Below are 61006 nucleotides of genomic sequence, written 5' to 3' on the forward strand. Positions count from 1 at the left end.
TCAGCATTGAAAGGACAATTTCTCTAGAAAACAACGGGAGGGAGGGGTTAGAGAGTTGCAGTAACCACCTGATCTTCCAGTCTCTGGCCAGGCACAACTTTCCAGAGTTTTCACTGCTGTCGTCTCCAAACTGGTCCTCCTGATCTAATGTGAGGTCACATCCTGGCCTTTAGGGACATTGGCAGGATCTTCCCTGTTCCCAGCTACAGCATCACCCTCGTTATCCTGCCTGATAAGGATCCCGTCAGGGCTCAGCTAAATGGCACGTGGCATGACAGGCTCTTTGCTGAGCACCCTTGACAGCTCCCAGTCGAGATCTGAATCAGATGGGCACGTGCAGGTGCATTTCCTGACTTTTTACTGGACTCCTGGACCCTCTCATGCTGCTGCTTCAACTGTTCCTTCTCGCTCAGCGCTGACCAGCAGAATGCTCCTTGCCCTTTGGCTGTGTGACATCCAGACGTCCAGTCCTACTGCTCTGAAAGAAACCATCTTCACAGCTCTAATCCTGGCAGATATTGATTAAAATCTTGCCGTGCTCCACTAAGTGTATTTGTGATTGGACACGTGCCTCTTGCTAGGGGGGATTTTCAGATACATGAACTGCATGAAACAGAGGGAAAGACAAAGAGGAGCATCCACATGTCTAAGAACTTCAACAATATTTGAAGACCATATATTGGTGTCTAACTACCTCCTGCTGCCGGGAGACGCAACTGGTATTTTAATGACACACACACCCTGCCTGTGCCTGACCTAAGATTCAGCACCCTGAGGAGGGATAGCTCAATGGTTTGAGCCTTGGCCTGTTAAATTTAAGGTTGTGAGCTCACTCCTTGAGGAAGCCATCTAGGGAACTGGTGTAAAATTCTGTCTGGGGATGGGTCCTGTTTTGAGCAGCGGGTTGGACTAGATACCTCCTGAGGTCCCTTCCAACCCTAATATTCTCATAGACTCATAGACTCATAGGTCAGAAGGGACCAATCTGATCATCTAGTCTGACCTCCTGCACAAGGCAGGCCACAGAACCCCACCCATCCAATTTTATACAACCCCTATCCCAGGACCGAGTTATTGAAATCCTCAAAAATGGTTTGAAGACCTCAAGCTGCAGAGACACCACCAGCAAGCGACCCGTGCCCCACGCTGCAGGGGAAGGCGAAAAACCTCCAGGGCACCTGCCAATCCGCCCTGGAGGAAAATTCCTTCCCGACCCCAAATATGGCGATCAGCTAAACCCTGAGCATGTGGGCAAGAGTCACCAGCCAGCACCCAAGAAGGAGTTCTCCGCAGCAACTCAGTACCCATCGCATGCAACATCTCCCCGCAGACCATTGAGCAGACCTGTCTGGTGGTAATTCAAGATCAATTGCCCAAATTAACGATCGTATCATAACATCCCCTCCATATACTTATCAAGCTTTGTCTTAAAGCCAGGAAAGTCTTTTGCCCCTACTACTTCCCTCGGAAGGCTATTCCAGAACTTCACTCCCCTAATGGTCAGAAACCTTCGTCTAATTTCAAGTCTAAACTTCCTAATATCCAGTTTATACCCATTCGTCCTCGTGGCTACATTAGTACTAAACTTAAATAATTCCTCTCCCTCCCTAACGTTAACCCCCTTGATATATTTATATAGGGCGAGTATATCCCCCCTCAGCCTTCTTTTGGCCAGGCTAAACAAGCCAAGCTCTTTGAGTCTCCTTTCATAAGGCAGTTTTTCCATTCCTCGGATCATCCTCGTAGCCCGTCTCTGAACCTGTTCCAGTTTGAATTCATCCTTCTTGAACATGGGACACCAGAACTGCACACAGTATTCCAGATGGGGTCTCACCAACGCCATATACAACGGTACTAACACCTCCTTATCCTTGCAGGAAATACCCCGCCTGATGCATCCCAAAATGGCATTTGCTTTTTTAACAGCCGTATCACATTGGCGACTCATAGTCATCCTGCTATCAACCAGTACCCCAAAGTCCTTCTCTTCCTCCGTCGCTTCCAACTGATGCGCCCCCAACGTATATCCAAAATTCTTATTATTAATTCCTAAATGCATGACCTTGCACTTTTCACTATTGTATTTCATCCTATTCCTATTACTCCAGTTTACAAGGTGGTTCAGATCTTCTTGAATAGTATCCCTGTCCTTCTCCGTGTTAGCAATACCCCCCAGCTTCATGTCATCCGCGAACTTTATTAGCACATTCCCACTCTTTGTGCCAAGGTCAGTAATAAAAAGGTTGAATAAGATCGGTCCCAAAACCGATCCTTGAGGGACTCCACTGGTGACCTCCTTCCAGTCCGACAGTTCACCTTTCAATACGACCCTCTGGAGTCTCCCCTTTAACCAGTTCCTTATCCACCTTACAACTTTCATATTCACTCCCAGCTTTTCCAATTTAACTAACAGCTCCCCGTGCGGAACCGTGTCGAACGCCTTACTGAAATCTAGGTAAATTATATCTACCGCATTTCCTTTATCTAAGTAATCCATCACCTTCTCAAAGAAGGAGCTCAGATTGGTTTGGCACGATCTACCTTTAGTAAATCCGTGTTGCAATTTGTCCCAATTACCATTGACCTCTATGTCCTTAACTACTTTCTCCCTTAAAATTTTTTCCAAGACCTTACATACTACAGACGTCAAGCTAACAGGCCTATAATTACCCGGATCACTCTTTTTCCCTTTCTTAAAAATAGGAACTACATTAGCAATCCTCCAGTCATACGGCACAACACCCGAGATTATCGATTGCTTAAAAATTCTCGCTAACGGGCTCGCAATTTCACGCGCCAGTTCCTTTAATATTCTCGAGTGGAGATTGTCCGGGCCCTCCGACTTCGACCCATCGAGCTGTTCAAGTACGGCCTCTACCTCAGTTGCAGTAATATCCACTTCCATATCCACATTCCCGTTTATCATCCCTCCATCATCGCAAGGTTCCTCACTAGTCTTATTAAAAACCGAGGCAAAGTACTTGTTTAGATGTTGGGCCATGCCTAGGTTATCCTTAACCTCCATTCCATCCTCAGTGTATAGCGGCCCCACTTCTTCTTTCTTTGTTTTCTTCTTATTTATGTGGCTGTAGAACCTTTTACTATTGGTTTTGATTCCCTTTGCAAGTTCCAGTTCAATGCGGCTTTTAGCCTTCCTCACTTTATCCCTACATGTTCTGACCTCAGCAAGGTAGCTTTCCTTACTGATCCTGCCTTCCTTCCACTCCCTGTAAGGTTTCTGCTTTTGTCTAATCCCCTCTCTGAGTTGCTTGCTCATCCAGTTTGGCCTGCAACTCCTGCCCATGGTTCTTTTCCCCTTTCTCGGGATGCAGGCTTCCGACAGTCTCTGCAGCTGCGACTTAAAGTAATTCCAGGCCTCCTCCACATTTAAATCCACTAATTCCTCCGTCCAATCCACTTCCCTAACTAATTTCCTTAACTCTTTAAAATTAGCCCTCGAGAAATCAAAAACCCTAATCGCAGATCTACATTTGTTTATCCTTCCATCTAGTTTGAACTGAATCAGCTCATGATCACTCGAACCAAGGTTGTCCCCTACCACCATTTCTTCTACGAGGTCCTCACTGCTCACCAACACCAAGTCTAAAATGGCATCCCCTCTCGTAGGTGCTTCAACTACTTGATGAAGAAATCCATCCGCTATCACATCCAGAAAAATCTGACCCCTATTATTCGTGCAAGTACTCGTCCTCCAGTCTATATCCGGGAAGTTGAAGTCCCCCATAATCACACATTTCCCCTTTGTGTTTACTTCATTAAAGACATTAAAGAGGTCTCTATCCATATCCCAATCCGATCCCGGCGGTCTGTAGCACACCCCAAGCACTATCTCAGGGGAAGCTCTAGTTGCTTTTTTACCCAGCGTGATTTTTGCCCAGACGGACTCCGTCTTATCCATTCCATCGCATCTTATTTCGCTACATTTAATTTCATCATTGATGTACAAGGCTACTCCCCCACCTTTGCCTTTCTTCCTGTCTTTTCTGAACAGCACATAGCCTTCAATACCCGTGCTCCAGTCATGAGTACTATTCCACCAGGTTTCGGTAATCCCTATAATATCCGGCTTCACTTCCTGCACGAGTAACTCCAGTTCCTCCATCTTGTTACCTAGGCTCCTCGCATTAGTGTACAAACCTTTTAATTTTCGGTGTTTGGCGTCAGTGACATTCTTTCCCCCGTCGTGCACAAACTGTCTGCCACCAGCATCACCCGTTACTCTGGTTTCTACTCCACTATTCCTCCTTGGATCAAAGCTTGGGGCTGCAAGGGTAACCCCGCTCACTTTGTTTACTTCCCTCTCCAGGTTATGTTCTGGCGTGGAGATCTCCCGAACATTTCCCAACCATCTCCCCCAACTTTCTAGTTTAAAGCCCTCTTGATGAGGTCGGCGAGCCTCCATCCTAGAATCCTATTTCCATCCTATTAATTCTGTCCTCTTGTGTTGGCAGAACAAATAAACCCCCCCTCCAGTTACCCATTACATAATCCATTTGAGTTCAAGAAAGAGAGATCTCTCTCTTGCAACACATTTTAACATTACAGGGCAAAGACTAAGGTGAGTGGTCTATTTTTCTTTCAGTTCTAATACCTGAGTTTTTTCCACCTTCTGGAACTTCTCCGTTTCCCCTTCACTTCATGCCCTTGGAGAGTTTTCACAGTTATAGCTGGACCTACACACAGCTGCGAAAGTCAGCCCTTCCCTCATTCTTCCTGTCCTGCCAAGCACCTGGGTGTTTGTGTGTGTTGTTTCTTGTGCAATAAAAGCAAACTTTTAGAATGATAAAATATCTTGATTTTTTTCCCTACAGGGTGAGGTTGCGGGCACTGCCAATACATGCACAGGCATTTTAATCACTTTATTACAGGAGTATAAGGCCCTCAATGCCACTATTTCCCCCTAAGAAAACTACAGGTAATATGACATTGAAGCAACTCAGACAGAGATATATGTTACTTTTGGGTCATTGTCAAAGTGCTGCCTCAAAGCCGCCCTGATTCGAGCAGCTTCCCCTCGGGCGTCTCAGACAGCCCTGGTATCTGGCTGCTCAAAATCAGCAGCCAAGCGGTGTCCCTCAGCACTCCACCCCTGGCTATGACCATAGGAATATTATCCTCAGCGAGGTCCAACCTGCCATAAAGGCATCTCCAGCATGTTTCATGAACCCAAAAGCTATGGTCTACCCTGCGCACCTGCTTCGTGAATGCTGAAAGCAATCTAAAGTTGCTCCTATCCATATCACACAGAATTCTGGGTGCCTATGAGTCTTCCCCAGTTAGGAACTTTGTGGTTAATTGCACTGCCATCCGTGATGTCTTCATGAGAGTTAACGTAGCATAGGAGAGCAGTGCAGAATCCATCCCTTCTCACAGACATGCACAGCAAAGAAGGGCTGTTGAAGAAAGCCGGAAGCCCATGGACTGCTTGGACAGAAAGCAATGCATCACAGGACATTTAGCCTTGTCCCGAGATGAATAGTGATCACTCTGTCATTCCACAACACCTAGGGACAGAAGGACTGTGGGATAGGTACCCACAGTGCATTGTTCACACTGTTGATGATGGTGCCCCTGCTGTGGACATGATCTGCCAGGGAGGGAACCCATGTGAACATGAAATTGCAATTTTTATTATGTCGACTTTTGGGTGTCAACATCACTTTTGTTGACAGAAATTGGTGGTGTAGACTTGGCCTTAGATGTTCACAGCAGTCATCCTGGCTAGGGATTCAGTGAAGAACGAACGTTGATTATGTCACTCTCCTGCCTTAAATAGGTTTTATTTATGGTGGGAATCCTTTGTTTTCCAGTGTGGGTGTCCCTCTCCAGGGGAAAAATACTGGTATTATAACATGGAGTCCAGTACCACTAGACACGATCACATGACCCTGCAGCATCAAAGCAGCCATGACTCAAAGGCCATCTGTAGCATCCCAGGAAGGTGGGAGATTAGCATCTTCAAAGACCTATCATTCTCCCTAAAGGTCCTTTGACTTGTTCCCAGCTAGCCAGCCAGGCTGATTGCATTCTGTCTGGCGGCATTCCCCAGGTGCAAATACTTTCATAGTACATACGTATTAGTCAATATTCCTAAGTCCAGATACAGAAATGACACACGCATACAAATAGAATAATCATATTCACAAAATCATAACCTTTCCAATGACATCTCATAGGCCTTATCTTGCACAAAACATACACTAGCTATGCTATAATCACATTATAACAATATTTCTGTGAAGAATATGGGGTGTAGTGTTACACCCCTCACATATGTACAACACACAAAAATATTAATGATCAGAAAGCTTTTCATTTTCAGAAGATACCTCACTAGGCATATTTTGCACAAAGATTGTTATAATACTGTGTGGGGTGTGAATACCGGGTGTCTAGTGTCACAGGTGACACAGTCTATCTGCACCAAGAGTAGGTGTGAGATGAGGACCCAGTCTGATGGGGTGGTCAGAGGGTCAGCTGCAGAAGCACGGTGAGGAGAAGGACCCTGGAGATGATGGAAAAGGGATGGGCACTGTTTGAAGGGAAGTTCACCACTTTGAAAGTCACACCAGGCACGTTCTCTTGGATCCAGGCATTGTGGGCGTTCGGGCGGTTGTAGACCCCAGGGTAACCAGGGAGAATAATGTCTACTTCGTTCACTTTTCCTGTCAGTGTCCAGCTCACAATCCCAGCAAGGTACCAGGTCCCATCCTGTTTGCACACCAGGGGTCCCCCGGAGTCACCCTAGAGACAGAGAAAGAAATGAGACTTTATGGGGAGGGGGTCCAGTCTGCATCATCCACAAGGGCAGTGGTGGGTTCTCCATCTTTTGATGGATTCACAATCCCACTGGCTGCCTTTCTGGGAGATGTTTTATCCAGACACAAGTCTCGGGTTCCAGAAAAGAGGTAACTGAGTACAGTTGTGGGCTGGGTTATACAATAGGTCTGATTGAATGGGCTGATGGACCCTGATGACTTTATACTCTATGGTGCATCCTCACGCCAAGAGGTGCCTTGTCTAAACACCAGGGAATGAACTCAAAGCTCTGCCCCTCTGGTCCAGGCCCACTGTTTGGTGGGTGTCCCCGACCCACAACACCAAGCCAACAGGGATCATAGGCCAGGAAAAGCAAGGTCTGTAGGATCAGTCGGGGTCTGTGCAGCACGCAGCACAAAAGGGGCCCTGATCTTTGTTGGGGTCTGTGTATTGCCCCATACAAAGGGGGGTGAGGTATCCCAATCTCAGTCACAGAATCTCACCGGGGCGGTCCCTTTATAGTCTTCCATGTGCCCGGCACACATCATGTCCTCTTTGATGGGGTTGTCACTCGCAGGCTTTTGTAATGCTTCCCGGAAGTGATCATTGCAGATTGTGGTGTCTATGGTGAGCACCTCCAGCTCCTGCAGTGTCTCCGCTAGGGAAGAATTCACTGAAATGAAAGGCCCGGGGGCAGGGTGTCTCCCACGGCATGAGTGGAAGTCACATAAAAGGCTGTCACATTAAGGGTCTAGAAGAAGTTCCCAGCTCTAGAAGTTGAGTGGGGTCCAGTGGGTTAGAGTGGAGTGGTTAGAGCAGGGGGCTGGGAGCCAGGTCTCCTGGGTTCTCTCCCTGGCTCTGGGGGGAGAGTGGGATTAAACGGGTGGGGGAGGAGCAGTTGACAAGTTTAACCCGTGCTAAAGGCAACAATCCAGATTTTCAAAGGTATTTTATGCGTAACTCACTCAGCTTTGCTGTCCCAAAGTGACGTAGGAGCCCTAATCATCTTGCAGACACTTGGGGTCAGATTGTCAAGGGCACACTGACATCTCCTGAATAGCCTTTAAGTGCTCAAATCCCTTTGACACTCTGGCCTGTAGATACATGTGAAAATTCTGCCCTTTGTCAACCCACCAGTTTGCCCTGGTTTGGGTCAGTGGGTTTAAATCTCCGAGTGGATGCTGCTGATTTCCAGGCCAGGTCTACACACGTGGCCCCGAGGACAGAACTAGGTGTGTGATTTGATGCTGCTTGGCACCACCTGGCGGGCAGACTCTGACATTGTTTTCTGTTGATCTTGGGCCAGCGTCAGTAAATATCCAGGTGCAAACTACGCCAAGAGGAGTGGTTTGAAACCCATATTGGGGTGTGCACTTGTAGCCTCCCGTTCATTGGGCCAGGAATTAAATCCCCCATAATATAATTTAATTTTGACAGACAAAATTTTTATTAAATGTTAAGGACTTTTTTTTTATTTTCATCAATTTACATTTTCACAGTTATGCAAAATTATGGGTTTTAAGCTTTTTTTTCTCTCCATTTTTATTGATTTAACTTTTCACGGTTGTGGAAGATTATGCCGGGGTCAGGCAACAGTATTTAAATGGCAACAGAGGTTGAGATTCAAAAAAAATCAAAGCTGTATCCCCATTAAAATGCAAATCGTCAATATCCTAAGTAACTATCCTTAAATCAAACTCAAACAGCATTTTTCTTCCTTTGCCTGTCAGTAAATTTTGATTATTACCAATGGAAATATTTTTGGTCAGTTTATGTATGTACGGTGAAATCAACACTGACTGGCAAAACACAAATCCTGTGTATAACGGTGCCTGTTTAACTGTGCAGCTGTATAACTTTACAACCATATTAATTGTAGCTGTGCAATCATACCTGTATAACTATATAACTGTTTGACAGTACAGCTGTGGCTGTTTAACCATAAGAACGGCCTTACCGAGTCAGACCAATGTTCATCTAGCCCAGTATCCTCTCTTCTCACAGTGGCCAGTGCCACTCAGAAGGAATGAACAAGTGATCTATCCCCATCATCCAGTCCCAGCTGCTGGGGTCGTGTCCCTGGCCATCTTGGCTAATAGCTACTGATGGATTTATCCTCTGTGAACTTACCTAATTCTTTCTGCAACACAGTTATAATTTTCACCTGCACAACATGCGCTGGCAAGGAGTTCCACGGGTTAACTGTGCACTGTGTGAAGAACTACTTCCTTTTGGTTTTTTTTAAACCTGCTGCCTATTAACTTAATTGGGTGATCCCTGGTTCTTGTGTCACGTGAAGAGGTAAATAGCATTTCCCTATATACTTTCTCCACAGACCTTGTGATGGGGTGTGCACCTCACACTTGACCTGCAAGAGCTGGGGGTGGCCAGATGGGTCCAAGCTACTAATTAGGTTGGAAGCCAGCGAGTTAATTGATGAGGAACAGACCCACCTGGACATGAACAGGTGGGGGCAGCTGCTGGGAAGGGCAGTGACTTCCTGGAAAGGGCGGGAGAGACTCAGGGACCTGGCCATAGGGCAAAGCCATGGACTGGACGCTATGGACTGGAAGCAGCAGAACCAAGAGAGGTAACATAAGGTGAGACGATGAGGGCAGAGACCGCAGAGCAGGGAGCAGCTGAACGACTGAGCTAATTCCCAGAGAGACCAGCAGGAGGCACCACAAGCAGAGAAGGAACCACATCACAGATCTCCATCATAACTGCACCATATACCTGTAATTGTGTACTGTACAACCATAAAACTGTGGCTGTATAACCATATAGCTGTAATGGTGACTGTTTAACCATGTAACCCTGTAACTCGCAAACCATCTGTGTACATACAAGGCTGCAGTCATCTAGGCCGTAACCTTCTTTTGGTGCTGGGACCTTTTCATACCCTTCCCCATCTCTAAGAGGTACAAGTCTCACTCACTTTGTGGGGAAATATTCCCCCAGCCTGTCACCCAGCAGGGCTTCCCATCAGGCACACGGACGGAAGCATCAAGGAGACACACGGGGCTGATGGAGGCCGTGAATGCAACTGGATTCTCCAGCTCCACCAGGGCGATGTCGGCAAGGAAAGTGCTCCTGTCATAATTGGGATGGAGGATGATCCGCTTCACCGATGAGAACATCTGGGTGTGGGTCTGACTGAAAATCCGTTTTTCACCCAGCTGCACCCGATAGGCTGAATTGACTACAGGGCTGAATGCAAGAAAATCTGATTAGGGAAAAGCTGCCCAGCAATGCGTCAGAGGGACAAGTCGCCTGGTGCTGAGATACAGCTGGCTCTGGGGCTGAGCGGCTGGGGAACAACCACACTGAAATGCTGCACAACAGGAAGCCAGTGGAGAAGGAGAGGGAGTCGTTCCAGAGCAGCCGCAGTCACTGTCTCTGCCCTGCCTGGGGTACTCACTGAGCGAAGCAATGAGCTGCTGACACCACCCAGCTCTCGGAGATGAGTGAACCGCCGCAGATGTGATGGCCATTCTTCTGCACGCTGACCTGCCAGGGCCAGGCCCTGCCCTTGGCAGCTTGACCATCGAAGATGCGCCCTGAGATGCGCGATTGCTTGCCACAGCCTGGGAAGAAAAGAGGAAACTACATTATCCCTGGGCAAGGGAGCTAAAGTGGGGAGAGTGAAATAATTATTAGCATGCCCTGACGATAAGAGAGCAACTTGTTCCCCTCCTAAATCCAGGGAAACAACTCAGGAGTCCAAAATCCCAGCACACCCTCGCTCTAACCTACCAGACCCCAGTCCCCTTCCCAGAGCCAGGAGAGAACACAGGGGTCCTGGCTCCCAGCCACATTCTGTTTCCACATCTCCAGGGCAGGGAACACTGGTGTTTTGCTGTGGTCACCTTACCTGTCTCCTACGAGCACTGTGACACTTTTCAGGGTGATCCACAGTGTCCCGGTTGCACCACTACCCCCTTCTCTCCCAGTCACCAGCTGCTGGCATCCCATACGCTGTGTGAGCCCTGCTCTATCCCTCTGCAGGCAGCAATTTACACACTCAACTCAGCTACACTCCAGTGCCCAGTCCCCCATCTTCTGTGCACCCGCAATGCACAACGATCCGCTGCCTCTGTGGAAACAGCACACACACACACACACACACGCTCGCTGCTTTCCCCTCACAAACCTCTCATTAACCACTGGCAGTCAGATATTGTGACAGAATATACTCCTGGATCTGCTATTGTAATAATCTCTGCACAGGGTTTGTCCTGCGTGGTATCATTTGAAAACTCACAATTTGCTGGTCAGTATTGTCCTGGTAAAATGTGTGTGGCCACTTTGCATGCGAAGGTATAAGATTCCCCTCTATGATATTACTAAAACACGTTCCAGGTTGGGAGAGTGGCCAAATCAGCTCCTCAGAGACAAAGGGCAAGCAGACGCCTCATCCAGATCTAAGCAAGGCCAATGGGTCATTGCCTGGTAAGTGGTCACTCTTTGGCAGGAAAAAGGGACAGGTGAAAAATCTTTATCTTAGCAAGGAAACAGCCTGGACTTGCCATCTACACAAACTGCCAGTCGCCCTTCTCCCAACTGGAACTGCATCTCAGAAGGGGGATAGGGCTATAAAAAGAAGTGGCAGACACCCCCAGTTACCCCTCCTTTCCCCCCTCTTTCTGTCCATTTAATCACTGCAAGAGAAAGGACAATGGAAACAGCCATTAAAGAGAAGAACAGGCCCTAGCCAAAATAGTTTGACCAGTTAGGCTGTTGAGAGCATGTGGTGAGAAAAACTTTTCTTCAAATTTAACGTGGTCTGCTAACTTAGGCATTAGTTGTGTTTTACCTTTATTTTTCTTGTAACTACTTCAGACTTTTATGCCTCTTTACTTGCACTCACTTAAAATCTCTCTTTGTAGGTAATAAACTTGTTTTTTTTGTTTTATCTAATCCAGGGTGTGTACGCCCTGGTCTACACTGGGGGGGGAATCGATATAAATTACACGACTTCAGCTATGTGTAGCTGAAGTCGACGTACTTAGATTGACTCACTGTGGTGTCTTCGCCACTATGAGTCAGCTGCTGCCACTCCCCATCGACTCTGCCTGCACCTCTCACGGTGCAGAAGCACAGGAGTCAACCGGAGAGTGCTCAGGGGTCGATTTATCACGTTTACACTAGATGTGACAAATCAATCCCCGCTGGATCGATCGCTGCCCGCCGATCCAGCGAGTAGCGAAGACATACCCTAAGCTGAAATGTCTGGGTAACTCCATTTGGGGTAACAAGTTATGTGTGTATGAGCTGGGATCCCCTTGTGTCTCCGGAGAGCCTCCTACTGAGGGTGCATGTGCCGGTGCTCTCTCTGCTACGCTGCTCGCAGTAACCCCTGGCTGGCAGTTAACCATCATAGGCAGGTTTTTCAGTGGCTCAGCCCTCCGGCCGAGTCACTCACAGCCCGTGTGTGAAACAAACACAAAACAGACCCCTTCCAGGGTAGAAAGTGTAATAGAGTCTATCACAGGACCCTCCACGGGTCTCTGACCATCAGCCCTGTCTCTGGGCTCAGTTCTAGACCAATAGGGCCTAGCACAGGACCCTCACTGGTGTCAGCTTGCAGCCCTGTCCCGAGGGTCACTGTCTATAGTTCAGTCCCTTTCTGAAGGTTAAAAAGTACCACAATTATTGACCCTCTTCCAGATCTACAACCCCCTCTCATATTTCAACACTAACCCTAATCTCCAGGATAAACTTTGTTATAACCCCAACGATAACCTTCACCCAACCATACCCTTAACCCTAACCCAACGATAACCTTCACCTAACGATACGCTTAACCCCAACCCAATGGTAATCTTTATCCAATGATACCCTTAACCCTAACCCAACGATAACCTTCTCCCAATGATACCCTTAACCCTAACCCAATGATAACCTTCACCCAATGATACCCTTAACCCTAATCCAACGATAACCTTCACCCACTGATACCCTGAACCCTAACCCAACGATAACTTTCACCCACTGATACCCTTAACCCTAACCCAATGATAATCTTAATCCTAAAATAACCTTAACTCTTGTCTCAATACGAATGATCCCACCTTGTCCCCCTGCTCTAGCTCATGAGACCCTACTTCATTTGCACAGCCAGGATAGAACCCAGGAGTCCTGGCTCCCAACCTAATTCTCATTCCAAAGGACCTGGGCAGGTAAGGCTGGCATTTTGCCGTGGTTGCCTTACCTACCTGATTCTGACTTGCTGGAGCACCTATGAGGCAAACAAAGAGAAAAGAAATATATTACTGTGTGTCTGTGGGGGAGGGAGGTTATACAGTCATTCCTGGTGTCTGACACGATGTGTCTGAGGGAATGGGTGCCAATAGATTCACCCACTGTTCTGAGGCTCCACCCACTCTCCTAAAACAACCCTGCTATCCACAGCAACAACTTAAAGTCTTAATTGTGTCACTACTCAACTCACCATCTGTGGGTTCCAGAGTTAACAATCCCCACTGATCTGAATGCGGTGGCTCAGGAGTGAATGCGGAACAATGGGCTAGATATGAAGGGTGAAGTGGTTGGATGTTCTTGTTATTCACTAGCCCAATTCCCTTTCCCTCAAGCCAGTATCTCTCTCCCCTTCCCATCTCCCATCTCCACTCCATCCACACTCACCCTGCACCAGGCTCATTGCCAGCAATGCCGTGGCCAGGAGGGAGCAGAGGTGCCCCATGATCCATCCTCTCCTGGTCCTGTCTTGGCCAAACCCAGCTGGCTCCATCGCTTCGACCAAAGCCCGGCTGGAGAATGAATGGGCCAGGGTGGGTTTTTATAGACAAGGCTCCTGCCTCCGCCCTCCCCAGATCTGGAAAGAACAGGTGTGACCCATCCCCTCATAAGCCACTCAAGGAAGCAAGTGCTGCTAAATTCTGCACGCAAACAGGGCGCGACCTGCTCTGACTGGAATTCTCATTCTGCTCTGACTGGAATTGCTCCTGGAAAACCAACAAAAAAGTGCATTGGTCAAGGTTACAGTGGGGACGCCCATTTTGATTTTAACTTCCCTGTTTTGTTAGCAACTGAATGTGCCTATAACAGCTGGCCAAGGACAGTGCCCTGGAAGAGCTAAGGTTGTAATGGGGATAAGCTTAGCATGGAGGTGTCAGGATTCCTTCCCCACTCTGAACTTTACGATTCAGATGTGAGGACCCGCATGAAAGACCCCTAAGCTTATTTACCAGCTTAGGTTAATGGTAAGCTTCCCCCACCAAGCGTGTTCCAAATCTTAGGAGAGAGCCACTTGGAACTCTGCCTTCCCCCAAATATTTCCCAGGTCCCTAACCCCCCATTTCCTGGGCAGATTTGAGACCCTCTTGGCTAGTGTCACATGGTTGGCTAAATCTTCCCACAGCAGCCTGGGAATGGGATTATCGTCATAGACTGCAAAAGTCCACGATCCTGGCCAGCCCTTGTACTGGACAGACAACTTGGCTGTAGGCAAGCTTAAAGAGTTTGACTTGAAGGGTTGAATCATCACTTGGGCCTCTGGGTTGATGAATTTGGGGTACACTAGGGACTGGTGGATAGCTGACACCTGTGCTCCAAGGTCCCTCCACGCGATAACCTTCTTCCTGCCCACACTCACAGTTTCCCTTCGCTCTGAGAGTATCTGGGAGGCATCTGGGCCTGAGAACTTTGGTGTGACCCCAGTGCAATGAACTACAATCTGTTGGGGTTCTTGCAGCAGTTGGCCTTCACATACTACCTTTCTCTTTATATTAATGACAGGTGGGTATGTTAAGCACCTTTTAGTCAGGCTGAGTGGAAACAGCAAGCAAACTTTCGCTGTGATTAAGAGAGCTGAACACAGTAGAAGCCGCTGCCCAAGCCACCAACCAGCAACATGGTGAAGCACGAATGAAGTTGTGGAGTCTGAGTGACTGGACACAAAGGCAGGGGCAACCTGTGCGAGAGGCAAGAGTCATCCAACAGTGAAGGAAGAGGTGGAGAGCATGATGGGAAAGAGAGACAGAGCTCCTTCCAGCACAGGGCTGGCTGGAGACGTAGCCTTAGGAATTTCTGAGCAACAGAACTGCCTGCTGTGGTTTGTCCCTACTGAGTTCGAAGGAAGCAGGGCTTTGTGTGTGCACCCTTTGTGAACAAACAGGATTGCCCCAAAGAATTGACCTGACTCATAGCATCAGCCTCTTCTTACAGAAAGAATCTGGCAAAGCTCTGAATGTTAGTGAAACCTGTGGGGCCAATGGAGCCACGTTTCCTTTGTAACTTCTCCCCGGACCATTGTAAACAAGGAGAAGGGATCAACTTATCATCTCAAAAAGCCTCCTGCTTCTGTTTTATCTGCCTTGGTGTGAACAATAGTAAATAACTATGCATTTTTTTCTTTTAAGTGATGTAGGGCTGTGTCATAAACAGATAGCTAAGGGTTAATGTCTCTTTCACCTGAAGCACCTGACCAGAGGACCAATCAGGAAACCGGATTTTTTCAACTTTGGGTGGAGGGAACTGAGTGTTTTTGTCTTTGTTTTCTGGCTGCCTGCTTGCTCTGAGCTTTGGAGAACTAGTTCTACTTTCTAGTCTTCTGTTTCTAAGTGTAAGGACAAAGAGATCAGATAGTAAGTTCTATGGTTTTCTTTTCTTTGGTATTTGCATGAATATAAGTGCTGGAGTGCTTTGATTGGTATTCTTTTTGAATAAGGCTGTTTATTCAATATTCTTTTAAGCAATTGACCCTGTGTTGTATTATCTTAATACAGAGAGAACATTTGTACTTATTTTTCTTTCTTTTTATATAAAGCTTTCTTTTAAGACCTGTTGGAGTTTTCTTTACTTCAGGGAAATTGAGTCTGTACTCACCAGGGAATTGGTGGGAGGAAGGAATCGGGGAGATCTGTGTGTTGGATTGCTAGCCTGATGTTGCATTCCCTCTGGGGGAATAGGAAAGTACTTTTTGTTTCCAGGATTGGGAACAGAGAGGGAGATTTACTCTGTTTGGATTCACAGAGCTTGTGTCTGTGTATCTCTCCAGGAGCACCTGGAGGGGGGAAGGGAAAAAGGATTATTTCCCTTTGTTGTGAGACTCAAGGGATTTGGGTCTTGGGGTCCCCAGGGAAGGTTTTTCAGGGGGACCAGAGTGCCCCAAAACACTCTAATTTTTTGGGTGGTGGCAGCAGGTACCAGGTCCAAGCTGGTAACTAAGCTTGGAGGTTTTCATGCTAACCCCCATATTTTGGACGCTTTTTCTAACCAAGGCCAGATACAGGATGGGGATAACCCCAGATCATGCCCGTCGGCGTTTCAGAAACCAAAAGTGGAAACCAGAGGAGTCATTTCCCAAACACGCCTACTACATTGCAAAAAAACTATGAGGCCTGGCTAACAGGAAACAACATTCAAACCTTGGAAGAACTGAACCTCCTCATACAAATGGAGCAGTTCTTGGATGGTGTTCCTGAAGACATCACACGGTACATACAAGATGGACACCCCAAGAATATCGCTGAGGCGGGGGAGATTGGAGCCAAATGGATGGAACTGGCAGAAAGCAAAAAAGCTACTGTCAAGGGGAACGATTACCCCAGGGGGCACACAGACCATAAACCCTACAACCGAGGACAGCCAAAGACCCCACATACCACCCAAGTAAAGCCACAGATACCCTACCCTTCAACCTCACCAGTCTCCAGTAACTCACCTCGGCCCAGTGACCCATCAGATGGAAGATGCTTTAAGTGTAATGAACTGGGACATATCAAGGCCAAGTGTCCCAAGAACACCATGCGAGTGCAATTCATTACACCACCATCACACCAAAGATCCCCAGGCCCGGATGCCTCTCAAATACCCTTGGAGCGAAGGGAAAATTTGAGAGTGGGCGGAAAGAAGGTTACTGCGTGGAGAGACACGGGGGCACAAGTGTCAGCTATCCACCAATCCTTCGTTGACCCCAAATTCATCAACCCAAAGGCCAAAGTTACAATTTACCCCTTCATGTCACAAGCTGTAGACTTGCCTACAGCTCAACTGCCTGTCCAGTACAAAGGCTGGTCAGGAATGTGGACTTTTGCAGTCTATGACAATTATCCTATCCCCATGCTACTGGGGGAAGACTTGGCCAACCAGGTGAGGCGGGCCAAGAGAGTGGGAATGGTTACACGTAGCCAAACCAGGCAAGCTTCCAGACCCATTCCTGTTCCTGAGCCGTCCACAGAGGCCCCGTCTGTGTTACCAGAGACCCAGACAGAGGTAGTGGACCCGGATTCCATGCCAACCACTGAAACAGCCACAGCATCTCCAGTCCCAGGCCCGGAACTGGAACAGCAACCAGCACCAGCCATTGCAACCTCATCTTCAAACTCAACGCCAGAGGGCGCCAGTGAGCCAAAACTGGCAGAAACAACAGACAGCCATACCCAAAAGGCTCAGCCGGAGCCTGAAATACCCTCAGGTGCACCAGCGGAGAGCGGTTCACCAGCAACGGAAACAACCCCATCACCTACATCGCTTCCAGAGGGACCAAGCCCAAGTCCACAGTCTGAGGAAGAACTGGTGACCCCAGCCTCAAGGGAACAGTTCCAGACTGAGCAGGAAGCAGATGACAGTCTTCAGAAAGCTTGGGCGGCGGCACGGAGCACCCCACCGCCTCTCAGCTCTTCTAATCGATCCCGGTTTGTTATAGACCAAGGACTTTTATACAAGGAAATTCTTTCTGGTGGACACCGGGAAGAATGGCAGCCGCAAAAACAGTTGGTGGTTCCAACTAAGTACCGGGGGAAGCTCTTAGGCTTAGCCCATGATCATCCCAGTGGCCATGCTGGGGTAAACAGAACCAAGGACCGGTTGGGGAAGTCCTTCCACTGGGAGGGGATGGGCAAGGACGTTGCCAAGTATGTCCGGTCTTGTGAGGTATGCCAAAGAGTGGGAAAGCCTCAAGACCAGGTCAAGGCCCCTCTCCAGCCACTCCCCATAATTGAGGTCCCATTTCAGCGAGTAGCTGTGGATATTCTGGGCCCTTTCCCAAAAAAGACGCCCAGAGGAAAGCAGTACGTACTGACTTTAGTGGACTTTGCTACCCGATGGCCGGAAGCAGTAGCTCTAGGCAACACCAGGGCTAACACTGTGTGCCTAGCCCTAACAGACATCTTTGCCAGGGTAGGTTGGCCCTCTGACATCCTTACAGATTCAGGGTCTAATTTCCTGGCAGGGACCATGGAAAAACTGTGGGAAACTCATGGGGTGAATCACTTGGTTGCCACCCCGTACCACCATCAAACCAATGGCCTGGTGGAAAGGTTCAATGGAACTTTGGGGGCCATGATACGAAAATTCATCAACGAATTCTCCAATAATTGGGACCTAGTGTTGCAGCAGTTGCTGTTTGCCTACAGGGCTGTACCACATCCCAGTTTAGGGTTTTCACCATTTGAACTTGTGTATGGTCACGAGGTTAAGGGGCCATTACAGTTGGTGAAGCAGCAATGGGAGGGGTTTACGCCTCCTCCAGGAACTAACATTCTGGACTTTGTAAGCAACCTACAAAGCACCCTCCGACACTCTTTAGCCCTTGCTAGAGAGAATCTAAAGGATGCTCAGGAAGAGCAAAAGGCCTGGTATGACAGACATGCCAGAGATCGGTCCTTCAAGGTAGGAGACCAGGTTATGGTCTTGAAGGCGCAACAGGCCCATAAGATGGAAGCATCATGGGAAGGGCCATTCACGGTCCAAGAGCGCCTGGGAGCTGTAAACTACCTCATAGCATTTCCCAATTCCTCACTAAAGCCTAAAGTGTACCATGTTAATTCTCTCAAGCCTTTCTATTCCAGAGACTTACAGGTTTGTCAGTTTACAGTCCAGGGAGATGATGCTGAGTGGCCTGACGGTGTCTACTACGACGGGAAAAAAGACGGTGGCGTGGAAGAGGTGAACCTCTCAACCACCCTGGAACGTCTGCAGCGGCAACAAATCAAGGAGCTGTGCACTAGCTTCGCCCCATTGTTCTCAGCCACCCCAGGACGGACTGAACGGGCATACCACTCCATTGATACAGGTAATGCTCACCCAATCAGAACCCCACCCTACCGAGTGTCTCCTCATGCCCAAGCTGCTATAGAACGGGAGATCCAAAACATGCTACAGATGGGTATAATCCGCTCATCTACCAGTGCATGGGCATCTCCAGTGGTTCTGGTACCCAAACCAGATGGGGAAATACGCTTTTGCGTGGACTACCGTAAGCTAAATGCGGTAACTCGTCCGGACAACTATCCAATGCCACGTACCGATGAGCTATTGGAAAAGTTGGGACGTGCCCAGTTCATCTCTACAATAGACTTAACCAAGGGGTACTGGCAAGTACCGCTAGATGAACCTGCCAAGGAGAGGTCAGCATTCGTCACCCATGCGGGGGTGTATGAATTCAATGTCCTTCCTTTCGGCCTTCGAAATGCACCCGCCACCTTCCAGAGGCTGGTAGATGGACTACTAGCTGGACTGGGAGAATTTGCAGTTGCCTACCTCGATGATGTGGCCATTTTTTCAGACTCCTGGCCCGAACACCTACTACACCTGGAAAAGGTCTTTGAGCGCATCAGGCAGGCAGGACTAACTGTTAAGGCCAAAAAGTGTCAAATAGGCCAAAACAGAGTGACTTACCTGGGGCACCAGGTGGGTCGAGGAACCATAAACCCCCTACAGGCCAAGGTGGATGCTATCCAGAAGTGGCCTGTCCCAAAGTCAAAGAAGCAGGTCCAATCCTTCTTAGGCTTGGCCGGATACTACAGGCGATTTGTACCCCACTACAGCCAAATCGCTGCCCCACTGACCGACCTGACCAAAAAGACCCAGCCAAATGCAGTTAAGTGGACTGATGAGTGTCAAAAGGCCTTTACCCAACTTAAGGCAACGCTCATGTCTGACCCTGTGCTCAGGGCCCCGGATTTTGACAAGCCATTCCTAGTAACCACCGATGCATCTGAGTGTGGTATAGGAGCAGTGCTCATGCAGGAAGCAACAGATCACAACTTCCATCCTGTCGTGTTTCTCAGCAAGAAACTGTCTGAGAGGGAAAGTCACTGGTCAGTCAGTGAAAAGGAATGCTATGCCATTGTGTACGCCCTGGAAAAGCTACGCCCATATGTTTGGGGACGGCGGTTCCAACTACAAACTGACCATGCTGCACTAAAGTGGCTTCATACTGCCAAGGGGAACAACAAGAAACTTCTTCGTTGGAGTTTAGCTCTCCAAGATTTTGATTTTGAAATTCAACACATCACAGGAGCTTCTAATAAAGTTGCTGATGCACTGTCCCGTGAGAGTTTCCCATAATTCAGTAGTTAAAAAGTGTTCTTAAAATGTAGAAGTCTGTTAGTTATATACTTAGGAGTATATGTAAAGGTGTATGTGTTGTATTAATCTGTTTATTTTCAAGTTCTAGAAGGAAATCGCCGCCAGTGAGCTTCCCCACTGTCTGCAATTTGGGGGGCGTGTCATAAACAGATAGCTAAGGGTTAATGTCTCTTTCACCTGAAGCACCTGACCAGAGGACCAATCAGGAAACCGGATTTTTTCAACTTTGGGTGGAGGGAACTGAGTGTTTTTGTCTTTGTTTTCTGGCTGCCTGCTTGCTCTGAGCTTTGGAGAACTAGTTCTACTTTCTAGTCTTCTGTTTCTAAGTGTAAGGACAAAGAGATCAGATAGTAAGTTCTATGGTTTTCTTTTCTTTGGTATTTGCATGAATATAAGTGCTGGAGTGCTTTGATTGGTATTCTTTTTGAATAAGGCTGTTTATTCAATATTCTTTTAAGCAATTGACCCTGTGTTGTATTATCTTAATACAGAGAGAACATTTGTACTTATTTTTCTTTCTTTTTATATAAAGCTTTCTTTTAAGACCTGTTGGAGTTTTCTTTACTTCAGGGAAATTGAGTCTGTACTCACCAGGGAATTGGTGGGAGGAAGGAATCGGGGAGATCTGTGTGTTGGATTGCTAGCCTGATGTTGCATTCCCTCTGGGGGAATAGGAAAGTACTTTTTGTTTCCAGGATTGGGAACAGAGAGGGAGATTTACTCTGTTTGGATTCACAGAGCTTGTGTCTGTGTATCTCTCCAGGAGCACCTGGAGGGGGGAAGGGAAAAAGGATTATTTCCCTTTGTTGTGAGACTCAAGGGATTTGGGTCTTGGGGTCCCCAGGGAAGGTTTTTCAGGGGGACCAGAGTGCCCCAAAACACTCTAATTTTTTGGGTGGTGGCAGCAGGTACCAGGTCCAAGCTGGTAACTAAGCTTGGAGGTTTTCATGCTAACCCCCATATTTTGGACGCTAAGGTCCAAATCTGGGACTAAGGTTATTACAGGCTGCGCCTGTGAATTACTAAGTGAACCCAGGCACATTGGCACTGTCCCCATTTGATTCACTGCATTATCTTTCGGACAATTAGTCCTGTGATATCAACAGGGTACAGAATGCCCCTCCTAGAGCTGGGGAGAGAACCCAGCAGTCCTGGCTCCCAGCCCCCCCTGCTCTAACCCACCAGCCCCCACTCCCTTCCCAGAGCTGGGGGAAGAACCCAGGATTCCTGGCTTCCAGCCCCCCCTGTGCTAACCCACTAGACCCCACTCCCCTCGCAGAGCTGGGGATAGAACCCAGGAGTCCTGGCTCCAAGCCCCCCTTCTTTAACCATTAGTCCCCATTCCCCTTCCAGAGCCAGAGATAGATTGGATGCAGCATTCAAAAGTGACCCTGTTACAGACGAAGAGACAAACAAACACCCTAAACACTCTAGTCGACCACAGCAATCCTCTTAAAAAAGACACCTAAAGCCTTTGCCCCATCTTGAACGCCCAACTCCCCCTGGGCCAAACTCACCATGTTTCGGGTGTTCCCTGAGATGTGTGCTTGCCAAGGGACAGTGAGAAAGTGACTGGTAGGTGACAAGAAGTGTATTTTACTATTAGCATTCAATGCTCTGCGTGAACTAACAATTAAACATCTGTGTATTGTTTCTTGTGCTTCTGCAGATGTGACCTTCAGGGGAATGCCCTGCACACTGACAGTGCACCTCTACCAGATAAGGAAGTGACCAAGGTGAAGCGTGGGTGGGAGGGAGCACGTCTGCCACCCATCCTCCACCATCAGGCCGGAGCTCCTGATCCAGTTGACCGGGCGAAGGAGGACTCTGAGTAGATGGCCTGGCAGGCCTCCACTCCCACTAGGTCACCCGGGTCCTGGACCACGAGGAGCACATCGTCGGGGGAAACCGACAGGACCAGCCACAACTCCAGCTCACAAAGCACCAACCCCGTCAACCTCCGACAGAGGAGACGGAGGAAGGGCTCGATCACCAGAGAATACAGTGGCCTGACAGTGGACAGCTGTGCCGTACTCCTTGCCTGAAGCTGATCAGTTCAGTCAGGGGCATGTTGAGCCAGACCAAACACTCCGCGGAGGCGTACAGCACCCGGAGAAAACCCACAAGCTGGGACCTGAAGCCAAACACCCACAGAGTGCCCAGAAGATACCTGTCAAACGTCTTCTCCTGATCCAGGGTCAGGGGGGTGAACGACAGACCATCCCTACACCCAAGCTCCAAGAGGACCCAGACCAAATAAAGATGATTAAAGATGGACCAGCCTGGGATGGTGTATCTCTGGTCTGGATAGGCCACGTCTGCCAGCATGGACCCCAGGTGTAGCCAGATGCCCTTCACTATGACTTTGTAATCTGAGCTGAGGAACAAGATGGGATGCCAGTTCTGAAGGTCGTGGAGGTCCCTCTTATTGGGTAGCAAGGCAAGCACAGCTCACCTGCATGACAGAGGGAGGACCCCGCTCCCCAAGGAGGGGCGGTGGAGGCAGGTATGTTAGCCCTAGAATGAGAAAGGCCCTTTTCCCTATAAGCTGAGAAGGAGTTACCTCCGCTCAGTTAGGGACACCAGTGGCGGCTGGGAGATCGGCTGCTCCAGGGTGAGAGGCTGCTCTCCTCCCAGCAAGGGAAACAATCAAACTGAGTGCCTGTCTAGGGAGAAGGCTGACACCCCGGGGTCAACAACAGGACAACACCTCCCAGCCAGGGTTTAGCAGGCCAATGCTCAAACCACTGGGCTATCCCTTACCCCTGGAAGTGAGCATACGCAATCAATTTACTCAGTTGCTTATTTGAGCCCCCCTCCCCCCGTTTTTATAGCCCAGTAAATCTTTGCAAATAATTCTTTGGAAAAGTAAAAACCCAGCCCAACCCCAGGCTGTCTTCTTCCCTCCTTGTCAGTGTGAGGTTTGCCTCCACCCCTTGTTAATTTGCTGGGTCTGCGAGCTGCTTGTATGGAAATGACGGTAAACACACAGTCCTTTCTTTGAGATAGACCTATTTAATAACTCCCCTGCTACACCTGGTTTGAACACATTTTAGTGACCATTAATACCGCTTACGTACATACATCACACAAGGATTTGAAAGACCAGAGAATTTTTAGTTTTCACATGATACCTCCCAAGGAGTATTTTGCACAAACATTGTTACAATAGTGTGTAGGGTGTGATTACTGGAGTCTAGTGTCACAGGTGACATGATCTCTCTGCACCAAGGGCAAGGAAGGGCTGGTGTGGGATGGAGACCCAATCTAGGAAAGGGGGGGTCACAGGGTCAGCCACAGAAACACAGTGAGGAGAAAGACCCTGAGGATGGTGGCAGAGAGACCAGTCCTAGTTGGAGTAGCACTGTCTGGAATGAAAGTCACATCAGGCACGTTCGCCTTGATCCAATCGTTGTGGGAATTCAGGCGGTTGTAGACCCCAGGATAACCAGGGGCAACACTGGTTACCCCATTCACTGTCCTTGCTAGGAACCAGCTCGCAATCCCAGCAAGGTACCAGGTCCCATCCTTCTTACACACCAGGGGTCCTCCGTCATCACCCTAAAGAGTGGGAAAGAAATGCAGTTGGAGGGGAGGGGACCAGTCTCCATCGTCCACAAGGGCCATGGTGGAGTCTCCATCTCTCGATGGCTTCACATCCCCACTGGCTGCCTTTCTGGGAGATGCTTTACCCAGACGTAAGTCACTGGGCTCAGTGAAGGGGTAACCAGGTGCAGTTGTGGTCCGGGGTATCCAGGAGGTTGGACTGGATGGGCTGATGGACCCTGCTGACTTTATACTCTATGGTCACATCCTCAAGCCAACGGGTGTCTTGTCTGAACACTGGGGAGTGAAGTCAAGGTTCAGCCCCTCCCTCTAGACCCACTGTTTGGTGGGTCCTCCTGACATAACACTGCACCAACAGGGACAATGGGCCAGGAAGAATCGGGTCATCACTACTGGTGAGGGTTTGTGCACCACCCAGCAGAAAGAGAGCCCTGATTTTTGGGGGGGGTCTGTGTATTGCCCAGCGCAAAGGGGGTCTCCCAATCTCAGTCAGAGTCTAGAGAATCTCACCAGACCAAAGCCTTTATAGCCTTGTTTGGGCCCAGCACACATCATGTCCTCTTTGATGGGGTTGTCGCCCTCAGGTTTTTGTAATGCTTCCCGGAAGTGATCATTGCAGACCGTGGTGTCTATGGTGAGCACCTCCAGCTCCTGCAGCGTCTCCGCTAGGGAAGAATTTACTGAAACGAAAGGCCCAAGGGCTGGGTGACTCATGCGGTCACATAAAAAGCTGCCACATTAAGGGTCTATAAGAAGTTCCCAGCTCTGAGAGAGGAGTAGCGTCTAGGTGATTAGAGCAGGGGGCTGGGCTCTTGGTCTCCTGAGTTCTAGCCCCAGACTAGGAGTTGAGTGGGTTGTGGGGTGCAGGTAGCCAGCTTTAACACCTGCTAAAAGCAATAACCCATATTTTAGGGGTTGCTCTGCTCACCTTTTCATCCCTGAACTGATTTAGGAGCTTAAGTCTTATTTTAGACACTTCGGGCCAGATTGTCAAAGGGATTTGGACACCTATGGACACAGGAAGGACCCAGTGGGATTCTGGAAAGCTCTGAGGCAACTACAAAAGCTGGCACTTTGCAACAAAACTCTAATGGAGCATCAAAGGGAATTGGGCACCTTACCTGTATGGCTATGCTTGAATACCCCATTGGGAGCCTGGCTGCACTTTAAGTGCCTAAATCCCTTTGACATTGCGGCCTGTAGATGCATTTGAAAATTCTGCCCTTTGCTTACACACCAGTTTGCCCTGGTTTGGTTCAACGGGTTTAAATCTCTGAGCAGATGCTGCTCAGTTCCAGGCCAGTGCTCCAACTAAGTGTATGATTTGAAACTGCTTGGTGCCAGCTGCTTGGCTGACTGGGACAGTGCTTCCTGTTGGTCTTCAGCCGGCATCAGTAAATATACAGGTGCAAACTAAACGAAGAGAAGTGGTTTGAAACCCATATTAGGACACACAGACACACGCTCCTCAAACATGCACATCCATTCATTGTGCCAGGAATTAAATCCCCCATAACCTAAATAAAAATATTACCCATCAAATTATAATTATTGTTAAGAGCTTTTGGATTTTCATCAGTTAAAATGTTTACAGTTGTGCAAAATTATGGGGTTACGCTTTTTTCATTTTTATTTACTATCGGGGGAGGGCGCAGGCAATACTTATTTAATGCCAGTAGTAGTTGAGATTCAAAGAATTTACGATTTATAACCAATAAAATACAAATTATCAATATCCCATGTCAAAAAATACAAAGTAAATGGCCTTCAATCAAACTCTTATAAGTTCTCAAACCTCATTATTCTTTGCCTATCTATTAATTTCGATTATTTCCAATAGAAATGTTTTTGTTGGTTTGTGTATGTAGAGTGAAATCAACACTGACTTATAAACTAACTATTCCAGACCTGTGTATAATGATGCCTGTATAAATGTTCAGCTTGATACCAGTCAGTTCTGTGTTCTTGAGGAACCAGGGCACGGTATCCAGCCTGTCTGACTCATGAAAGACACTCCCCACCCCCACCACCAGTCTCTGCTTGATCCAAAACCGATCAGAGAAAAGGTTTGCAGAGAGCAGTGAAGGGAGTTGGGAGACACACCTAGACCCCTCCTGATAAGGGTGACATGGTTAAGGCATCTCCATTAGCATACAGAATGGAGAACAGGGAACCCCATTGAACTCTGGGACCAGAAAAGCAGAGAAGCACTGCATCATGGGGGATCTCTGCTCCAGACCTTAATGAACCTACACCTGCCCACACCCAGCTCAGCAGTTATCAGACCAATTCTAGTAATGAATCCTTGATATCCAAAATACTGAAGCAACCTAATTTCATTTTGAGCTCCCTGGAAGAAACCACCACCCACAGCGAAGAGTGATCAGCTCCTATTGTCTAGCCTAAAGAAAACCCTTGAGCCATCAGTTTACCCATAAACAAATCTAGTGTTCTCCCTTGAACCATTGTATTTTCTCTACAAAAACTCTCTACCTATGCCCAAGTAAGGGTTCTGATGTAGAGACCCAAACTCTGCATCAGTTCCACTGGGATTCCATCTCCTGACTGATCGTGCTGGGGCCTCTGCCTGTCTCCAGCCCTCAGGGGCCTGAGCGACCACCAGCACCTGGGAACCTCAACCAGTTCAAGCCTCGTGGAGTGGGTGAGATCCCTCTGTCTCTCTCTCTCTGTGTTTTCTTTTCTACCTCAGGTATTAACCTTTAATAATTTAACTGTTATGTTTGTTTAACTATCCTTGTGTTGTTATCATTATTATTCAATAAATAACTTTTATGGTTAAGCTGGTTGCTTCTCTCTCTCTCTCTCTCGCTGAACTTTACTCTTTTCTGTTTTTTGCTTCCCCATTCACTCTACAGCAACGCTCCTTTTACCTAAGCTAAAGATCCCTGTAGTGCCCAAAAATCCTGTGGGGTTTGCTCATCAAATGAGTTACTACCAGTACAATTGTAATGTGAAAATGGGGATACAGCTGTGCTGAACCTGTGGAATATAAGGAGTGGCAGCTGAAAGTGCTGCTTGGCCCAGCCCATTGAGTACAGGGACATATAAGGGGGTCAGCTTGACTGTGCTGATTGACCCGGTCCGCTCAGACTTGCTCTGTTAATGTGTGTGTTCATCTAGTTCTAGGGCTGGAGAAACCCAGGTCCTGCAGGGTAGCTCCATTGGGAGGGGACTTGCAGAAGGGAGAAGTAGAGCTCTATATGAACACACAAGTGACACAAGCAGCACATGAATAGAATGACAGAACCACCCCTCCAGGAGAGTAACCCTAATAAATGAGCGTACCCCAAAGTAAGGGCACATCTGGTAACAGGCTATAACTATATAACTGTGTAACAGTACAACTGTGGCTGCTTAACCATAAGATTGGCCGTACCGGCTCAGACCAATGGTCCATCTAGCCCAGTATCCTGTCTTCCAACAGTGGCTGCTGGCATTCAGAGGGAATGAACAGAGCAAGGCAAATTATTGAGTGATCCATCCCTTTTGTCCAGTCCCAGCTTCTGGGTTTGAGTTCCGCTGCTGAACTGTGTGTTGCGTGAAGAAGTATTTCCTGTTTCTTTTTACCCTGCTGCCTATTAACTTCATTGGCTGATCCCTGGTTCTTGTGTTATGTGAAGGGGTAAAGAGCACTGCGCTATTCACTTTCTCCACACCAGTCATGATTTCATACACTTTGTGATGGGGTGTACATGCCACAGTTGCCCGGCAAGAACTGGGGGTGGCCAGAGGGGCCTAAGCTACTAATTAGTGAAAGCCAGGGAGTTAATTGATGAGGAAAAGGCTCATCTGGACAGGAACAGGTGGGTCAAAAGCCAGGTAGCTGGCAAGAGGTGGGAGCATCTGTGTGATAGGTGTGAACCCCTGACTGGGCCAGCAAAAGCTGGGGGGGGTGGCAGATGGGCCCTTGCTACCAATGAGGCTGCAAGCCAGGGAGCTAATTACAAATTAAATAGTAATAAGTCACCAGGATCAGATGGAATTCATCCAAAAGTTCTGAAGGAACTCAAATGTGAAATTGCAAAACTATTAACTGTGGTAAGTAGCCTATCATTTAAATCAGCTTCTGTACCAGATGACTGGAGAATAGCTAATGTGACGCCATTTTTTTAAAAAGACTCCAGAGGCGATCCTGACAATGACAGGCTGGTAAGCCTAACGTCAGCACCAAGCAAATTGATTGAAACTATAGTAAAGAATAGAATTGTCAGACAGATAGATGATCACAATTTTGGGGGGAAGAGCCAACATGGTTTTTGAAAAAGGAAATCATACCTCACCAATCTACTAGACTTCTGCAAAGGGCTCAACAAGCATGTGGACAAGGGTGATCCAGTACTTATAACGTACTTATATTTTCAGTAAAAGCAGCAAAGAGTCCTGTGGCACCTTATAGACTAACAGACGAAGTGGGTATTCATCCGATGCATGCATCCAACGAAGTGGGTATTCACCCATGAAAGCTCATGCTCCAAAATGTCTGTTAGTCTATAAGGTGCCACAGGACTCTTTGCTGCTTTTACAGATCCAGACTAACAGGGCTACCCCTCTGATACTTATATTTTCAGAAAGCCTTTGACAAGGTCCCTCACCAAAATCTCTTAAGAAAAGTAAACTGTGATGGCATAAGGGGGGGGGAACAAAGGGTAGTAATAAATGTTAAGTTTTCAAAATGGGGAGAGGTCAATAGTGGTGTTCCCTAGGGATCTGTACTGGGACCAGTCCTATTCAACATATTCTTAAATGATCCGGAAAAGGAGGTAATCAGTGAGGTGACAAAATTTGCAGATGATACAAAACTACTCAAGATAGCTAAGACCAAAGCAGACTGCAAAGAGTTGCAAAGGGATCTCACAAAACTGGATGACTGGCAATAAAATGGCAGATGAAATTCAATGTTGATAAATGCAAAGTAATGCACATTGGAAAACATAATCCCAACTATACATATAAAATGATGGGGTCTAAATTGGCTGTTGCCACTCAAGAAAGAGATCTGGGAACTATTGTGGATAGTTCTCTGAAAACATCCACTCAATATGCAGTGGGAGTGAAAAAAATGAACAGAATATTGGGCATCATTAGAAAAGGGATAGATAATAGGACAGAAAATATCATATTGCCTCTCTATAAATCCATGGTATGCCCACATCCTGAATACTGCGTGCACATGTGGTCACCCCATCTCGAAAAAGAAAATTTGGAATTGGAAAAGTTTCAGAAAAGGACAACAAAAATGATTGGGGGTATGGAACAGCTGCTGTGTGAGGAGAGATTAATAAAACTGAAACTTTTCAGCTTGGAAAAGAAACAACTAAGGGGGGATATGATAGAGGTCTATAAAGTCATGAATGGTGTAAAGAAAGTAAATACAGAAGTGTTTTTTACTCCTCATAACACAAGAACTAGGAGTCACCAAATGAAATGAATAGGCAGCAGGTTTAAAACAAATAAAAGGAAGTATTTTTTCACACAACGCACAGTCAACCCAGGGAACTCTTTGCCAGAGGATGTTGTGAAGTCAAAGACTATAACAGGGTTCAAAAAAGAACTAGATAAATTCATGGAGGATAGGTCCATCAATGGCTATTAGCCAGGATGGGCAGGGATGGTGCCTGTAGCCTCTGTTTGCCAGAAGCTGGGAATGGGCGGCAGGGGATGGATCACTTGATGATTCCCTGCTCTGTTCATTCCCTCTGGGGCACCTGGCACTGGCCACTGTCAGAGACAGGACACTGGGCTAGATGGACTTTTGGTCTGACTCAGTCTGGCCATTCTTATGTAATTGATGAGGAACAGGCTAGCCTGGACAGGAAGAGGCGGGACCTGAAGAAAGCCAGGTAGGTAGCTAGCAAGAGGGGGCAGGGCAGCTGGTAGGACAGTGACTCAGGGCACTGGAGATGCCAGACAAACAGCTGGTGCAGAAAGACTGTGATTTCTCTGGAAAGTGGAGAGACTCCGTGACCTGGCCGCAGGGCGAAGCCATGGACTGGAAGCAGCAGTACTGAGAGAGGTCGTATATGGAGAGAAGATGAGGGCAGAGACCGCTGAGCAGGGAGTAGCTGAAAGACTGAGCTAATTCCCAGAGAGACCAGCAGGAGGCACCACAAGCGGAGAGGGAACCACATCGCAGATCCCCATCATAACTGCACCATATATCTGTAATTGTTCAACCATAAAACCATGGCTGAATAACGATATAGCTGTAACGGTGACTGTTTAACCATGTAACCCTGTAACTCACAGTCTGTCTGTGTACATGTGACATTGCCTTCTCCCAACCTGTAACCTTCATTTGGTGCTGGGTCCTTTTCATACTCTTCCCTTCCTCTTAAGAGCTACAAGTCTTACTCACTTTGAGGGGAAGTTTTGCCCCAACCAGTCACCCAGCAGGTGTCCCCAGTAGGCACATGGACGGAGGCGTCAAGGAGACCCACGGGGCTGATGGTGGCCGTGAATGCAATCGGATTCTTCAGTTCCACCAGGGCAATGTTGGCCTGGTGAGTGACATTGTCATAACTGGGATGGAGGATGATCCGCTTCACCAGTGCGAACGAATGGAGGCGGCTCTGACCGAAAATCTGGTTTTCACCCAGCTGTACCCGATATGATGAACTGGCTACAGACCTGGATGCAAGAAAATCTGATTAGGGAAAAGTCACCCAGCAAAGCCTTAGAGGGACAGCTCACCTGGCACTGAGGTATAGCTGGCTCTGGGGTGGAGCGGCTGGGGAACAGCCACACAGCCACGCTGTGCAACAGGAAGCCAGTGAATAGGAAAAAGGAATTTCTCCAGAACAGCCGCAGTCACTGTCTCTGCCCTGCCTGGGGTACTCACTGAGCGAAGCAATGAGCTGCTGACACCACCCAGCTCTCAGAGATGAGCGAACCGCCGCAGATGTGAGAGCCGTATCTCTGTACGCTGACCTGCCAGGGCCAGGCCCCCACCTTGGCATCTTGACCATTGAAGATGCGACCTGAGACCAACTGCTTGCCAGAGACTGGGAAGAAAAGCAAGTAAATATATTATCGCTGGGCAAGGGAGCTAAAGTGTGGAGAGTGACAATAATTATTAGCATGCCCTGAAGATAAGAGAGCAAATCCTTCCCTTCCCAGAGCCAGGGAAAGAGCCCAGGAGTCCAATATCCCAGCACCCCCCGCTCTAACCTACCAGACCCCAGTCCCCTTCCCAGAACCAGGAGAGAACACAGGAGTCCTGGCTCCCAGCCACATTCTGTTTCCACGTCTCCAGGGCAGGGAACACTGGTGTTGTGCTGTGGGCACCTTACCTGTGTCATTCCAACTCCCACAAGCACTGTGACACTTTTCAGGGTGATCCACAGTGTCCCGGTTGCACCACTACCCCCTTCTCCCAGCAGGAGGGAGCCCTTCCTGTGCCCACCAGGGACAACTCTTCCAGCCACCAGCTGCTGGCATCCCATACGCTGTGTGAGCCCTGCTCTATCCCTCTGCAGGCAGCAATTTACACACCCGACTCAGTTACACTCCAGTGCCCAGTTCCCTGTCTTCTGCACACCCGCAATGCACAGCGATCCGCTGCCTCCGTGGAAACAGCACCCCCACACACACCGCTCACTGCTTTCCCCTCACAAACCTCTCATTAACCACAAGTACTTAGACATTATGACAGAATATTGTAATAATCTCTGCACAAAGTTAGCCATGTGAGGTATCATTTGAAAACTCAACCTAATCCTTATTCCAAATGACCATGGCAGATAAACCTCACATGTTACTGTGGGTGTCTTACCTTCCTGATTCTGACTTGCTGGAGCACCTGTGGAGCAAACAAAGAGAAAAGAAAGACATTACTGTGTGTCTGTGGGGGAGGGAGGTTATACAGTCATTCCGGGTGTCTGACACAATGTGTCCGGGAGAGTGAGTGCCAATAGCTTCACCCACAGTTCTGAGGCTCCACCTGTTATGCTTATAAGAAACACAAGGGGTTTTCTCAGGGGAAAAGGCAATACACCGTAGTGAGGTCGACTGTCCGGCCCTCGACACATAGGAAGAGAGTGGCTCCACCCCCTCATGGGTGGAGCCCTACCCCCTAGCTCCACCCCCTGGAAGCCAAGGGGTGGGGGCGGAAGTATAAAAGCGGGACCCGGAAGCTCAGTCGGGGGCCAGACACTGGAGGGAACAGATGCTTCCCCTGACCTCTTGCGCTGGGAGGTGGCAGCAGGCCTGCAGAGTGCAGACCAGCTTGGAGCCCTGGATGTCCCGGCCCCGCAGGAGACAGACGACTGGCCCAGACAACCTGCACCCCTGGATGTCCCAGCCCTGCAGGAGACAGACGACTGGCCCAGGCAACCCGCACCCCTGGATGTCCCAGCCCTGCAGGAGACAGGCGACTGGCCCAGGCAACCCGCACCCCTGGATGTCCCAGCCCTGCAGGAGACAGACGACTGGCCCAGACAACCCGCACCCCTGGATGTCCCAGCCCTGCAGGAGACAGACGACTGGCGCAGGCAACCCGCACCCCTAGATGTCCCAGCCCTGCAGGAGACAGACGACTGGCCCGAACCACCGATTTCCTAATCCCGGCAGAGCTGCTGCTGGCAACTGAGGCCCCCGCCGATCACCTCACCTCAATGGATCAGCATGTACCCTTGGAGGGGGAGCATGGAAGTGGCCCAGGGGTGGTAGACCCCTGTCTGGCTGCAACACTGGCAGAGGGTGAGTCTGCTTGTTGCAGCTTGGATCCCTGCTGATGCAGTGGAGTGGGAGGACCTGCGTCCTCCCTGCCACCCAAGCTGTGGGCGACAGTCTCCCCATCTCTCAGGTCAGCCGAATGAAAGCCTGAGTTAACTGATTCTGAGGGCAGGATGGAGCTGAGCAACTTTGTTTACCGCCTAGCCCTGAACCAGAGCCTGGACTATGTGAATATTTTCTGCTCCCCCCGCATGCAGGCCTGAGCCAAGTGACTGTGCTTTCTGCCCCGCCCTGCACCAGGGCCTAGGCTGAGTGACTATTGCAGCGCCATCTGAGTGCAGGCTGGAGCTGTACTTTGACAGGCCTTGCTGATTTCTCCCACACACACAGCAAGCGAAGTCCAGGGACCGAGTGAGGTGGACTGGCCCTTCCCGGACCCAGCTGGCAAGGTACTCTGCATTCAACCTACTCCCGCCACGTTTACTGAAGATACAACAATTTGCATATGCATTTAATTACACCACACACACGCTGTTTTGCTAGTCGATGTTATAGTCACCAGTCCGGAATTCATGGCCAACTAGGTTGATTATGGGTAGGGAGGAGCTGGGGTCTGTCGGTTGCGACACGATGCTCCGAGGAAGTCTTGGCAGGACGAACCCAAAGTTTTATGGCAAGGCACCCTGTTTACATAGTGATTTTTCTTCACTGGGGCCGTGGAGTTTTGCACCGTGATGCTGTAATCAATTGTTGTTTGATGAGTGCTTGGATTTTTTTTAATTATTATTTTGGTTTTTTTATTAAGTTTTTTAGGGAGTTATTTTACGCTGGGTTTGATTACAGCTATTTTGTCCCCATTGATAGGTGCCTGTCTCATTTTCAGAGTTGTTAATTTGCCCTTTTTTGACATTTCAATAGGGGTGTATTCCAGCCTCCTGGCACCCCTGCGTCTGTTTTTTGGTTCCTTCCTAGAACATTTGGTCCAGTAATGGCATTTACACTTATATCTTAACACACACATTCCTTATTCACACACAAAACAAGACTAATTTACACAAAACATTTTATACAAAAACGAAGTTGCAATGCAAAAAAACAGCAACAATAATTCCATTCCTTTCCTTATTTTAAAATGCTACAACAAAGTGGTGACCCTAAAAGGTCTGTTACTGCCTTGAAATCAGCCCAGACACAAATTCTGGCTCATTCATTTTTACCAATGGCACATTAGGTCATTCCTTTCTGTTATTTAAAAAGGGTAACATACAAACATAAAATCCTACTACACACTCACTCTCCTGAAGCAGCCCTGCTATCCACAGCAACAGCTAAGAGTCTTAGTAGTGTTGCTATTCAACTCACCATCTGTAGGTTCCAGAGTTAACAGTCCCCACTGATCTGAATGGGGTGGCTCAGGAGTGAATGCAGACATATGGGCTAGATGGGGAGAGGTATCTATGAAGCGTGAAGGTGTTGGATCCTCCTGTTATTCACTAGCCCAGTTCCCTTCTCCCCAAGCCAATATCTCTCTCCCCTCTCCATGGGAGGTAGGGCCCCGTCTCCCATCTCCACTCCATCCCACACTCACCCTGCACCAGGCTCATCGCCAGCAGTGCCGTGGCCAGGAGGGAGCAGAGATGCCCCATGATCCATCCTTGCCTGGTCCTGTCTTGGCCAAATCCAGCTGGATCCATCGCTCCAACCAAAGCCCAGATGGGAAACGAATGTGGCAGGGCAGATTTTTATAGACAGGACTTCTGCCTCCACCCACCCCAGATCTAGAGAGAAGAGATGTGACTGATCCCACAACGAGCTACTCAAGGAACTAAATGCGGCTAAATTCTGCACGCAAACAGGGTGTGACTGTTTTCGTTCTGCTCTATCTGGAATTTCCCCAGTATGGACATCCTGGGAAACTAACAAAAAAGTGCAATGATCAAGGTTACCTGGTATGATTTTCATTTCACTGTTTTACTAGCAACTGAATGTGCCAAGAACTGCTGGCCAAGGACAGTGCCCCGGCACAGCTAAGGTTGTAATGGGGAGAAGATTAGCATGAGCGGGTTCATAGATTCTAAGGTGAGCAGGCACCATTGTGATCAGTCACACCCCTGGTATAACACAGGCCAAAGAACTGCTCCCAAATAACTTACAGAGCAGCGATTTTAGAAAAACTGCCGATCTTGCTTTAAAAAATGTCAGTGTGGGAGACCCTACCACAACCCTTGGTATGTTGTTACAAAAGTTAAGTACTCTCACTGTGAAAAATGTACAATTTATTTCCAATAAATGAGTTTGTCTAGCATCAAGTTGCAGCAATTGGATCCACCTGACTGAAGAGCCCATTATTAAATATGTGTTCCCCATGTGGGTATTTATAGACTGGAGTGAAGTCACCCCTTAAGCTTCTTAAGCAAAATAGACTGAGCTCCTTGATTCATAGAATATCAGGGTTGGAAGGGACCTCAGGAGGTATCTAGTCCAACCCCCTGCTCAAAGCAGGACCAAGCCCAACTAAATCATCCCAGCCAGGGCTTTTTCAAGCCTGACCTTAAAAACCTCTAAGGATGGAGATTCCACCACCTCCCTAGGGAACCCATTCCAGTGCTTCACCACCCTCCTAGTGAAAAAGTTTTTCCTAATATCCAACCTAAACCTCCCCCACTGCAACTTGAGACCATTGCTCCTTGTTCTGTCATCTGCCACCACTGAGAACGGCTTAGACCCATCCTCTTTGGAACCCCCTTTCACTCTCAGGCCGGTTTTATAATACTTTAATCATTCTCATAGTGTTTGTTGCATCCAGTTTACCATGTGATCCACATCCATCTGAATCAGTGATCAGTCCTCTTCCTTATTTACCACTCCCCCAAATTTGTGTCATCTGTGGTCTTTATCAATCATTTTTTCTTCCAGGTAACTGATAAAAATGTTAATAAAATGTTGACCCTACACCCCATAGTTTTCCTAGAAAAATGGTTATAATATGATTATAGCATATCAAAGATGTATTTTATGCAAGATGGATCTTCTGAAATATCATAGGAAAGGTTATGATTTGCTGAATATGATTATCCTAGCTATAATTATAAGTGGGTTTACACCTGGGGAAGGCCCACCGGACAGAACGCAGTCAGCCTGGATGGGCCATTAGGGGATCAATAGGCCTTTGAAGATGTTAATCGCCCACCTTCCTGAGAGGCTTCCTGGCATGCTAGAAACAACCTTTGACTCATGGCTGCTTTGACGCTGCAGAGTCATGTGATCAAGTCACCTAGTACTGGATTCCATGATAGAATACCAGTATTTTTCCACTGGGGGTGGAGGGGAACCACACTGGCAAACAAAGGGTTCCCGCCATATGTAAAACCTATTTAAGACAGGAGAGTGATTTAATCAGTCTTCACTCTTCACTGAATCCCCGCCCACGGTGACTGCTGGAAACATCTAAGAAACAAAGACAAAATGGAGGGAGAACAGGTAAAGGTATCTGGCCTGTGAAAGAAATACTTAAAACAACATTTAGGGTGAGAAATTTCTATTTGTAACCCATTTCTTTAGTGTATCATGCTTAGTCTGTGTGCTTGTTTCATTTGTTCAGTAATCTGCTTTGATCTGTTTGCCATCCCTTATAATCACTTAAAATCTATCCTTTGTCATTAATAAATTTGTTTTTGTTTTCTCTAAAACCAGTTTCTGGAATTCTTAACTGGGGCGGGGGGGGGGAATCTGTGCATATCTTCCTCCACATGAGGGGGAGTGAATTCCATGAGTTTGCACCGTACAGTTCTCTGTGCAGAGAAAGACAATACAATTCCCTGAGTCTTCCCATGCAGAGCTGATCTCAGTGTGTGTGTCTCTATGCAGCTGGGTGTGTCCCTACCTGTGTGTGCATTGGAAAAGGCTGGAGGGCCTGTGTCATGGTATCTTTCCCCAATCTGAACCTTAGAGTCCAAAAATTGGGGTACCAGCATGAATTCCTCTAAGCTTAATTACCAGCTTAGATCTGATAAGCTGCCACCAACCAGGAATTCCAGTGCCTGATACGCTCTGGTCCCCCCAAAAACCTTCCCTGGGGACCCCCAAGACCCAGACCTCCTGGATCTTAACACAAGGAAAGTAAACTCCTTTCCTCACCGTTGCCTCTCCCAGGCTTCCCGTCCCTGGGTTACCCTGGAAGATCACTGTGATTCAAACTCCTTGAATCACAACACAGAGAAATTAGGTCTCCTGGAGAGATAGACAGATTCACGCTCCATGAATCTAGAACAAAGGGATTCCACCCTTCCCCTCCCTTCTCCTTCTTCCCTGTTACTTACAGACTCAACTCCCTTGAGCCTCAGCAAGGGAGAAAAATCAGACAGGTCTTAAAAGCAAAACTTTTAATAAAAAGAAAGAGAAAAAAAAGTAAAAGTTTATCTCTGCCATTTAGATGGTAAAAAGTTACAGGGTCTGTCAGCTTATAGAAACTAGAAAGAAGCCTCCCCGGCAGCAAAATACAATTTAAAATACTTCCAGCAAACTACACATTTGCAAATAAAGGAAAACAAATAAAAAGACTGTACTGCCTTTCTACTTCTGTACTCACAAAATTGGAATAGAAAGTTAGAGAGCCTGTAGGTACGTGTGGTCACTCTCAGAGCCCAGAGAGAACAAAGCAAAACCCAAAAAACACAAATAAAGGCTTTCCTCCACCGAGATTTGAAAGTATCTTGTCTCCTGATTGGTCCCCTGGTCATGTGTTTGGTTCCCTGTTTGTTAACCCTTTACAGGTAAAAGAGACATTAACCCTTAACTATCTGTTTATGACAGCCTGGCTCAGCAGGGTGGTGTAAGGGAGCCCAGGCTGGTGGACCAGGCAGACTCAGTGGTACCCCAGTACATCAGGTGGCACCCCAGAGTGGGGAATAACCTGTCAAAAAAGTGTTGATAAACTAAAAGTAATGCACATTGGAAAACATCATCCCGACTATAGACACAAAATTATAGTATCTAAAGTAACTGTTAGCGCTCAAGAAAGAGATCTTGGAGTCACTGTGGATAGTTCTCTGAAAATATCCACTCAATGTGCAGCGGCAAAAAAAAAAGAATTTTGGAGCCATTAGGAAATGAAGAGATAATACACCAGAAAATATCATAATGCCACCATATCAGCCCATTACATACCCAGTCATCGAATGCTGTGTGAAGTTCTGGTCGCCACTTCGCAAAAACCATATCTATATGAATTGGACAAGAACCAGAGAGGGGCCACACAAATGATTACGTGTATGGAACCATAGGCACTGACTCAGTGGGTGCTCCGGGGCTGGAGCATCCACAGAAAAATAATGGGTGCTTAGCAGCCACCAGAAGCCCTGTGGATAAGCACCCCACCTCCCTCCCAATGGCTGCCGCTCGCTGTGATCAGCTGTTCAGCGGTGTGCAGGAGGTTCTGGATGGGGGGGGAAGAGTCAGGTGTGATGTTATGCGTGTATGAGCTCTGATCAAGTGTTATATCTCATTGAAAGGTGACAGGGCCAGACAGAGTTAATTAACCCACAGACTGACCTGACCCATCGCCAAATTTTAGAGACTGGTTAGGATGATATGTAAATGATTAGAGATTTGAAATGCAGCCTGCATTGTTAGAGATAGAAGGGGAGGTGTTTGCTCAGGTCTTGTGATGTAAGCAAACAAGTCCTGTCTATTGCTATAGCTTTGATTCAAAGATCAAAAAAGGAATATTAATATTTAGGAAGACACTTGAATGAAATAGCATTATTGTCTATGTGTCTCTTTGAAGGTTGTGGAAACCTGTGTCTGAACTGTTTCATGGATAGATTACCCTGCGCTAATTGCCAGGATGTTTGGGAGAAGGAGAATTAAGCCTATTCTTTTCTCAGGCCAAAAGGCTGCTGGAAATGTATAAAAACCCTGGAACACAATCCTTCTTCATCTCAGATCTGCTTTGGGTTTCAAGAAGGGGAAACCTTGAGCCATAAGGATTGAGATCCCCAGTCACTGACTGCAGTCACCCTGGACTATAACCTATGGATTATTTCTAAAAGGACTTTTGGCAACTACAAGCTCATCTCTGCTATGTATCTGAACCTCAAGAATTGAACTCAAGTCTGTCTGTATATTGATCTTTTAACCAACACTCTCTCTCTTTTCTTTTTTAATACATTTTAGTTTAGTTAATAAGGATTGGCTCTAAGCGTGTATTTGGGATAAGATCTAAGTTTTATATTGACCTGAGTGTGTGGCTGGCAGGGCCGGCTTTAGGCCTATTCCACCAATTCTCCCTAATCGGGCCCCACGCCTAAGAGGGCCCCGCACCCAGTGAGAATCCCTTCCCTGGCTAGAGGCACCTTTTTAATTTTTACTCACCTGGCAGCACTTCAGGTCTTCGGCGGCACTTCAGTGGCAGATCCTTCAGTGCCGCTGAAGACCTGGAGCGAGTGAAGGACCCACCGCCGAAGACTCGGAGCACCGCCCGGTGAATACAAGCCCCACGCGTTTTTTTACTTTTTTTTTTTTTAAGTTATCCTTGCTGGGCCCCATCGAAACTGTTCAAATTGGGCCCCGCACTTCCTAAGGCCGACCCTGGTGGTTGGTCCTTTGGGATCAGAAGAACTTTTCCTTTTTTATCAGAGGGGTAGCCGTGTTAGTCTGGATCTGTAAAAGCAGCAAAGAATCCTGTGGCACCTTATAGACTAACAGACGTTTTGAAGCATGAGCTTTCGTAGGTGAATACCCACTTCGTCAGATGCATGTCTAACCCTCACATGCAACCCTAACCCTCACATGCATCTGACGAAGTGGGTATTCACCCACAAAAGCTCATGCTCCAAAACGTCTGTTAGTCTATAAGGTGCCACAGGATTCTTTGCTGCTTTCTTTTTTATGATGAAATAAGATTTTCAGTAATCATCATCATATCTGACGTGTGTCTGGATGGAAGCCTGAGGCTGGGCACTTTAAGGGAACTGTAGTGTTTGGACTTCTGAGTAACCAGTGAGGTAATACAGAAGCTGTTTTCCGCTGGCTTGGTAAATCTAAGTATTGGAAGATCCACCAGCTTTTGGAGTTCGTCTGCCCCGTTCTGTTTACAGTTCACCTTAATTAAGTGACCTCGGCTGGCTCCCACAGGCGGCATCGTCACAGCAGGGGAGGGGCGAGGCAGGGGCTTGGGAGGAGGAGATGGAATGGGGACGTGGCTTTGGGCAGAAAGGAGGCTGAGCACCCTCAAGGAAATGAGGAAGTCGGCGACTTCCATATGGGCAGAAATAAAAAAGATTTGGGATTTTTAGCTTGGAAATGAGAAGACTAAGGGAGGGATATGATAGAGGTCTATAAAATCATGACTGGTGTGGAGAAAGTGAATTGGGAAGGGTTATTTACTCCTTCACATAACACAAGAACCAGGGGTCACCGCAGGGTGACCAGATGCTAACTGTAAAATATCAGGAACACCGCAGTTGGGGTGGGGGGCACTTTTTAATTGTTACACTCACCCGTCCGGGTCTTTGGCAGCAATTCAGAGGAGGGTCCTTCCGTCACTGACGGTCTTTGGTGGCATTTCAGCGGAGGGTAATAAGTCTTGCTGCCAAAGACAGAAGCACCGACCGCCAAAATGCCACCGAAGACCATCAGCAACTAAGGGAGCCACAGGACGAGTGAGTGTAACAAAAAAATAAAATAAAAAAAATGCAGGACAAACTTCTCAAAATCAGGACAGTCACGATTTTATTGGGAAGTCTGGTCACCCAATGAAATTAACAGGCCTCAGGTTTAAAACAAACGTGAGGAAGTGCTTCTTCACACAACGCACAGTCAACCTGTGGAACTAAGTTGCTGGAGAACAGGTCCATCAATGGCTATTAGCCAGGGTGGGCAGGGATACAGCCCCACACTCTGGGGGTACCTAAACCTTTGACTACCAGCTGGTGGAAGTGAATGACGGGATGGATCACTCAATAATTGCCTTGTTGCTTTCATTTGCTCTGAAGCAAGTTGCACTGGTCACAGTCAGAAGACAGGAAACTGGGCTCAATGGAACATTGGCCTGAAAGGATATGGCCATTCTTGGGTTCTTATGTTTTTGTGTTCTTAGGATAGGGACAAAAAGAGATGCCTGAGGGATCCCACCTGAAACAGTGTCAGTCACATTCAGGGCAGCTCCTCTTCTCAGAGCAATAGGCTCAGGCTCTCCGCAGACTTTGGCACGTGGGAGTTTCTGGTAGATCCCAGGTCCTCTCTGTGACATTCCCTGGTGTTATCTAGACTGATGATTTACTAGGTCACTCCAATGCTCAACTCTGGGAGCCAGCCTGACCCTGCTCTGCTGTGAGAACCCCCACTGTTTACGCACAGCCTCTGGCATGTAAGCTGCTCCCAGCTATGTGAGTGAGCACTTTTGGCCAGTCACTGCTTGGATTGGGCAACCAAATGACACTAGCCAATATCTCCGGTCCCAGACACAACTCTAGGAACTTCCATCTTACAGTGTTCGGTTATGCCCACTGGGTGCTGCAAGCTTATAAGAGGTCGTCAATTTAACAAAGAAAATGATATGTACCAGGCTTGTTATCCTAAGGAGCATCTCTGACACACTTCAAACCAAACGCACGGCTTCAGGCAGAATAACGAAACATTTATTAACTACAAAAGATAGATTTGAAGTGATTATAAGTCAAAGCACAAGAAGTCAGATTTGGTCAAATGAAATAAAAGCAGAATGCAGTCTAAGCTGATCTTAACACTTTCAGTGCCCTTACAAACTTAGATGCTTCTCATCACAGGCTGGCTGGGTGCTCTTCAGCCAGGCTCTCTCCTTTGATCAGTGCGTCAGTCGCTTGGTAGTGGTGTCTGTAGTTCTTCTAGCACATGAGGGAGAGAGTTTGGCCATGTCTGTGTTGCAAGAGCTTAGGGAGTGAAAAAAGAGCAGGCAGGGCTGGGATTATTATGGGGTTGAGGCTCCCATGGAGGTTAGGTTAAGGTTCTCATGGGTATAGGGTCATCATCAGGATTAGGGCTGAGGTGGCGTCAGGGGGGACCAGAAAATGAAAAGAGATAACCATGCATCCCACTGAAATCAGAAGGCTAATTCTGGGAGGTGGAATGCCATGAGGCTGGAAACACTTGGGTTCCCTTTATCAGAGGGGTAGCCGTGTTAGTCTGGATCTGTAAAAGCAGCAAAGAATCCTGTGGCACCTTATAGACTAACAGACGTTTTGGAGCATGAGCTTTCGTGGGTGAATACCCACTTCTTCAGATGCATGTGCTGGAAAGGTGGGTTCCCTTGTAATTCATTGGCACAGCCCCAGGGTGCTTAAAGGTAAAATAATTATTTACATAGGCCAATTAAATTAACACAAGCTGTCTTGGTAAAACTTTTAACTCTCCTATCTTGGTTCTGCCAAAAGAAAGAAAGAAAGAAAGATTCCATATTTCAACCCTCATCCTAACCCCCATGACAGACTCTCTCATAACCCCAATGATTAACTTCACCCTATGATACCCTTAACGCTAACACAATGATAACCTTAATCTTTATCCCTAGCCCCAATGATACCATCTTTTTCCCTCTGCTTTAACCTGCTAGATCCCACTCCCTTCCAAAAACTGGGTATAGGACCCAGGAGTCCTGGCTCCCAGCCTCATTCTCATTCCACATGCACAGGACAGGTAAGGCTGGTGTTTTCCTGTGGGTGTCTTATCTGCTTGATTCCAACTTCCCTGGGCAGCTGGGGGGTGAAGAAAGAGAAGGGAAAGATAATAATGTGGGGGGGGCTGTTATACACACTCACTGCATGGTGTATGTGGGGGAATGGGTTCCCAAGCTCCATCCACTCTCATGAAACAGCCCTGCTATGCTCAGCAACAGTTAAAAATCTTAGTGTTGCTATTCAACTTGTCATCTGTAGGTTCCAGCGTTAACATTCCCCAAGGATCTGAATGGAGGCGGCTCAGGATTGAATGCAGAAACGGAGACAAGCCATGATCCAGCCTCTCCTCATCCTGTCTTGGCCAATCCCAGCTCCCTCCATTGTTCTGACTGAACCCTGCCTGGAGACTGAACGCACCGGAGCATGCTTTTAGAGACAGAGCCTCCTGCCGCCACCCTCCCCAGATCTGTGGGAAATGGCTGTGACCAATCCCCCAATGAGCCACTCCTGGAGACCAGTGCTGCCAAAGAGGGCCATAACCAGGGTGGGGCGAGTGGGGTAACCTCTTAGGGCACAGAGCCAAAGGGGTGGGAAAATGGGGCAGTGTCAGGGGAGCACATGGAGTCACATGCCTCCCCTCAGATTTCTGCCTTCCTTTTAGCACAGAGGTTTTCACAGTGTTTGGCATGTCCCCCCTACAGTCTGAGAACCGTCACCACTTCCCAGAAGCTGGCAGATCGGAAGCTGGTGGGAGCCACCCAGCCTACTCTGGCAAATGCCTCTCTGTGATGTGGAAGCCAGGGCACCGGCTGGCTACCCGGCAGCCCTCCCTGCCCTGCTCCTCGAGCCAGGCCACCTCTACAAAGTCTGGGTGCTCCCCAGGCAGGGCGGGTGGCACAGCTCCGAGCTGCATCCCTGACGTGCTCCGGGCTCTGCTGCTGCAGGTCCCTGGGTGGCGAGCTGCTGAGAGGCAGATGCCCAAGCAGGGATGAGCACAGCAGGGAGCACCTCGGGGAGCATCGCATGACAGCCAGGGTCGGCTCCAGGAGGCATCGCCAGCCAGTGCCGGCCTCCGTCAGGGCAGAGGCAAGAGCTCATCAAGGCAGCCAACCAGCACCAGAGCTCCCACAGCATGGAGAGCCTGGGGCCCGAGTGGGCCGGGCAGCTCCCACCAGCCTCTGATCTGCTGGCAAAAATTTGAAAACCTCTGTGCTCGATGGAAGGCAGAAATTTGGTTCCCTCCATATGTCGCCTCTAAGGGGTTGTCACGGTGCAGCGACTCACCCCTGTAGCGCCTCCCGTCAGTCACCCTGGGAATCAGCTCTTCAACCCAGAAGCGCCTTCTGCAGGCCAGTGTCCCGGTTCCTCCTGGGTCCTGAGTCCCTCCTGGACCTCCCGGTGCCCCTTTCGGGCTGGGGTGCTTCCCCCTGCAGTACCTCGCAGTCTCACTTGGTCTCCCCTCCCCGGGGAACCCCCAACCTCCTATCCCCACCTCGCCTCAGTCTTTGGCTACTGCCAGTCACCATCTAGCCCCCATTCACTGGCAAGCTGCAGTATCAGCCACTCATCATCAGCAAGGGGAGGCTGGAGCTGCTGCCTCTGCCTACCCTTGGGCTGCTCCCTGCAACCCCAGTACCCCTCCCAGCCTTTAACAAGGCCTGCAGCCTGGGGGGTTTCCAGGCTGGAGCTCCCCCAGCTTTCCCCCAGCCCTGCTCCACTTAGGTACCCTGCTCAGCTCCCAGGCAGCCAGGCCCATCTCCCTCAAGAGCTAGAGGGAGAGTCCTGTCAGCTCCTGGCTTCGCTGGCTTTTATAGGGCCAGCTGCAGCGGATTCCCCAGTCAGTGAGCCTTTAGCTCGCAGCCCCAGCCCTCTCCCAGGGCTGGCTTCAAGCCCTTCAGGGCAGGAGCGAGTGACCACCTCGCTACAGGGGCGCAACTATGCTTGTTCGCCCTGGGCACTGCAATGCCTAGTTACAACTCTGCTTCCAAATTCAACAGGCGAGTAGGGCGTGACCGTTCCCATTCTGCTGCGCCTGTAATTGCCCCAGCGCAGGCATCCTATAAAACCAAATAAAAAAGGTGCAACTCCCGAGTTACTGTGGGGAAGCCCAGAGTGATTTTCATTTCCCTCTTTTGTTAGCAGCTGAATGGCCAAGGACAGTGCCCTGGCAGAGCTCAGGTTGCAGTGGGGGTAAGGTTATCCTGTGGGGTTCATAGATTCTGAGGTCAGAAGGCACCCCTGTGATCAGCTAATCTGACCCCTTGTATAACACAGGCCAGAGACCTGCCCCCAAATAACTCCCAGAGCAGAGCTTTCAGAACAACTGCCAGTCTTGATGCAAAACTTGTCAATGGGGTGGAGAATCCACCAGGACCCTTGGTGAATTGTTCCAATGGTGAATTACTCTGACTGTGAAAAATTTATACTTTCTTTCCATGCTGCCTTCATCTCCCTTCAGCCTGCAGCCATTGGAGCTGCTCGACTGAAGAGCCCATTATTAAATATTTGTTCCCCGTGTAGGTATTTATAGATAGTGACCAGGAGACCCCATAACCATCTCTTTCTTTAGCCACATAGACGGAGCTCTCTGAGTTCATCACTCTCAGGCAGGTTTTCTAATCCTTCCGTCATTGTCATGCCTCTTCTCTGAATCTTCTCCAATGCACGAGAAATCTCTTCAGGCAGGGAAGGGAACCTGCCATGTCTGTTGCTGGTCACCACTGCTGTTCGCCTTGATATCACACAGAGTGCTGCACCTGGAAGGAAACCTCTCTCACCCCGGCTCCAAACGCCCCTGTGAGCTGCCTCTCGAGTTCACCTAGCAAGTCGCCCTGCTTCGCTCCAGCCCTCATCTCCAGGGAGCGATTGGCCACTCAAGAGACTTCAAACAGTTGGGCTGATAAAAACTCCCAGGGCTTAGTCAGAGTCCCACAGCCCAGCCTGTACGCAGAGAACAAAGGAACTGTCAAACAACACACAGCCAGGCCAAACCTACCACTTACCAAGTCCCACCACCTCCAAGCACACACTTTGCAGCTGGATCTACTGCCTCAGGTGCTGTCCTGTTAAGGCCAGAATCTAAGGCCACGTCTACACTATAGCATTAAATCGAAATTATTAAAACTGGTTTTATAAAACTGGTTTTATAAAATCGATTTTACGCGTCCACACTAGGGCACATTAATTCAGTGGTGTGCGTCCATGGTCCTAGGCTACCATCGATTTCCGGAGTGGTGCACTCTGGGTAGCTCAGTAAAAGAATGAGACCAATAACTTTGATTTCCATCCACACTAACCCTAAATCGATATAGAAATATCAATTTTAGGGTTACTCCTCTCGTTGGGGTGGAGTACAGAAATCGATTTTTAAGAGCCCTTAAAATTGATTTAAAGGGCCTTGTAGTGTGGACGGGTATAGCGTTAAATTGATTTAATGCTGTAGTGTGGACCAGGCCATAGAATACCAGGGTTAGGAGGGACCTCAGGAGGTCACCTAGTCCAACCCCCTGCTTAAAGCAGGACCAGTCCCTGGATTTTTACCCTAGTCCCCCAAATGGCTCCCTCAGGGACTGAATTTACAACCCTAGATTTAGCAGGCTAATGCTCAAAATACTGAGCTATCCCTCCCCCTCTAATCTAGCTCTGTCAGCATGAGGTTAGAGTTATAGATTGGAACGTGGTGGTGGTGGTCACCTCTTTTCTGTCACCAAGACTGGATGAATTTATGTTCTCACAAGCTGGCTTGCTGATTTATTTTGCCTTGGTACATAACACATTTATTTTTAAGTGCCCTGCAACTGTGTCCATCCATTGCTAAGGGAACCCAGGCGTCCTGGTCCTACCACAGTTTGACTCATCACATTCCACCTCCCAGAATTAGCCCTAGGATTTCGATGGGATGGAAAAGTCTCTTTTTCAGTTTCTCTTCCAAACATGTGGGAAACCTCTCTTCCCTGAGCTGGGGATAGAACCCAGGAGTCCTGACTCCCAGCAACCTCTCTCGCTCTAACCACTAGATCTCACTCCCACTCCCAGAACACCATTGTGGTATTATAAATACTTTCAGGGTAGGGGGACTCTACCAATTCCACCAGATCTGTCTGAACCAACACCGTTGAATCTGCAAAATCTGTGTATAAGATACCTCTTTCTTTCTGCACGGTCTTTCCTTTTCAGTCTTTGGTTTTTTAAAACCTGTTCTCAAGATATAAAATAGCTGTAAATCCCCTGACCCTTTTCCCAGGAGCCAGGGCTTGAAACCCAGTGTCCGGGCCAAATTGCGATTCACTCATCCCCACTTTGAGTCCCTTCCTCCATCCCAGTGCTGGGTGAGCCATTCCCGTGAGGCCTTGCTGTGTAACTGTTCTCCAGCTGCTCGCCCCAGAGGTGGCTTCTTCTTGGTGCCAGATGGGGATCTCTGTACAGATGGTGGACATTTCTGAGGGGTGTATCCCCACACACCCTTCTGCCCCTCACACCTCCTTCTCCCCTGGGCTCTTCTCTTTCCCCAGGTACCCAGGGATTGTTTCTCCCTATGTGTCTCTGCAGTGCCCAGCCCGACAGGGGGTCCCCCATCTCCATCAGTTCCAGAGAAACCCAATACACACATCAGATAAATTGTGCGGGCAGAGAGCTTTTCATTCCACACTTTTTAATCTTTCCATTTCGATTAACACCTTAGGAGCATTAATCTCTGGGGGAAATTCCTATGTGGGGGAAGTGCATCGATTCTCTGTCACTTGGAGTATTGAAATTAAGAGTCAATTCCCCTTCTAAACCACATGCCAGCTCAACTATCAGATATGGGCTGGATGGGGAACCCCTCGATTCTCTTTGTAAGTGACCCATGCTAGTCCAGCTGCTGTGGGCAGCCTAGGGGTTAGCACTGGCCATGGGCCAGAGGAACCAGGCCAGAAAATCTAGAGAGAAAGCAGGGATCAAGGGTCTGTTACCAAGAACACCAGGAGGTCAGGTTCACAGAGCCGCAGCCAAATCAGGCGCCGTAGCGAACTCGCTGAGAGAGCGCAGGGGCGGAGCTTGTACCTCCGTCGGGGTTCATGGCCCCCAGTCCTAGCGCTCGCTGCAAGCTACTTGCTGGAAGACTGGAGTGTGATTGTTCCCAGGTCCTCGGCGAACTGGGGTTCAAAACATAAGGACGGCCGTACTGGGTCAGACCAAAGGTCCATCCAGCCCAGTATCTGTCTACCGACAGTGGCCAATGCCAGGTGCCCCAGAGGGAGTGAACCTAACAGGCAATGATCAAAGATCTCTCTCCTGCCATCCAGCTCCACCCTCTGACAAACAGAGGCTAGGGGCACCATTCCTTACCCAGCCTGGCTAATAGCCATTAACGGATTAGACCCCTATGACCTCACAGCTACCAGATATGGGGTGGTATGTTCCCTTTGTAACAGACACACACTAGCTCAGCTAGCAGGTAGGGCTTGGGTGGAGGATTCCCTTTGTCAGGGTCCCCACACACACACACTCTGAACTCGGGGGGCACAGATGTGGGGGCCCACATGAAAGACCCCCTAAGCTTATTTCTACCAGTTTAAGTTAAAACTTCCACATGGCACAAAACCATTCCTTGTCCTTGAATTGTATTGCTGCCACCACCAAGTGATTTACACAAAATTTCAGGGAAGGATCACTTGGCATCAATATCCCCCCAGGTCCCATTACCCCTTTCCTGGGGAGGCTTGAGAATAATATACCAACAAATTGGTTAGCAATATGAGCACAAACCAGACCCTTTGTCTTCCGGACACTGAAAATCAATCAGGTTCTTAAAAGAAGAACTTTATTTATAAAGAAAAAGTAAAAGAATCACACCTGCAAAATCAGGATGGAAAGTAACTTTACAGGGTAATAAACAGATTTAAAACACAGAGGATTTCCCTCTGGCTCAGCTTCACAGTTACAAAAACAAGAAGAAAACAACCTCTGTAGCATAGGAAAATTCACAAGCTAAAACAAAAGATAACCTAACACATTTCCTTACTTTACTTACAATTGCTGTGATTTTAGATGGATTATTCCAGGTATATTTTCAGGAGATGTGGTACCTGCCTGACATCTCCCTCCATCCAGGGAGGGACCAACAAAGAGAGAACACAAACAAAGCCTCCCCCCCCCCATACCTGCAGATTTGAAAGTATCTTCTTTTCTCATTGGTCCTTCTGGTCAGCTAGGTTAATTGACCTACCTAACCGCTTACAGGTAAGCGATTTTGTACAGCTGCCAAGGAGGGATTTTATGATACCCTTCTCTCTATAATTATGACACCCTTTATAAGAGTCATGTGCTAGCTCATCACATATGGGCTGGAGGGAGGGAGACCTGGGTTGGGCCATCTGGGCTGTGCCAGGGATGAGGCTAGATTGGAGGACTGCAATGATCCCTTGTAGCTGTGCTCTTAGACAATCCCTGCTATGGGTTCAAAATCCTCCCAGACCCCTAAGGGATAGAGGGGGATTTAAATTATCTTGGGGACTGGGTTGGTCACTGTCTGCAATTCTCAGCACAGCCAGATGGGGGCACTGCAGAGCTAAGTCACCTTGTCCCCCTATCTCCATGGGTTTACCCAGGGTCTGTTCATGATGGCCCCACCCTCCATGCTCCCAGGCACAAGCTTATGGCATCAGAGGCTTGATGGGGCAATGGGGCAGCAGCTGATGCAGCAGCACACATGGTAATGAGGCTATGAGGATGGGGTCCCCCTGCAGGGCAATGTAGTGCCAGTGTCTTGGAGGGTGTCCAGGTGTGTGGTGGGGAAACTGAGGCAGAGAAGATGGGAAGGGAAAAACAGGTCAGAGAAGTGGAGCTGCTGAGGAAAGATAATTAAAGAGAGTGAAGAAAAAGGAAATAACAACCCCTTCCTGAAAGCAGAGAGAGATTTTGGCACCCAGAAGAGGAGGGTAAAGAGGCCTCAAAGGAGCCTATGAAGTGGCTGACAAAGAGCCCAAGAGGTAGGGGAGGAGAATGGAAGGGTAAGGACACAATCTGCCATTGAAGCAAGTGGGAGAGGGAGGCTAGGGCTTGACTGCTTGTGTGCTTGCTTGCGTGCGTGTGCATGCGTGTGTGTGTGTCCCTGCTCCCCCTGCTGGAGGGATGGACCCTGCTCTGTCTATGTGTGCACACGTGCGTGTGTGCATGTCCCTGCCCCCCCTGCTGGAGGGATGGACCCTGCTCTGTCTATGTATGCACACGTGTGTGCATGTTCCTGCTCCCCCTGCTGGAGGAAATCAGGGCCCTTTTCACCCTCGTTACCATCAGCAGTGTTTGCACAGGCCCAGCTGGGATCCGGGCTGTGCACCCTTCAGAGGCAGTGATGAACTGAACCCCCATCTGGAGGGGGCTTTGATGGGGGCCTGGAGGGATGCGCTGGGGCCTGGGGGGTGCATCTCAGGATCACGGGGACAGCTGTAGCTAGGAGAAGCATGGCAGGCAGAGCCGGCACTAGGCACAAGCAGACTAGGCAATGACTTAGGGCCCCGAGCAGCTCAAGGGGGCCCCCTATCCGCTTTGCCTGTTTTAGTGTAGTGTGGGTGGGGGAGGCCCCCAAAATATTCCTTAGGGCCCCCAACGGGCTAGCACCGGCACTGCTGGGCTGCATGACGGACATGCCAGGCTCAGTGGAGGGTACAGTGGAGACGTAGCCCTGGATCCAGTCAGCGTAGGGGGGCAGCAGGATGTAGATCCCGGGCGGTTGGGGCATGTGCATTCCACACCCCAGCTCACCATCCCAGCCAAGAGCCACGCGCTGTCCCATTCGCAGACCAGGGGCCCCCCAGAGTCACCCTGCAGACAGCAGAACCATGGAGTCAATTCCTGATTTGTTCTCTAGGGGGCACCAGCTCTGCGCCAGTCCCAGTGCTGGGGGGTGGGGAATGGGATATGGGGGCTTTCCCCACTAGGGGGCACCAGCTCCAGCCCCAGGGCAGGGAACCAGCTGGCTCAGGGTGAGCTGGGAATGGGACACGGGGCCTGTTCCCTTCTGGGGGGCACTGGCTCTGATCTGGGATTGCCTGGTGTGGGGGAGCGAGTCAGGGAGTAGGATACAGGCTCTCACCTGACATGCATCTTTCTCCCCTTGTGGATACCCTGCGCAGATCCTATGCTGCTTAATGGGATCAATTTCCTTAGGGTCATCTGGGTATGAGCCTGTGTTGAAGAGGCTGTTGCAGGTGTCTCTGTCTATCAGGGGAACCTGCACCTCTTGCAGGGTTTTGGGGGCTGTCAGGCTCCCTGAGGACAGACAGACGAACAGGGCCGAGTCACCCCCATGGAGACAAGCCGTTGCACAGCTGCAGAGATCGAACCACGGAGCATTGCTGGACAGCTCATCCCCAGGCACTGATGGGACTGTGGCACCAGCACTGCTCTGTGCTGACCAGCAGGGGGAGCCCTTGACCCTCACACTTCCACAGGTTCCCACGGGACACAAGCTGTGGGTCAGCCCAACTTCCCACATTCCCACAGTGCTCTCATGGAATGTGCCTCAGTTTCCACATCTGTAAAATGGGGATAATGATTCCAACCTCCTTTGTAAAGCGCTTGGAGAGCTATGGGATGGACAGAACTCGGTATGAGCCAGCGATCTGTTATTACTAAAGGATCAAAGCCACAGCCGCAGTTGCTCCCACCTCCCCACCTGTGGAGGGACCCACTTCAGGCATGAAACCGCCGGATGCTGGCATCACTAGAGATCCATGCATGGAGCCCTGGCACCAGCAAAATCCCAGGCCACAGCAGGATGCGCAAAGCGGCCACAGACTCTCACCCAGGGCAAAATCAGGGACTATAACCTAGGCGTGAAAATTGGAGAGTGCAAAGACAAAGAAGGATGACAGTGGATATTCCACTAGCAACTTGCTAGACCAGTGGTTTCCAAACTGTGGGTCACGACCCAGCACTGGGTCACAGAATGGAAGGCAGTGGGTCACAGCGGCTCTCGTCAGCACTGCCCACCGGGCCATTAAAAGTCCAGTCAGCGGTGCCGCCTGGCTAAGGCAGGCTTGTCACTATGTGTTCTGACACCGCGCTGCGTCCTGGAAGCAGCCAGCAGCAGGTCCAGCTCCAGGTGGCGGGAGCCATGGGGCTTCATGTGGTGCTCCCACCCCCAGCACAAGCTCCATACTCCCATTGCCCGGGAACCAGCTAATGGGAGAACAAGGGGTGGTGCCTGAGGGCGAGAGCTGCGTGCACACGTCTGCCTAGGAGCCAGACCTGCTGCTGGCTGCTTCTGGGGCACAGAGCAGTAAGCGGTGCCAGGATAGGCAAGAAGCCTGCTTTAGCACCCCCGCTGCGCCGCCGACCGAGAGCCGCCCAAGGTAAACCTGCACCCCAACTCTGTGCCCCCCCAAACCCATAGCCCCCTCCTGTACCCCAAACCCCTCAGCCCAGCCCCACCCCAGAGTCTGCACCCCCAGCCCAGAGCCCTGATCCCCTCCTGCACCCCAACCCCCTGTCCCAGCCCTGAGTTCCCCTCAAACCCAGAACCCCCTCTTCCACCCCAAACCCCTCATCCCAGGACCTACCTCAGAGCCTGCACCCCCAGTCCAGAGACCTAACCACCTCCCACACTCCAACTCCTTGGCCCAGCCCAGAGCCTTATCCCACACCCTGAACCCCTCATTCTCAGCCCATTCCACTGCCATCACCCCCATACCCCAACCTTCTGCCCAAGCCCTCCGCCACTCGCACACCCCAAACCCCTCATCTCCAGCTCCATTGGGTCACGGGCATCAACAATTTTCTTCGACTGGGTTGCCAGAAAAAAAGTTTGAAAACCTCTGCACTAGAGCGCTACAGCTCTGAGCACATCTGCAGAGCGAAATTTGCAAAGCAAATTCAGGCTTTCTCCAAACGCAGAATCAGTGAGGCTAATATCCAAGAGGTAGAAATACCGGAGGCGTATGCCAGCAGCACACTAGATGGCTGCAAATCCATGCATACAACAATCATGCAAGCCGCACCACAGCAGGATCTGCCAAGATACCGCAGGGTCACACTGAATGCATGACAGGGATAAAGCAGGGGTGGGAACTGGACAGGTGAAAGGAGAGTCCAAAGCCTGAAGAGGAATGATGGTGGAAATTGGCTATTAATTGGCTCACCTGCTATGGATCGATGCACAGAACAGACACGCTAACAGATTATCCAGCCACAGGAAGATGCACAACATTAAAACTATCTCCCACCCAATGCAAGATGAGGGACTTTAAAGGTTAGGGTTAAGGTTAGGGTTGGGGGTAAAGTATAGGTTATCTTCAGGTGTAGGGTGAGCATAACTGTTAACGTATAGGTCAAGGGTGAGGGTTATTGGTGGGGGTGCAGCAAGATTTAGTGTGTGTGTTAGAGTTAAGGTGAGTTAAGTTTCATGGTTAATAGAGAAGGGTTAAAGTGTTAGTGTTAAGGTTGTGTTAGGGTTATAGTTAAGGGTCAGGGTTCAATGTAAAGGTCTGATTTAGGTAGGTTTGGAAGGATTCAGTTTTGATCGGTAAATATCAATTTCACCAGGCACACACAAACTGAAGACAAAATATTTCCACTCAGGGCTGGCTCCAAGGGGTTTTCCACCCCAAGCAGACAAAAAAGAAAAACCCGCTATCTGCGGCAATTCAGCGGGAGGTCCTTCGCTCCCACCGGGAGTGAGGGACCCTCCGCCAATTGCCACCGAACAGCTGAACATGCCTCCCCTCTCTGGAGTGGCCGCCCCAAGCACCTGCTTGCTAAGCTGGTGCTTGGAGCCGGCCCTGTTTCCACTGGTAATCACTGAAATTTACCTATAGGCAACGTAAGAAAAGTGTAGCTTGAGAACTTGTTGTAGTCACACCTTAAGGACTTAGGTCATAATGATTGCTGCATAAAGCATGTATTCACAGTGCTGCTAAACCAGCAGGTGCCTGCATTACCAGAGCACGTGCTGCCGATAATTATGCAGCAGTCATAAAGCTTTCACTTTTTGAATCTCATCATCTACTGGACTTAAATTATTATTATCTGACTCTCCCCTTATAATTTCCCACAACTGTGAACATTTAAATTGATAAAATGCAGGGAAATGCTTAAAAATAAACTTTGATATCATCCATCTAAATTATAAAAAGTCAAATTCTGCCAAGCCTAAATGTGATCAGGGACCATAAAGGTTAGGACTGGGGTTAGGGCAGAGCGTTATCTTCAGCTGTAGGGTGAGCATAACTGTTAACTTGAAGTTTAATAAAGAGGGTTATTGGTAGGGTAAGTGTTAGGATTACCCTAACACTTGTTTGAGGTTAAGGTTGTGTTAGGGTGAGAATTCAGCAGTAGGGTTGAGTTTAAGGGTTAGATTCAGTATCAAAAGTTAAGATTAGTGGTTAGGGTTATATTTAAGGACTAGAGATAAGACTGAGGCTAAAGGTTAGGAGTAAGCATTAGTGTATAGTTTTATCTTAGTGTATAGTTTTATCTTTAGCAGTAGGGTGATCATTTACATTAAATTGAGGGTTAATTTTTAGGGTTGGGGCTGGGGTCAAGGATATGTATAGGGTTAAGGGTATATCGGGTAGAGAGCTGGTTTTTTATTTAGATTAGCATTGCAGTTAAAGTAGGGTTATGGTTACAGTTAGGATTAAGAATACAGCAGGAGTATAATGCTAGATTTTGATTTATGGTTGGTGTTGCAGTTAAAAATAAGGTTAGGGATAGGGGTATAACAGGGGTACAGTGCTAGATTTTGACTTATGGTTAGCAATGCTGTTAACAGCAAGGTTAGGTTTATGGTTATGATTGACGTTATAGCAGGGTACAATGATAGATTTTGATTTAGGGCTAGCATTGCTGTTAACAGTAGGGATAGGGTTATGGGTAAGGGTGTATCTGTGGTAAAATGTTAGAGTTTGATTTAGGGTTAAGGTTAACAGTCAAGTTTTATGGTTAATAGTTAAGGATTAATAGGTTTAAGGATTATGTTGGAGGTAAGGTTATGTTAGGTTTCGAAGTCAGGGTTAAGGGTTGGGTTAAATTTAAAGGTTACATTAGGGACCATAAAGGTTAGAGTGGGGGTGGGATTTAGAGTATGGTCTTATCTTTAAGTGTAGGGTGATCATAACTGTTAAGCTTAATATTAAGAATAAGGGTTATTGGCAGGGGGAAGGATAGGAGTAGGTTTAGTGTTGGGGTAGGGTTACGGGTGGGGGTTAAGGCAGTGATGAGCTGCCAAAATATTAACAGGTTCCCTTCTCCTCACCTCACTAGGGGGTCATGTCCCCCCAGGGGATCATGCCCCATCCAACCCCCCCATGTTCCTTGACACATCCCCTCCGGGACCCCTGAACCACCACTCCCCTTTCCTGTCCCCTGACTGCCCCTTGCTGCTCCATCCAACCCCTCCTCTCATTCTTGATGGCCTGGAACAACCAGTTCTAAAAAGGCTTCTAAATTTAACAACTGGTTTCTGCGAACCGGTTGGAGCTCACCACTGGGTTAAGGTTGCGTGGGGTGAGAATTAAGGGTTACGGTTGAGTCTAAGGGTCAGATTTATGGTTAAGTGTTAAGATTGAGTGGTTAGGGTTAAGGGACAGAGTAGGGTTCAGGTTAAAGATTAGGGTTAGCATACAGGTTCACCTTTAGCTGTAGGGTGAGCATTTAAATGAAATGTAGAGTTAAGTTTTAGGTTGGGGTGGAGGTTAGGGCTCTGCTTCGGGTCTAGGTTATATCCGGGTCATTGTGCTCAATTTTGATTTAGGGTTATTGTTACAGTTCAAATTGAGTTAGGGTTCAGGTGAGTATTAGGAATTAGGGGTAGATTAGGGGTTAAGGTTAAGGGGATGGTAGAATTATGCCCCATAGCTGTTTTCCAGTCACCATCTGGGGGACCCTAGAACCTCCTCCCCCATTAACCCCCAAAGTCCTACCATTTCCCAACAGCCCCTCATTCACCCCCTCACCTCCGTACTGAGTGTCACCCCAGCCGGTCACCCAGCACTCCATGCCCACGGGGAACTCCACAGAGGAGGCCGGAAGGCAGATGGGGTGGATAACTTCGTTGAAGCTCACAGGGGTTTCCAGCTCCACCAGCGCGATGTCACCGCTGGACCCGATATCAGTGTAGCTTGGGTGGCAGTAAATCTCCTTGATGGGAAGAGAACCAGACTTTCAGAGGGGTTCAGGAGCTGATATTCCCCTAGGTTCCCATGATAGGCAGACTTGTCCTTGCAAGATACAAGAGGCATATAAAGGCAGTTCACCCAGTAATCAGATGCAGCCAATTCTGAGGTGGGGCCATTGGGTACCAGCTGCACAACTGATGGGGATGGTTAGCCTGAGGCTGAGATGCAGCTGCCTCTGGGGCAGGGCAGCTGGGGAACAGCAGCCCATAACACCACACAGGGATGGCTCACCTGGCAATGAGATGCAGCCATCTCTGGGGTGGAACAGCTCGATAATGGCTGTACAGTGACTCTGCAAGGGGATGGTTCACCTGGCACTGAGAAGCAGCTGCCTCTGGGACGTGGCAGTTGGGGAACAGCTGCACAGTGATGGCTCCCGCCTGGGTTACTCACCCATCGAAGCAATGAGCTGCTGATACCACCCAGCTCTCAGCAATGAGGGACCCTCCACAGATGTGGTTGCTGCCTTCACGGATGCTGACCTGCCAGGGCCAGGACCCATTCTCGGCATCATTATCCCCCACAGTGCGGGGAGATCCCATTGACTTCTCACAAGCTGAGGAGAAAGGTGGGGAGCACAGTGAATAGAACCCAGGAGTCCTGGCTCTCAGCCCCCCCTGCTCAAACCCATTAGATGCCACTCCTCTCCCACACCCAGAGTTAGAACCCAGGAGTCCTGGATCCTGGTGGCCTGGCACATAACCTCTATCCTGTCTTCCCTCCCCAACCAATGTCTCCCCACCCATAGATTCACCTCTACTGCCCATCCCTGGGGTGGGGTGGGGGTAGGACTGCGAGGCCTTCCGCAGGGTCTGGTGCACGCAGTCACAGCATAGTATTCCCTTAAAGGTATAACAGACTTAGTATATTTGCACTTTCCAGGAGAGGGCTGGGCAGCCCAGAACATACATTTCTGGGGGAAATCTGTGGCTGGGGGTATGTTGGGATCACCCTATGGGACTCTTTAAGGCTGGTAAGAGCCCGGGTGTGGCTGGGTGGCTGCAGCCCACACACAGATCTAGCTGGGAGTGACCTGCAAGTTGGAGGCTGATTGTGAGCAGTCTAGACTGGAGGCTACAGCAGCAAGGCATCGTAATGGGCACCCCAGGTTACAGGGCAAGGGTGACACAGCTACTCATTGGTCTGGATTGTGCCCTGGGTATGTCACAGACCTGTCTACAGTAAAACCAGAGTGAAGTTGTTTTAACATAGGGTGAGGGAGAGAGACAAACTAAAGGCAATGCCAGGATGTGGAAACATGAGGTTACAGGTAGAAGAAAAACACAGTCTTGTGCCTGTACCTGTTAGCAAGGTGCTGTCCTGTCTGATAGGGTTTTACCCACTCAGTGGTTAGTTCTTCCAGCCCTTATCTAGCCCATAAAGCTGGTATCTACCATTCCTGAGACCTCACCCCCCACTCTCTGCAGGTTCATTTGCCTTTGTGAATCTCCAGCCTGCACCTCAAACTGACAGTGCCCAGAGACTGTCTCCATGGGCGTCCAGTTTTCAGACGCCCCATCAGATCTGGAACACAACATCCTATGTCACTTAGCTCTAAACTCATTCCCCACATAAACATCTCACAATAATTTGACAATCAGCTGAGCCTCAGAGACCCCACGAGGCCCTTTCAGTGTGCATGGTCGGACATAGGCATAATGTCCCTGCCAGCATGTGGCTGGGAGAGTTTGGGGAAGTCTATGTTGCAAGTGCTTAGGGAGTGAATAAAGGGCAGGCAGGTCTGGGATTACTGGGGGTTCAGGCTACCATGGAGGCTCAGTTAAAGATATCATGGGACTGGGGACAAAGTCACAAATATAAAAGTGGCCAATTAAATAAATTAACACAAGCCATCTCGGTAAAACTTTAACACATCCTGTCTTCATTCTGGCACTCAGTGGGAAAGAAAGAAAAAGAAAAAAAGGTCCCTGTCTCCCATCTCCACTCCACCCCACCCTCACCCTGCACCAGGCTCGTTGCCAGGAAGGAGCAGAGATGCCCCATGATCCAGCCTCTCCTGGTCCTGTCTTGGCCAAACCCAGCTGGCTCCATCGCTCCGACCAAAGCCCGGCTGGAGAATGAATGGTCCAGGGCGGGTTTTTATAGACAAGGCTCCTGCCTCCGCCCTCCCCAGATCTGGAGAGAACCGGGGTGACCCATCCCCTCATAAGCCATTCAAGGAAACAAGTGCTGCTAAATTCTGCAGGCAGGCAGGGTGCGACCTTTCTCATTCTGCTCTGTCTGGAATTGCCCCAATAGAGGCGCCCAGAAAAACCAACAAAAATGTGCATTGGTCAAGGTTACGGTGGGGAGGCCCATTTTGATTTTAACTTCTCTGTTTTGTTAGCAACTGACTGTGCCAACAACAGCTGGCCAAGGACAGTGCCCTGGCAGAGCTCAGGTTGTAATGGGGGTAAGGTTAGCATGGGGGGGTCATAGAATCTAAGGTGAGCAGACACCACTGTGATCAGTCTCACCCCTGGTATAACACAGGCCAGAGACCTGCCCCCAAATAGTTTCTAGAGCAGAGCTTTTAGAAACACATCCAGTCTTGCTTTGAAAAATGTCACTCAGGGAGAACCCACCACAACCCTTGGTAAATTGTTCCAAACCTTAATTACTCTCACTGTTAAAAATTGGCACTTTATTTCCAGTCTGCATTAGTCTAGCTTCAACTTGCAGCAATAGGATCCACCTGACTGACAAGCCCATTATTAAATATGTGTGCCCCGTGTAGGTATTGATAGACTGGGGTGAAGTCACCCCTTCACCGTCTTAAGTGAAATAGACTGAGCTCCTTGAGTCTCTCACTCTCAGTCAGGTTTTATAATTCTTGAATCATTCTCATGGCTCTTCTCTCACCCCACTCCAATTTATCAACATTGTTCTTGAATTGTGGGCGCCAGCAATGGACACGGGATTCCAGCCGTGGTCGTACCAGTGCCAAATACAGAGATAAAATCAAATCTCTGCTCCCACTCAAGATTCCCCTGTTTATACATCCCAGCATCACATTAGCTGTTTTGGCCCCAGCGTCACACTGGGAGCTCATGTTCACCCCGTTATCTTTTTCAGAGTCTCTTTTTCCCAGGAGCGAGTCCCCCATCCTGTAAGAACGGCCAACACTTCTTGTTCCTAGGTGGACACATTTTCATTTAGCCACGTTGAAACACACATCAGTGATTTGTCCTCTTCCTTATTTACCACTCCTCCAATTTTTGTGTCATTTGCAACCTTTACCAGTCATATTTTCTTCCAGGTGAGTGATAAACATTTTAATAAAATTGTGATGCTCACTCCCTGTTCTTCATAGAAATAATGTTGTAATATGATTATAGCATTTTTAGGGTGTATTTTATACGAGATGGGTCTTGGGAGATAGAATTAGAAAGGTTATGATTCGCTGAATACGATTATCCTATTTGTATGCAAGTATCATTCCTGTATCTGAAGTTAGAAATATTGACTATGTAACAGTTGTAAGTGGGTTTACACCTGGGGACCGCCCACCGGACAGAATGCAATCAGCCTGGATGGGCCATTAGGGGAGCAATAGGCCTTTGAAGATGTTAATCTCCCACCTTCCTGGCATGCTAGAAACAACCTTTGACTCATGGCTGCTTTGACCCTGCAGGGTCATGTGATCAAGTCACCTGGTACTGGATTCCATGATAGAATACCAGTATTTTTCCACTGGGGATGGAGGGGAACCACACTGGCAAACAAAGGGTTCCCGCCATATGTAAAACCTATTTAAGACAGGAGAGTGATTTAATCAGTCTTCACTCTTCACTGAATCCCCACCCACGGTGACTGCTAGAAACATCTAAGAAACAAAGACAAAAGTGGGGAGAACAGGTAAAGGTATCTGGCCTGTGAAAGAAATACCTAAAACAACATTTAGGGTGAGACATTGCTACTTGTAACCAGTTTCTTTACTGTATTAAGCTTAGTCTGTGTGCTTGTTTTATTTGTTCAGTGATCTGCTTTGATCTGTTTGCCATCCCTTATAATCACGTAAAATCTATCCTTTGTCATTAATAAATTTGATTTTGCTTTCTCTAAAACCAGTTTCTGGAATTCATAACTGGAGCGGGGGAAATCTGTGCTAATCTTCCTCCACACTGAGGGAGAGGGTGAATTCCATGAGCTTACGCTGTACAATTCTCTGTGCAGAGAAAGACAATACAGTTCCCTAGCTGAGTCTTCCCACGCAGAGCTGATCTCAGTGTCTGTATCTTTCTGCAGCTGGGTGTGTCCCTACCTGTGTGTTCTTTGGAGGAGGCTTGAGGGCCTGGCTCAGCAGGACGGTGTAAGGGAGCCCAGGCTGGTGGAACAGGCAGGATCAGTGGTACCCCAGTACCTCAGGTGGCACCCCAGAGTGGGGAGTAACCCCCGGGCTTAGCGTGCAGTGTAGACATCCCCAAGGACCGAGGAGCTGCATAACCATCACTGGGACTTTGGCATGAATCACTCTGAAGCAAATCCAGATGTGTCCCCCTCCCTGCAAGTGAGCCAGAAACTCCCATGTGCATAGAACTCGCAATGAGGCAGAGGGAGGTGACTATTTATTAGGCTCATATCATCTGGTCCAACTCAAAGTTAGGGTCTTTAGAGTTTCCATGCTGGTTCCCACAGCCAGAGAAACCTATCTGAAGTTGAAGCAAGAGTCCCTCAAGCTGTCACGATATCGGTCACAGGAGGTGAGCAGGGATTTGAGCTCAGATTGTCACCCGTCCCAAGGGCATCCTGGAAACTGCAGCCCACAAACTCAGGGGGGATTTATTGCAGTGCTTCAGAGGTGACATGGTCTATCCACATCAAGGGCAAGGAATGGTTGGTGTGGGATAGGAACCCAGTCTAGGTGGGGGACAGATGACTTGGGAGTGCAAATCCAGACTAGTGATGGGCTGTGTCACTGCCTGACCTGTAACCTTTGATGTGGCTGTAGCGCCCAACTTGGGCTGCGCATATCCATCCTACCAGCTGGCAGGTCACACCCTGAATGTCCATGTGCTAAGCAGCCCTGGCTCAGCAGCACTCTTCCTAGCAGCCTGTCTACACCCCACAGCCCCACGCTGCTTTCCACCAATCTTGGTTTCAACCAGCAAGGGTGACCCCAACACACCCCTACTCTCAAATGTCCCTCAAACTGAGGTACCCAGCCTTCTCCTGGACAACTCAGAGAAATCGTAAGGTTCATTTGTTCTTTTAAAGACACAAAAGCACATGACAGCTTATTAACTTAACGGCCGGGGGAGGGGGGTAGATACACCCTTCCCGGCAAACACAGCACTGAGCTGGTGGGTGATAAAATAAAAGGCATTTATAACAATAGGAGAGAGGGAAAGTGATGTGAATGGAAAAGGACTAAACTTAGGAAGAGTTACAAGGAAATAAAAGTGAAAACAAACATGTAAAAGTCTAAAACTTAATCTAGCAAAATGCAGGCTTCCTATCCTGCTACGCATAAATGAGGCTTCCATTGTTTTCATCCCACCAGGCTTAATTTACCTAAGAGACAGGAACTGCTCCTTCCTTTGTCTGGCCACAGACTTTCAAACATAATATCATGGAGTGTCCATAATTCCCCCATAGTGTTACTACCGACATTTCACAAAGATATTAATCACCAGCATGTCATTAGCTCTCAGAAAAGACCTCACTCTGTACACACTTCTAATGCAGGAATACCACATGCAATCAGTTGATTCAGTTACTTGAGGTTCAGCCCCCCCCCCTCCCGTCTTTATAGCCCAGTAAATCTTTGCAATGGATCGTTCTGAAAAGTAAAATCTGGACGGAGCTTCTCCCTCC

General features: G+C 48.6%; 1 protein-coding gene and 1 pseudogene across 1 annotated transcript; both read right to left on the reverse strand.

Moving 5' to 3' along the window:
* Positions 1–23159: 23159 nt before the first annotated feature.
* On the reverse strand, positions 23160–36294 carry LOC127052830 (serine protease 27-like). Its single transcript, XM_050956948.1, has 7 exons — positions 36263–36294; positions 33742–33816; positions 31478–31504; positions 30545–30707; positions 30062–30333; positions 24196–24365; positions 23160–23679 (listed from the first exon to the last, which is right to left on the reverse strand). The coding sequence occupies exons 2-7, from the start codon at positions 33809–33811 to the stop codon at positions 23401–23403; spliced, it is 981 nt and encodes a 326-aa protein (XP_050812905.1). The 5' UTR covers positions 33812–33816; positions 36263–36294; the 3' UTR covers positions 23160–23400.
* Positions 36295–47119: 10825 nt separating this feature from the next.
* Positions 47120–57241, reverse strand: LOC127051189 (prostasin-like; annotated as a pseudogene).
* Positions 57242–61006: the final 3765 nt, after the last annotated feature.

Source organism: Gopherus flavomarginatus, chromosome 5 (assembly GCF_025201925.1).
Source record: "Gopherus flavomarginatus isolate rGopFla2 chromosome 5, rGopFla2.mat.asm, whole genome shotgun sequence".
Taxonomy (NCBI): domain Eukaryota; kingdom Metazoa; phylum Chordata; order Testudines; family Testudinidae; genus Gopherus; species Gopherus flavomarginatus.

Excerpts from the sequence above, each read along its gene's own strand:
- LOC127052830 (XM_050956948.1), bottom strand. The coding sequence starts at position 33,811 with ATGTCTGCATTCACTCCTGAGCCACCCCATTCAGATCAGTGGGGACTG. Across the intron at positions 30,708-31,477 it reads AGCAAGTCAGAATCAGGAAG|TCTCTGGCAAGCAGTTGGTC; the intron begins GTAAGACACCCA and ends TTTTCTTCCCAG. Across the intron at positions 24,366-30,061 it reads GGGCAAAACTTCCCCTCAAA|TAAATTCTTCCCTAGCGGAG; the intron begins GTGAGTAAGACT and ends CTTTCGTTTCAG.